The sequence below is a fragment of the Triticum aestivum genome, chromosome 7A (assembly GCF_018294505.1).
Source record: "Triticum aestivum cultivar Chinese Spring chromosome 7A, IWGSC CS RefSeq v2.1, whole genome shotgun sequence".
Classification (NCBI taxonomy): domain Eukaryota; kingdom Viridiplantae; phylum Streptophyta; class Magnoliopsida; order Poales; family Poaceae; genus Triticum; species Triticum aestivum.
This window is the reverse complement of record NC_057812.1, coordinates 653,900,810-653,972,898: the sequence shown is the minus strand read 5'-3', so window position 1 is coordinate 653,972,898 and position 72,089 is coordinate 653,900,810. Positions and strand designations below refer to the sequence as shown.

General features: G+C 43.8%; 2 protein-coding genes across 3 annotated transcripts; one reads left to right on the top strand and one right to left on the bottom strand.

Annotated features, from left to right (window-relative positions):
* Positions 1-51,922: 51,922 nt before the first annotated feature.
* LOC123149017 (uncharacterized) lies at positions 51,923-54,363 on the bottom strand. Of its 2 annotated transcripts, none has more exons than XM_044568546.1 (4): positions 54,219-54,363; positions 53,968-54,116; positions 53,176-53,255; positions 51,923-52,259 (listed from the first exon to the last, which is right to left on the bottom strand). In XM_044568546.1, exons 2-4 carry the CDS (start codon positions 54,085-54,087, stop codon positions 52,187-52,189), a joined length of 273 nt encoding a protein of 90 aa, XP_044424481.1. In that variant the 5' UTR covers positions 54,088-54,116; positions 54,219-54,363; the 3' UTR covers positions 51,923-52,186. The 2 variants fall into 2 exon arrangements, with proteins under 2 accessions (XP_044424481.1, XP_044424482.1); XM_044568547.1 differs by having other exon boundaries at positions 54,223-54,361.
* A 64-nt stretch (positions 54,364-54,427) lies between these two features.
* LOC123149016 (60S ribosomal protein L36a) lies at positions 54,428-56,460 on the top strand. Its single transcript, XM_044568545.1, has 4 exons — positions 54,428-54,641; positions 55,758-55,937; positions 56,061-56,135; positions 56,227-56,460. Exons 1-4 carry the CDS (start codon positions 54,639-54,641, stop codon positions 56,284-56,286), a joined length of 318 nt encoding a protein of 105 aa, XP_044424480.1. The 5' UTR covers positions 54,428-54,638; the 3' UTR covers positions 56,287-56,460.
* Positions 56,461-72,089: the final 15,629 nt, after the last annotated feature.

Below are 72,089 nucleotides of genomic sequence, written 5' to 3'. Positions count from 1 at the left end.
CCGAGCTTTGTGTTGCCATCTTCGCAATTGGGGTATAACCCTTTTTTGTGATCCTCTAACATGCGATCGAACTTCAGCTTCTCCTTTTGACTTTCGCATTGCGTCCTTGCATCGACAATGACCCGGCGGAGATCATCATCATCGGGCACATCGTCTGGTTCCTCTTGATCTTCAGCAGCTTCACCCGTTGCAGCATCATTGGGCACATCGTCTGGTTCCTCTTGATCTTCACCAGCTCCCCCCGTTGCAGCATCACCGTATTCAGGGGGCACATAGTTGTCATCGTACTCTTCTTCTTCGCCGTCTTCCATCATAACCCCTATTTCTCCGTGCCTCGTCCAAACATTATAGTGTGGCATGAAACCCTTGTAAAGCAGGTGGGAGTGAAGGATTTTCCGGTTAGAGTAAGACCTCGTATTCCCACATTCAGTGCATGGACAACACATAAAACCATTCTGCTTGTTTGCCTCAGCCGCATCGAGAAACTCATGCACGCCCTTAATGTACTCGCGGGTGTGTCTGTCACCGTACATCCATTGCCGGTTCATCTGCGTGCATTATATATAATTAAGTGTCCAAATTAATAGAAGTTCATCATCACATTAAAACCAAAGTGCATACATAGTTCTCATCTAACAACATATAGCTCTCCAGAGCATCTAATTAATTAAACCATACATTGAAACTATGTAAAACATTTCAATGCGAAAACAAATGCGATCATAATCGCAACCAAGGTAACAATTGATCCAACGGCATAATGATACCAAGCCTCGGTATGAATGGCATATTTTCTAATCTTTCTAATCTTCAAGCGCATTGCATCCATCTTGATCTTGTGATCATCGACGACATCCGCAACATGCAACTCCAATATCATCTTCTCCTCCTCAATTTTTTTATTTTTTCCTTCAACAAATTGTTTTCTTCTTCAACTAAATTTAACCTCTCGACAATAGGGTCGGTTGGCATTTCCGATTCACATACATCCTACATAAATAAAATCTATGTCACGTTGGTCGGCATAATTTTCATAAACAATAAATGAACCAATAGTTATAAAGATAATATATATACCACATCCGAATCATAGACAGGACGAGGGCCGACGGGGGCGGATACCAAAACCATCGCACTATATAAGATGCAATAATAAAAGTAAGAAAATAATACAAGTATCTATGTAAACATACAAGTAAGAATATTTTTCCTTTCAGAAAGAAGATAAGAACAAGAGGCTCACCACGGTGGTGCCGGCGATGAGCTCGGCGCGGGTGATCGACGGCGGTGAAGACGGGGACGGGGAGTGACGGACCGCTAAACCTAGACAAATATTATGGAAAATGGAGCTTGGAGGTCGAGCTTGGAGAGGAGAAAGCTTAAGTAGTGTGGCTCGGGCATTCCATCGAACACCTTGTGTGCATAGGAGGTGAGCTAGAGCACCACCAAGCCCTCTCCCCCTCGGCCAGAGAAAAACAGAGCACTGGGGTGCTCTGCTCGCGAGCGAGGGGTATATATAGGCACCTCATTGGTCCCGGTTGGTGACATGAGCTGGGACTAAAGGGGAGCCTTTGGTCCCGGTTCAAGCCACCAACCGGGACCAATGGTGGTGGGCCAGGAGCGAGGCCCATTGGTCCCGGTTCATCCCACCAACCGGGACCAAAAGGTCCAGATGAACCGGGACCAATGGCCCATGTGTCCTGGCCGGCCCCCTGGGCTCACGAACCGGGACCAATGCCCACATTGGTCCCGGTTCTGGACTGAACCGGGACTAACGGGCTGACCCGGCCTGGACCAAAGCCCTGTTTTCTACTAGTGAAAGCTCGTCTCGTTGCTCAAGGATACACTCAAGTTGAAGGGATTGACTTTGATGAAACATTTGCTCCCGTGGCTAGGCTTGAAGCCATACGCATACTGCTGGCCTATGCAAATCATCATAACATTCTTCTGTATCAAATGGATGTGAAGAGCGCTTTTCTCAATGGCAAGATTGAAGAAGAAGTGTATGTTGCACAATCGCCTGGCTTTGAAGATCCAAAACATCATGACATGGTGTACAAGCTCAACAAGGCACTGTATGGCCTCAAACAAGCCCCTCGGGCTTGGTATGACACACTCAAAGACTTCCTGAAGAGCAAAGGCTTCAAACCTGGTTCTCACGATCGCACTCTCTTCACGAAGACATATGATGGTGAACTGTTTGTGTGCCAAATATATGTGGATGACATTATCTTTGGCTGCACTAATCAGAAATACAGTGAAGAGTTTGGATATATGATGCAAGAGCAATATCAGATGTCCATGATGGGTGAGCTAAAGTTCTTCCTTGGTCTTCAAATACGTCAACAATGCAATGACATCTTTATATCCCAAGAGAAATACCTCAAAGATTGCCTGAAGAAATTTGGAATGCAAGACTGCAAAGGCTACACGACGCCAATGCCAGCCAAACACCATCTGGGTCCCGACGACAATGGTAAAGAGTTCGATCAAAAGGTATACCGCTCCATGATTGGTTCCTTGATTTATGTGCATCTAGGCCAGATATCATGCTTAGTGTTTGCATGTGTGCCCGGTTCCAAGCGGCACCAAAGGAATCGCATCACTTAGCTGTGAAGCAAATTCTCAGATATTTGGCTCACACCCCAACACTAGGATTATGGTATCCAAAGGGCTCAGAGTTTGATCTACTTGGATTCTCGGATGCTGATTATGCTGGTGACAAGGTGGATCACGAGTCTACATTAGGCACATGTCATTTTCTGGGACGATCACTTGTATGTTGGTCTTCAAAGAAGCAGAACTGTGTATCTCTCTCCACTGCTGAATCTGAATACATTGATGCTGGATCTTGCTGCGCTCAGCTTCTATGGATGAAGCAAACACTCAAAGACTATGGCATTCCTCTGAAGCAAGTGCCACTCTACTGCGACAACGAAAGCGCCATCAAGATTGCCAACAACCCAGTTCAGCACTCGAAGACAAAGCACATTGAAATTCGTCATCACTTTCTCAGAGATCATGTTATGAAGGAAGATATTGATATCATACACGTCAACACTGAAGAGCAATTGGCAGATATCTTCACCAAGACCTTGGATGAGAAGAGGTTTTGCAAGTTACGGTGTGAGCCAAATATCTTGGAATCCTCAAATGTCCTGTGATTAGGCACACATCCTAACACTTAAGCATGTTGATGACTTAGATGTGCAACACACGAAGTAAAGTATATCTTCAAACAATGAAGACTTACATTCTGAGTGTGAATATAATAATGTGGAATTTGACTTCGGAGCGCCATGATAATTGTGCGCTGTGTCTGGGTCTAATATTTCCTATACGGTGGGTAACGCCACCACCAACATTTTCCCTTTGAAGTGTCTATCTCATGGTGTTACATTTGCAAAGTCTTCGCATTTTGTTTGTCTTCAATGATTAAAAGTTCTCATGTTTATCTTCAACTTACTGATTTGGTTTCTGTCCTCTACATCATTCACTTATAGCTATGGCTTCTTGCTGAATCTTTCGAACTAAGTGAATGTGATCGGACCCTAACCCCTCTATGCTTCTTTCCTAAGTCTATCTATCCAAATCATATGCATTCTATTGACATTGTCAAAATGTCTTCTCTGCATCCTCAGCAGAAGACACAGAGACAAACATTAATCCGTTTTCAATGCTAAATCCTTTCACCTGAAACCTGGAGAAGTGGGAACGACCACCCGACAATCCAGGCGTGCGTGGGAACGTGGAACAACCTTCGATGTGTTGCATGATAGCCACATGTCCTTCAGATGTGAATCGCCAGGGGCACCTATGTAATAACACTGTGCCGTCCCTATCCTTATAAATACACGCCTCACCACAGTCATTATCCCTTCTTCCACTCTCACCCAAACCCTAGCACCATCGCTAGCCCTCGACGACGCCGGCGACAAAGTGCTTGGATGCCGCGACCTCACCGACGCCGTCTTCATGCCGACCGCGGACATCGTCTTCTCCGCCGTCACCGTAGGTGTCCTCCGTCGCCAAGTTAGGGCACGGAAGATTCGAACTTCTCGGCCTCCTCTTCCACTCCGTCTAGCAGTTCTTCGTGTGGTAAATAAAACCTCCTTTTTACGGCCCCTTTGATCCTATAGATTCATCATTTTCTACCACAAGCAGTTTCTATTCACACAAGTTGAATCTATTTCATACTGCATCTCATAATATGCCTAGTATGTTCACTTATGCTTCACAAAGTAGTTAGATTTCTCACTTGTACTTATTCGTGGATTCGTACAAATCTTGAACCAACTCTCTATCTATGAGTGAATGTCTTCGCACTATGAGGTCAATGTCTTCTAAACTGATTTATCTTCAAAATCTTCTGAGAATGCATATGACCTCTTCCCCTTCCCTCGCACCTTAATGCTGTCACAGGTACATGTCCATGGGAAAATCCCTTGGTTCTCATAGTCTGCATTCATTTGCAGAATTCTTACAGCATCATATAAATTCTCCTGAAGCCAGTTCTTGTCTGACCAGTAGACGGAAGACTTTAACAGCTTTGAAGCCTTTCAGTTTAAACTTCATGGCACCAGAGAAATCTGCAAGGAAGGGTGGCAGACAGCGTCGTGGCAACACCTCAAGAGATTTGCCTCCTGACCTATATGAGTTGTACAAGACAGATCCAGAGGAGGACTACAATCAGCGAAAAACTCGAATCCAATGGATTCAAAGATATTGGGCAGAACAGTGGTTCAAGTACAGGTTCGTGACCCAGGAGTATGCTGAGAAGAATGCCATCAAACGACCATGGACAGACATTCTATACAGAAATCTTCAACCCAGGTCCAGAGCTGAAGCCATTGAACAAGGTTTCTATCTTTGCATGGTCCGTGGACCATAGCCTGCAGATGCAGACCCATCTTCATTATTGTGGTGCCGTGACGATAATCTGTTCAAGCACAACTTCCAATTTTCCAAGAATTCGGCCAAAGAAAACAAGAAGTCACGGAGATTAGACTTCAATCCAGGCCCCTCTACTCCTCGTGCCGATGGAACACGCGAAGCTGAACCCAATCTTATTGGGCCCTTCTACAACCTAGAAGGTCTCATCACTCATATCATGGTTCAAGGGACAGCCATGGATGAGCCTGCAGACGACACTGATTCTGACGAAGCGCCTGCACCACCGAAGCCAAAGAAGCTGAAGAAACCTCAAGCTTCGAAGCCTTCCCCATCACCAAAGGCCTCACGAGCGAAGCCTCTGGCCACTGCACCTCCTGAACACAGTGTGCAGTCTGAAGATTTGTCACGCATCTCCAAGCCCTCCAAAGTGAAGATGCCCTTGCAACCCACTAGCCAAGAACTGACCGCTGCTGCTATTCTGCGCAATGACGCCATTGATCTGTACAGCGATGATGATCTTGGCGATGATGCTCTTGAGCAGCTGATCAAGAGCAAGCAAGAGGCAGAAATCTTCAATGACCTTCCTCTCTTTGATGTTGAAATCATCAACACATTCATTGATGAGTGGTTTGGCAGCCCAAATGTCAGCTTTGATGATCTTCAGCTTCCGATTGGCCTAAGCTTCGCCTTCCATGGAGCCATTGCTGCTAAGCTGGCTCTAGCTCAGAAGATTGTTGAACTGAAGCATAAGATCGATTATGAAAAGGCTCAGTTCAAGAAGCACATGGCCAAGCTCAACGTTGAAGACATTCAGAACTTCCAGACCATGATGCATGAGCTTAAGGAAGCTTTCCGGACCAAACGCGAAGAAGCCAAGGGTTCTCGTGAGCGCATGAAGGATCTTGCCACTAAATGTGTCCAAGGATACAATGAGGCTGAAAAGCACAAGGCCTTGGGGCGACTAGGGATCGACCCCCGAATGGCGGCCAAGAAGAAGAAGAAGAAGCCAGCTGTGGCAGAACCTGAAGCACCAAGGCAGGAAGTACATCCAATTGTCTTCCCAGCTAGTATAACAAGCTCGAAGCCTAAGGTCCCCACAGTGGCTTCTAAACTGAAGAAAACAAGGGCTGCTGAAGCTGAAGCCAGAAAACGCTAAACCAAGGGCACTACTGATGATGCTCCTCCAACCAAGAAACGCAAAACCAAGAAGAGAGATCAGGCTGCTCCCACAGAGCCCCTTAATGTCGAGCCAATCTCAGTGGCTCTTCCTGAGTCTGAACATCGAGAGAGCCAGTTGATAGTTCATGAGCCTGCTTCCACAGAGGCTCTTGAAGCTGAAGACAGTCCAGCTGTTGACCCCACTGCAGCTGAAGACATTGGTCCTCACGACAATGTTAAAGATGATGAAGTCCTTCCTCAGATTGAGAACCAGTTGGTATCATTGCTTGTGCTCACGCACAGCGAACTCATCAGCATTGGTCGTCCTCTGACGCCAACTGCTCAGGATGCATCGTGGGATGATCACCCACAACGACAAGACACTCCAAGCTCTTCCCAACCAAAAGCTACCTCACCAGTGCAAGATGACGATGACTTTGAGGCCCAGCACACTCCATCTCCACAAGCGTCGCCAACATTACGCAGGCTTCGCAAAGGACCAAGGCCCCAAGTCACTCCCACTATGCAAGTGTCTGAATCCGAAGGCAAAATGGCTGAAGATATTCTGGCTGCATCAGCCGATGAAGAAGACGCACCAAGAGTTGCAAGAGTTGCTACACCCCCGTCCCACCAAGATGTTGTTCTCGAGGAGAACGTGTACGACCCTCTAGCTCCTGAAGTGGAGGTTAACAACCCTAAGGCGGCCACCAACATCACCGCTGAAGCCAATGACGTCGTCATGGCTGAAGCTAATACGGTGTCTGAAGCTACTGCGGTGCCAGAAGTCCAAGCATCTGAAGCCACTGCAGCACCCGAAGTTAATGCTGAAGCACCTAAGGTACAAGAACCTGAAACCAATGTGGCCCCTGAAGCCCCTGAAGACAATGTCAATGCTCCTGTTCCCCCTCCAAGACCTCATACAATTGAGCTGGCATTTGGTCATGGTCAGCCGTTATGGTCCGCTGGCCCGTTCTGGTTCCTCCACCTGCTGCGGGTCCACAATTTGAGTATCATGTCGAGCACAGACCTCAAGTCCAAAAGCCCAAGCCAAGACTTCCACGATTCCCAGGCACTGCCACTTCACCTGAGGTCTTCAATGTGAATGGCTTTGTGGCACATAAACCTTCTTCAATAGCTCCAAGAACCCTTATACCAGACCTCGCATTTCATCACATCGATTCTGGAGCTATCAGCAGTGCAGCTACTATTCCTGCATCCTATACAATCAAGAGCGCATATTTCCACATATGCGCCTCGACTCTGAAGCTATAGCTGGCCTGCCCTGCCTTGAAGAAGCGTTGGATTACTTCAGAGATGCTGGACTGATGCAGTTTGTCACAAATAAGGAACACTGGAATGAAGAGCTTCTTCTACAGTTCTATGCAACTCTTCACATTCAAGGCTACAACAGGGATCCAAAGACTTGGGTCCTTGAGTGGATGACAGGAAATGTCCATCATGAAGCTAAAGCTCTTGATATCATTGAGCTCACAGGCCTGCCCACTCTTGGTGAATACTATGAACCAGGTTGTCAACAACACCAAAATTCCTTGGAAAGCATCTTTCAGAAGCCAGAACCCAACATGAGTAAAATGCTGAGCATGATGAAGCCTCTGCCTCATGACGCTGAATACCCATCTGAGTTCTTTGTTGAAGACCTAGAGTACCTGCCTCGCACCATTTACCATATCATCAGGAAGACTCTATGGCATGCCAAAGGACATTCATCTGCAGCAAAGCTTGAAGGAGCAATGAAGACTTTGGTTTTCTATATCTTCAATGGCATCAGCTTCAATGCTCAAGACTTCTTCATCAGGCAGTTGTCTGCATCTGGCTTCGACATTTTTGGGTTGAAATTCTATGCTCCATGGGTCATGCGTCTTATCAAGCGTCACTCCGCCTTCAACTATCAGCCGTCTGCGCGCAATCATCTCATATTTTTGCCAGAGGTTGATCTGTCAGTTGAAGCTATTTACCTAGAGCCGGCTAAGGATCCCCTTTATCTTCACAATGTTGATCACCAAAGCTTCACTCTCGTGTTTATCCTCTTGCTGGTAACACACGTGCCTCTCGCGCTCAGACTGACGCCACTGGTAGCACCATTGCGCAAAGGCCTCGAAGACGGTCTCGTGTCCTAAATGACCGAGAGCTTCTCGTCGCGCTGCATCAGAAACAGGACAAACATCACGACTGGCTTAAGCGTCAGATGCAAAGCCTCTTGGTGGATGTCAACCGCATTCGCAATCTTGCCACCAAGAATGCCTTTGTCACTCATGAAACCTGTCGGAGGTCGTGTAAGAGTTTGACCCTACTTAGTGCTGAAGCTGATCTGCAAGACGATGGCTTCACCGAATGGTTCAAGTTTGACTCAACTCCTCCCAGAAATGCTCACTTGCGTCAGACTCCCTCACTTGAAGACTCTGACTACTCGTCCTCAGCTACGACCGTAAATGCCAGAGTCATCGATGACCAAGATGATGCAACTTCACCTCCTCCAACTTTAGCGCGTGTCGACACTGCACCAAGTTCCTCTGCACCACCGGATCTCAACGACGACACTGCTGCCTCGCCTGCACCTCATGGGAACGAGTAGGTGCTCTATGTCTTCAAACCTTTTTGGTCCTCACTAACAAAAGGGGGAGAAGCATATGAGTTGATAGTCTTCAAGCGGGTCAATATGGGTGGTTGCTTTATTTTTTGCTACTTTTGCCAAGTGCTTACAACTCTCGGTTTCGATACATTTGGTTCTTTGAGTTGTAACACTTAAACTCGATGGTCGTCTGCTACTTATTTGCTATTCTGTGATGCGATGATAAATCCCGCATGTGCGATGATAAATTCCGCACTTAGATCATTTTGCAGACGTCCATTTTTCATTATGCATGTCATTATCTTCGTTAAATCATATCTTGCATGATGAATTGTCATCATAGGCTGAAGAGGATCTCCACAAGTACAACCTTCCATGTGCATTTGCATTCCAAAACCAAATTACTAATATGCACATCTTCAGGGGGAGCCCTTGCAACTTATGAACACAATACCCTATCCTTTACAATTTCACATATTATATTCCCCGTTAAAGACTTCAACCAGTTTGTCATCAATCACCAAAAAGGGGGAAATTGTAAGTGCATCTAGTGCCACCCCTAGTTGGTTTTGGAGTATTGACGACAAACCTAGTTGAGGGACTAATGTGTTTGTAGGAATTGCAGGATAACACAGGTAGAAGTCCCTCACTGATTCGGTTTTCCTACCGGAGATGACCCCTAAAAATGTATGAAGACATTGAAGTCAAAGGTGGGATGTGAAGACATTCACATTGAAGACTATGAAAAGAGAAGACAATGTGTGAAGACTATGGAGCGCGAAGACTTAGTTGTTTCGTCGTTCTTTTTCTTCTTTGTTGAGTCATAGGAACCACCGTACTGTTAAGTGGGGTCCAAGTGAACCAGTCAGAATGACAGAAGTGATGCTTAACCAAAATCCTATGTCTTCGAGCGAAGACAATGAGAGCAAATCTTGTCCAGAGCTGGGTAAGTCAGCTTTGCTTGTAGCTCAAGTAAAGTTGTCGTGTGTGTTTGAAATCTGACCGTTGGAACACGTGTCAGTTCCTTAGTGACCCAGGGTCATTTCGGACAAATCAGGTCGGGTTGCCTAGTGGCTATAAATAGCCCACCCCCTACAACCATAAACGGTTGGCTGCTCAGAGTTAGTGCACGGCTTTTGTCGTTTGAGAGCAACCCACCTCGAAGCCTTTGAGAGAGAATTCCTTGCGAGGATAAAGCCCTAAAACACCCAGAGCCAAAGAGTGTTAGGCATCACTTAAGTCTTCTTGTCTGCGTGATTTGAAGACTTATTACACTTGAGGATTGTGAATCCTCCAGCCGGTTAGGTGTTGCGTTCTGAGCATCCAAGAGTCATTATGGATCGCCGGTGAACAAAGTCTGTGAAGGTTTGGAAGTCTACCTTGAAGACTTACCAGAGTGATTGGGCGAGGACTAGGTGTCCTTAGCTCAAGGGGAATAAGGTGAAGACGCGGTCATCTGAGTTAAATCTCAGCCTCCCTAACCAGACGTACATTTGTCACAGCAACTGGAACTGGTCCAACAAATCATTGTCTTCAACAAGTCACTGGTTTCATCCTTCCCATCCCTTTACTTACTGTTGGTCCTGGTGAAGTCATTGTATGATTGCATTATATTTTGTCTTCACTGAGTGACTGCTTGTTCTGATTGGCTTCACAGTATCTTCCTACCTGATCTTTACTGCCTAGTTGCTATTAGTCATTGTGCTTTCACTTCATTGAATACTTGAGTATGGCTTGCTTAGTGTAGTCTACCTTCCGCTGCATGGTAATAGGTTTATTTCTATCGTTTGTCTTTGAAACTTCCATGTTTTGAAGACTTTCATAAAAATCGCCTATTCACCCCCCCCCCCCTCTAGTCGATCACTAGCACTTCCAACTAGCAACCTACTAGCACCAATCCGGAACTTGGAGACAAGAATGGGATACAAGAGATGAACTAGGGTTTTGAGATGAGATGGTGCTGATGAAGATGTTGATGGAGATTGCCCTCTCCCGATGAGAGGAGCATTGGTGATGACGATGGCAATGATTTCCCCCTCCGGGAGGGAAGTTTCCCCAGCAGAACAGCCCGCCAGAACCCTAGATTGGTTCCGCCAATATTCCGCCTCGTGGCGGCGGAGTTTCGTCCGAGAAGATGGCTTATGATTTTTTTCCCATTGAAAGAGTCCATATAGCAGAAGATGGTCACCGGAGGGCCACCAGGGGGCCCACGAGGTAGGGGGCACGCCAGGGGGGTAGGGCGCGCCCCCACCCTCGTGGGCAGGGTGTGACCCCCCTGGTGAAGTTCTTGCGCTCAATGCTTTTTATATATTTGGAAAACATCATCTGTGAAGTTTCAGGACTTTTGGAGCTGTGCAAAATAGGTCTCTAATATTTTCTCCTTTTCCAGCCAGAATCCCAGCTGCCGGCATTCTCCCTCTTTATGTAAACCTTGTAAAATAAGAGATAATAGGCATAAGTATTGTGACATAATGTGTAATAACAGCCCATAATGCAATAAATATTGATATAAAAGCATGATGCAAAATGGACGTATCAACTCCCCCAAGCTTAGATCTCGCTTGTCCTCAAGTGGAAAGCCGAAATCGAAAAATATGTCCAGATGTTTAGAGATGAAGGTGTCAACAAAAATAAAATACAGACATGAGGGCATCATGATCATTCTTAGAGCAGCAACTTATATAATTCTTGTCATATGATTTTTTATGCTAGAGTAATAATTCAATCACAATATCAAGTATGAATCGTAAACTTCATTGAAAACTAACAAACTATAATCTCAGTCATTGAAGCAATTGCAATTTATCATAACATAGGAAAGAGTCAATGCATAAGAGCTTCTCAGCAAGTCCACATACTCAACTATCATATAATCTTTCACAATTGCTGACACTCACACAATACTTATGGGTACGGAGTTTTAATCGGACACAGAGAAAGATGGGGGCTTATAGTTTTGCCTCCCAACGTTTTACCTCAAGGGTAATGTCAACAGTAATAGTTCATGAAAACTCACATCCAATTAGCCATATATACTAGGATTTTGCTTGCCAAAGGATAAAATGTAAAAAGGAATGGTGAAGATCACCATGACTCTTATGCAATGTAGGAGATAAAAGTAAAAGATAGGCCCTTCGCAAAGGGAAGCAGAGGCTGTCATGCACTTTTATGGGTTGGATGCACAAAATCTTAATGCGAAAGAACGTCACTTTATATTGCCACTTGTGATATGGACCTTTATTATGCAGTCTGTCGCTTTTATTACTTCCATATCACACGCTCATATAAAGCTTATTTCCTCCACACCAATCAATCATACATATTTAGAGAGAAATTTTTATTGCTTGCACCGATGACAACTTACTTGATGGATCTTACTCAATCCATAGGTAGATATGGTGGACTCTTATGGCAAGACTGGTTTAAGAGTGTTTGGAAGCACAAGTAGTATCTCTACTTGGTGCAATGAATTTGGCTAGCATGAGGGGGATAGGCAAGCTCATCATGTTGGAAGATCCAAGACAATATAATTTGTCTCGGATGTAAGAAAACATAACCCATTACATTGTCTTCCTTGTCCAATGTCAACTCTTTAGCATGTCATATTTTAATGAGTGCTCACAATCATAAAAGATGTCCAAGATAGTATATTTATATGTGAAGACCTCTCTTTCTTTATTACTTCCTATTAATTGCAATGATGACCAAAACTGTGTTTGTCAACCCTCAACAACTTTTATTCATCATACTCTTTCTATGTGAGCTCATTACTCTCCATAAGACTCATATGATCTCTTTGTTTCTTTTTATTTCTTTCTGTTTTCCTTTATTCACTTGGGATCATGGCAAAAATAATCAAGCCCTTGACTCAACACTAATCTTTATTATATAGCTCACGGACTTGATTACATAGAAGGATAATAAAGTAAAACTCACAACTAGATCATACTAAGAACTTTTATTCTACTAGATCAAGATATTACCAAAAGGATCGAACTAAGAAAAACGGTAAAGATAAAGGTGATGGTGATACGATACCGGAGCACTCCCCCAAGCTTGGCAGTTGCCAAGTGGAGTGCCCATACCCAGGTGATTATGTCTCTCTTTTCGGGGATGGTGATGTGATGTTCTTGGCGATGATGCCCCTAAAGATACGATTCTCCTCCTCAAGCTTGTTGACTTGCTGCTTGAGATCCATTATTTCCTTTTGGAGTTTTCCTGTAATAGCCAAAGCTCCCTGCACCCAAGGGTGCTGCATAGCTGCGGGAGAACCAGTGACACTCTTTTTCATATTCTCATAAGAAAGAAATCTAACATTGGAAGGGATAACCGAGTTTGGAATAGCTGAGCTCTGCAGTTCTCCCATTGTGAATCTATCTTGGAGGCGGGAAGTGACTTCTTGGTCCTCCATGGCATCTATCCTCATCAATCAGCCTCCATCTCTTCCTCCGTTGCTGGCCCAAAGGGATCAACATGATTGTTTGTCATTGATCCCGGTGTCGGATGAGACACCCGGCTCTCCCCGACTGACTCTTGCGAAGACATCCTGCTCTAATCTGCAGCAGTAATAGCTCGAAACACAAACAGGAGATTTTTGCATGATACGGGAGTCAAAACCCCCGGAAGGTTATATAATGAATTTTTACCGATCAAAATACGTGTTCTGTAAGAAATCGGAGTTCGGAGAGCGCACGAGGTGCCCACGAGGTAGGGGGCGCGCCCACGGGGGTAGGGCGCGCCCTCCACCCTCGTGGGGCCCTCGTGTCCTTTCCGGACTGCTGCTTATTTTTCTATTTTTCTAAATATTCCAAAACGGAGAAATATTGCCTTAAAAACTGTTTTGGAGTCGGTTTACTTACCGTACCACGTACCTATTCCTTTTTGGAGTCTGGAACGTTCCGAAAAGTGTCCCTTATGTATTCCTCCAGGGTTATGGTTTCAATAACATTGGTTTCAACATTTATGGGATTACCTGAGATATAGTGTTTGATTCTTTGACCATTTACCACCTTCGGATTTGTGCCTTCGAAGTTGTTGATTTTTATGGCACCGGAACGGTAGACCTCTTCGATAACGTAAGGACCTTCCCATTTAGAGAGAAGTTTTCCTGCAAAAAATCTTAAACGAGAGTTGTATAGCAATACATAATCACCTACATTAAACTCACTCTTTTGTAATATTTTATCATGCCACCTTTTAACTTTTTCTTTAAACAACTTGGCATTTTCGTAGGCTTGGATTCTCCATTCATCAAGTGAGTTAATATCAAATAACCTCTTCTCACCAGCAAGTTTAAAATCATAATTTAGTTCTTTAATAGCCCAATAAGCCTTGTGTTCTAGTCACTACTAGGAGAAGGGCTATAGATGGAATTGACACTAATGGCGCACCAGACATGTGGTGCGCTATTACTATATACTAATGGCGCACCATGTGTTGGTGCGCCATTAGTGTCCAAATACTAATGGCGCACCACATCCACGGTGCGCCATTAGTAAAAATATATATATTTTTCTCCAAAACTACTAATGGCGCACCGTGGGAGTGGTGCGCCATTACTAGTTGAACTAGTAATGGCGCATCATGCCACGGTGCGCCATTAGTAACTTGGCCACCACTTCCACCGAATGCACCCCCCCTGTGGACCGCCTTTTTAGTTTTAAAAAATAAATAAAAAATGATGGAAATGTAAAAAAAAAAGAAAATAAGTTTCCCATGTGATATGTGGTCTAGTTGTTGTGAAAATTTACAAATATGAGTTTCGACTTTATTTGCGAAATCTCTTGAGAATTTGTTAAATGGGCATAACTTTTGCGTACGAACTCGGATGAAAAAGTTTTTTTATATGAAAAATCATCTACTCGAAAAGTTACATCCAAATTTAACGGAGGGAACCCCGTTAAAATTTTTCAAAATCCTCAAAAACCTAACAGAAAAAAGATATGGGGCTTTTAAGATCTGGAGAGGCAAAAAATTCAAACTTACTAATGGTGCACCTAACCATGGTGCGCCATTACTATCTTCCCGCCTTCAAAATTCAAAATAAGTCAAAAAAATAAAAATAAAAGTTACTAATGGCGCACCTGCCCATGGTGCGCCATTAGTATCTTCCCGCCTTTAAAATTCAAAATAAATCAAAAAAATAAAAAAAAAGTTAGTAATGGCGCACCTGCCCGCGGTGCGCCATTACTATGCCGTATATATAGCTAGGCGTGGTCCTCTCCTCCTTACCTCTTCATTCTTCTCCTCCACTCCATCTCCTCCTCTCCTCCACTCCATCTTCCCTTCTCTCCTCCACCATACTACCCTCCTCCTCTTCGGCGACCTCCTCCTCCTCCTCTCCGGCGACCTCCTCCTCCCTCCTCTCCTCCCCTCCCCTCCCCTCACGGTTTCTCCTCCCTCCTCTCCAGTGAGCTCCTCCTCCCTCCTCTCCTCCCATCCCCTCATGGTTTCTCCTTCCTCCTCTCCGATGCTCCGGTGAACTCCTCTCCGGTGACCTCCTCCTCCTCTCCGGCGAACTCCTCCTCCTCCTCTCCGGCGATGTAGGCGAGCGCCTCTCCGGTGACCTCCTCCTCCTCCTCTCCGGTGAACTCCTCTCCGGCAAAAGAACACGGCAAAAGAAAGTACAAGATCCAAAAACAGGAACAAAATTTGAAATAATATCGTGCCAAAAAACGAGCAAAAAAACGAGCAAAAATGGGCAAAAAAATCACGATCTAGATACAAATTCAAAATTCAAAAATAGCAATGGCGCACGGTGGGGGTTAGACGGTGCGCCACTACTGTTTTCCCGCCTTCAAAATTCAAAAATACTAATGGCGCACCAGTGGCCTATACTAATGGCGCACCAGTGGCCTATACTAATGGCGCACCGTGGCCTATACTAATGGCGCACCAGTGGTGCGCCATTAGTATACCAGATACTAATGGCGCACCAGTGGTGCGCCATTAGTAAAAAATACTAGTGGCATGATACTAATGGCGCACCAGTGATGCGCCATTAGTAGGCAAAACTGGTGCGCCATTAGTAGCCCTTTTCCTAGTAGTGAGTTCGAGAGGTAAGTGACATGCTTTTCCATAGACCATTTTATACGGAGACATACCCATAGGATTTTTATATGCAGTTATATAGGCCCATAATGCATCATCAAGTTTCTTGGACCAATTCTTTCTGGACCTATTAACAGTCTTTCGCAAAATTAATTTGAGTTCTCTATTACTCAATTCTACTTGACCACTAGACTGAGGGTGATAAGGGGATGCAATTCTATGATTAACATCATATTTAGCAAGCATTTTATGGAAAGCACCATGAATAAAATGTGAACCACCATCAGTCATTAAATATCTAGGGACTCCAAACCTTGGAAAGATAACTTATTTAAGCATTTTAATAGAAGTGTTATGATCAGCACTACTAGTTGGAATAGCTTCTACCCACTTAGTAACATAATCAACAGCAACTAAAATATGTGTATAACCATTAGAGGAAGGAGAAGGTCCCATATAGTCAAAGCCCCAAACATCAAATGGTTCAATAACAAGTGAATAATTCATAGGCATTTCTTGACGTCTACTAATATTACCAATTCTTTGACATTCATCACAAGATAAGACAAACTTACAGGCATCCTTGAAGAGAGTAGGCCAATAGAAACCAGATTGTAGTACCTTATGTGCAGTTCTATCTCCAGCATGGTGCCGTCCATAAGCTTTGGAGTCACACTTGCGTAGGATATGTTCCTGTTAATGCTCAGGTACACAACGTCTAATAACACCATCTACTCCTTCTTTATAAAGATGTGGGTCATCCCAAAAGTAATGCCTCAAATCATAGAAGAACTTTTTATTTTGCTGGTATGTGAAACTAGGTGGTATAAACTTAGCAACAATGTAATTAGCATAATCAGCATACCATGGAGCAGTATGAGAAGCATTTATGATATTTAATTGCTCATCAGGAAAGCTATCATCAATAGGTAGTGGGTCATCAAGCACATTTTCTAACCTAGACATGTTGTCTGCAACGGGGTTCTCAGCTCCTTTTCTATCAACAATATGTAAATCAAATTCTTGTAGCAAGAGAACCCATCTAATAAGTCTAGGTTTAGCATCTTTCTTTTCCATAAGATATTTAATAGCAGCATGATCAGTGTGAATAGTTACTTTATAATCAACAATATAGGGTCTAAACTTATCACAAGCAAATACAACTGCTAAGAATTCTTTTTCAGTAGTAGCATAATTTCTTTGAGCATTGTCTAGAGTTTTACTAGCATATTGAATAACATTTAGTTTCTTATCAACTCTTTGTCCTAGAACAACACCTACAGCATAATCACTAGCATCACACATAATTTCAAAGGGTAAATTCCAATCAGGTGGCTGAACAATAGGTGCAGAGATCAATGCTTTCTTAAGTAGTTCAAATGCTTCTACACAATCATCATCAAAGACAAATAGTATATCTTTTTGTAATAAATTAGTCAGAGGTCGAGAGATTTTTGAGAAGTCCTTAATGAACCTCCTATAAAAACCGGCATGACCAAGGAAACTTCTTATACCTTTGATGTCCTTGGGACATGGCATCTTTTCAATAGCATCAACCTTGGCTTTATCAACTTCAATACCTCTTTCAGAAACTTTATGCCCCAAGACAATACCTTCATTAACCATAAAGTGGCACTTTTCCTCATTCAAGACAAGATTAGTTTCTTCACATCTCTGCAAAACTCGATCAAGGTTGCTCAAGCAATCATCAAAAGAAGATCCATAGACGGAAAAGTCATCCATGAAAAGCTCACAAATCTTTTCACAAAAGTCAGAGAATATAGCCATCATGCATCTTTGAAAGGTAGCAGGTGCATTACATAAACCAAAAGGCATATGTCTATAAGCAAAAGTACCAAAAGGGCATGTAAAAGTAGTCTTTGATTGATCTTTGGCTGACAAGGGTATTTGAGAGAAACCAGAATAACCATATAGAAAGCAAAAATGTGTATGTTTGGATAATCTTTCTAGCATTTGATCGATAAAAGGTAAGGGGTAATGATCCTTTTTAGTAGCTTTATTCAATTTGCGGGAATCAATTACCATCCTATAACCAGTAATAATTCTTTGAGGGATCAATTCATCTTTATCATTAGGAACAACAGTAATACCTCCCTTCTTAGGGACACAATGGACAGGACTTACCCACTTACTATCAGCAACGGGGTAAATTATACGTGCCTCAAGGAGCTTTAGTATCTCCTTTCTTACCACTTCTTTCATTTTAGGATTCAGTCGGCGTTGATGATCACGAACTGGTTTAGCATCTTCTTCCAAATTAATTTTATGTTGACATAGAGTGGGACTAATGCCCTTAAGATCATCAAGATTATACCCAATAGCAGCATGATGCTTCTTCAGAATTTTCAATAATCTCTCTTCTTCATGTTCTAAAAGGTTAGCACTAATAATAACAGGATATATCTTTTTCTCATCAAGATAAGCATATTTAAGAGTATCCAGTAACGGTTTAAGCTCAAACACGGGATCACCCTTGGGTGGAGGAGGATCTCCTAGGATTTCAACAGGTAAATTATGTTTCAGAATAGGTTCCTGTTTAAAGAATACTTCATCTAATTCCCTTCTTTCATTCATAAACATATCATTTTCATGGTCTAGCAAATATTGTTCTAAAGGATCACTAGGAGGTGCGGCAATAGAAGAAAGACCAATAATTTCATCTTTACTAGGTAATTCTTCTTCAGGGTGTTGTCTACTAAATTTAGAAAAATTAAATTCATGAGTCATATCATCTAAACCGACAGTAACAACATCTCTTTTGCAATCTATGGTAGCATTAACAATATTTAAGAAGGGTCTACCAAATATAATGGGACAGAAGCTATCTTGTGGGGAACCAAGAACAAGAAAATCGCAGGATATTTAGTTTTCCCACACAAGACTTCAACATCTCTAACAATCCCATTGGTGAAATAGTATCTCTATTAGCAAGTTTAATTGTGACATCAATATCTTCTAACTCAATAGGTGCAATGTCATGCATAATTTCGTTGTATAAGTCAATAGGTATTACACTAGCACTAGCACCCATATCACATAAGCCATGATAACAATGATCTCCTATTTTAACAGAAATAACAGGCATGCCTATCACAGGTCTAGGTTTATCTGCATCATGAGGTTTAGCAATTCTAGCAGTTTCATCACAAAAATAAATTACATGCCCATCAATATTATCAGACAAGAGATCTTTAACGATAGCAATATTAGGTTCAACTTTAACTTGCTCATGAGGTGTATATGTTTTAATATTGCTTTTACGAACCACAGTTGAAGCTTTAGCATGATCCTTTATCCTAACAGGGAAAGGTGGTTTCTCAATAAAAGAAGTAGGAACAATAGGATCATTATAAGTAATAGTCTTTTCTTCAACTTTAATTGGTGCATCTACTTTTACTTCTATGGGAGGATGATATTTAAACCACTTCTCCTTGGGGAGATCAACATAAGCAGCAAAAGATTCACAGAAAGAAGCTACTATCTCAGAGTCAAGTCCATATTTAGTGCTAAATTTATGAAAAATATCAGTATCCATAAAAGATTTAACACAATCAAAACTAGGTGTCATACCTGACTCCTTACCATTGTCGAGGTCTCAATCTTCGGAGTTGCGTTTAGTTCTTTCCAATAAATCCTATTTGAATTCAATAGTCTTCATCATAAAAGAGCCAGCACAAGAAGTATCAAGCATGGTGCGATTGTTATCAGAAAGCCGAGCATAAAAATTTTGAATAATCATTTCTCTTGAGAGCTCATGATTGGGGCATGAATATAACATTGATTTAAGCCTCCCCCAAGCTTGAGCGATGCTTTCTCCTTCGCGAGGCCAAAAATTATATATATAATTGCGATCACGATGAACAAGATGCATAGAATAAAACTTTTGATGAAATTCCAATTTCAATCGTTTGTAATTCCAAGACTCCATATCATCACATAGCCTATACCATGTCGATGCATCTCCCCTCAAAGATAAGGGAAAGACCTTCTTCTTAACAACATCTCCGGGTACACCTGCAAGCTTAAATAATCCACAAACTTCATCCACATATATTAGATGCTCATCAGGATGTTTTGTTCCATCTCCCAAAAAAGGATTAGCTAGCAGTTTTTCTACCATACCCAAAGGAATTTCGAAGCAAGCATTTTCATTTTCATTAGGTTCAGTGGGTTGAGGAGCAACTCTTTGCTCTACTGGTTGGGGTGAAGATACCCCGAACAAGCCCCTCAAAGGATTACTTTCCATAATAACAAGTGACAGTAAATTTCAGCACACTATATAAATTTTTCCTTACCAAATTCCACCTACCAAAGGTGCTTCACTCCCCGGCAACGGCGCCAGAAAAGAGTCTTGATGACCCACAAGTATAGGGGATCTATCGTAGTCCTTTCGATAAGTAAGAGTGTCGAACCCAACGAGGAGCAGAAGGAAATGATAAGTGGTTTCCAGCAAGGTATTCTCTGCAAGTACTGAAATAAGTGGTAACAGATAGTTTTGTGATAAGATAATTGTAATGAGCAACAAGTAACAAAAGTAAATAAGGTGCAGAAAGGTGGCCCAATCCTTTTGTAGCAAAGGACAAGCCTGGACAAACTCCTATATGATGTAAAGCGCTCCCGAGGACACATGGGAATATCAAAAAGCTAGTTTTCATCACGTTCATATGATTCGCGTTCGGTACTTTGATAATTTGGTATGTGGGTGGACCGGTGCTTGGGTGCTGTCCTTACTTGGACAAACATCCCACTTATGATTAACCTCTATTGCAAGCATCCGCAAATACAACAAAAGTATTAAGGTAAACCTAACCATAGCATGAAACATATGGATCCAAATCAGCCCCTTACGAAGCAACGCATAAACTAGGGTTTAAGCTTCTGTCACTCTAGCAACCCATCATCTACTTATTACCTCCCAATGCCTTCCTCTAGGCCCAAACAATGGTGAAGTGTCATGTAGTCGATGTTCACATAACACCACTAGAGGAGAGACAACATACATCTCATCAAAATATCGAACGAATACCAAATTCACATGACTACTAATAGCAAGACTTCTCCCATGTCCTCAGGAACAAAAGTAACTACTCACAAAGCATAAACATGTTCATAATCAGAGGGGTATTAATGTGCATATAGGATATGAGCATATGATCTTCCACCAATTAAACAAACTAACATCAACTACAAGGAGTAATTAACACTACTAGAAACCTACTAGCACCAATCCCGGACTTAGAGACAAGAATTGGATACAAGAGATGAACTAGGGTTTTGAGATGAGATGGTGCTGATGAAGATGTTGATGGAGATTTCCCTCTCCCGATGAGAGGAGCGTTGGTGATGACGATGGCGATGATTTCCCCCTCCGGGAGGGAAGTTTCCCCGGTAGAACAGCCCCACCAAAACTCTAGATTGGTTCCGCCAAGGTTCCGCCCCATGGCGGCGGAGTTTCGTCCGAGAAGATGGCTTATGATTTTTTCCCATCGAAAGAGTCCATATAGCAGAAGATGGTCACCGGAGGGCCACCAGGGGGGCCACGAGGTAGGGGGGACGCCCAGGGGGGTAGGGCGCGCCCCCACCCTCGTGGGCAGGGTGCGGCCCCCCTGGTGAAGTTCTTGCACTCAATGTTTTTTATATATTTGGAAAACATCATCCGTGAAGTTACAGGACTTTTGGAGTTGTGCTGAATAGGTCTCTAATATTTGCTCCTTTTCCAGCCAGAATCCCAGCTGCCGGCATTCTCCCTCTTTATGTAAACCTTGTAAAATAAGAGAGAATAGGCATAAGTATTGTGACATAATGTGTAATAACAGCCCATAATGCAATAAATATTGATATAAAAGCATGATGCAAAATTGACGTATCAAGACACGTGTAAGAGGTAGGAGACAAACAAGACCACCCCATGCCGGAGTCGAAGAAGCTTCATGCCAGGAACAGAGCATCCCTGAAGACACCGGCAGGCTGCAATAGGAGGGTACCTGAGATCCACAATGACGCCCCAAGAGGGTAAGTACATAATGCCTTGTTGCCGAGCCCGAAAATACGGACAATGTTTTCCACCTAAAACCCTAACATGGGGAGGGGATCCACAATGACGCCCCCAAGAGGGATGTGACACCCTAAAGCATTACCATCGTGAGCGCCAAAGCGCAGAGCTTTAACATGGAGCATCACATGGGCCACACAGGGTCCGTAGGTCGCTAACCCAACCTATCGGGAGGACTATTGTTGCCCGCTCGAGGCCTCCAGATTCAAACCAGGGAGCCCCCATCGCCAAAGTCACAACAACACCAGGATCATCCGCCGCACTCTACTCGCTATACACATAGCCAAGAGTAGTGTCACTATTGATCCGACGCTTCTGTCCGTAGAGCCAACCGCAGCCTCACCTTCTAGGGCCGCCACATCGGCATCCATCACACGCACCTTCCATGCGAAGCAAATGCCTGGCACAGACAACGCATGGCAGGGACCGTCGTGCAATATCTCTAGAATGGGCAAGACTGAACATCACCAATGAGAGACGGCCCATGTGAAGAGGAGACCTCGACCCCGAAGAAAAGAGTCCACCTGGATCCCTCCTCCCACTCCCCCCCCCCCCCGCCGACGCCGCCGCTGGCCGCCCTCCCCTCTTGCCGCCTTCAGCCGCATGCGTCGTGCCCCTCCTCCCCTCCTCCTCCTCCGCCTCCCTGTCCGCTCCCCCCCCCCCGCACGCGTCGGGCGGACCCCGGGATCCGCCTCTCCTCCAGCCCCACCTCCCCGTCCTTCTTCCCACGCCGCCGCCGGTGAGCTCCGCCGGGCCCTGCCCGCGCAGCGCCGGCGGCGGCTGGCCGTTCTTTCCCCGCGCGTGCTTGGGGAGGCGCGGGGTGCTCCTGAGGGCGGCGGTGCATCTCGGCCAGCAGCGATGCGGCTCGGTGGCGGGCCTCAGGGTTCTCGATGCGGCGGCGCGGCCGTTGGTCGCGGCACGGCATGGCGGTGCTGGTAGCTGGCGGCGCCCGGGCGGCCCAGATCTGGGCCCTTTCGGGCTCCATCTGGGCTTGGGCGGGCCGGCGGCTCGGTGCGCGGCGATGCTGCTCCCTGGTTGGTGGCGAGGAGGCGGTGGTCTGCGGGCGGTGGCGGCTTCGTCGGCCGGCGAGCTGCAGCGTGACGGCAGGGGCTGTCCGGATCCTTTTGGGTCTGGCCGGGCCTCGGCGCCTAGCAGGCCCCTTGTCCGTGCATCCGGTCGGCTCGCGGCGGCGGTGGTGGTTGTCCCCTCACATCGGCGATGTTGCGGATGTCCCTGAGGCCTCTAGCTCTTCTCCCGCCCTCCAGGTCTCGTGTCGGTGACCTCAGGGAGACGACGAAGTTGATTCGGTGATTGTGGTAGCACATGTTGATGGGCGGTGTGATGGGCGGTGCATTATGATTCGTCTGGGGTGGTGGTGGGGGTTTGGGTTGGGAGAAATATCTGGCGGCTCGTCCGGCCCCGACGCAGCGACACTTGTGGGTGCCGCCGGACCTTCCTGAAGGGTGTCGGATACACCCTCCCCCCACTGCCCCCCGTGTACCGGGGGAAACCCTAGGACTAGTCCAGGCAACAGCGGCATCGTCGTCGTCTCCTTCTTGAAGGTGTTGCTTGGTATGCGGCGCTTCGGAGTGCTGGGAGCGTGGTGGTACTTCTCTGGAGGGTGCAGCGGTCGCCGGTCGTCTTCGTTCGTTGATCTGTCGTTGTTGGCATTAGTTTCTCTTTCTTTTTTCTCTGTTTTTCTTTGGGCTTGTTTGTGCTGCGGCCCCGGCACCTATCGTTGGATGTATCGGCGGTTGCCTTGTAATACAAAGCGGGGGGAAACCCTTTTTCGTAGAGTCCACCTAGATCCACCCCACACCTACGGTTCCGACCTTGAGGCTCACTGCCACCCACTCCCCAACATCCCTCGGAGTCCCTTCGGTGCCTCCTCCACTGATTACACAGGCCCCACGCACCACACCGCCTTCTCCATTGACCACCATGGTTCAACCCCACGAGGAACAGACGAATCCCCATTCCCACGCAAGCCACCGGAGCAGCTACCAAGATCGTCCGAACATCGTTGGAAGATGCGTCCCATGCCAGTGTCGAACCCCAACCACCCGAGGACCACCTCCATTGCCTGTCGAAGCCCTCCGCAGTGCCTCCGAAAAATCCACCACTGTCGCGCCCAAGGTGAAGATGCAGCCGCGCAAAGAACACACCAGCCACCACCGTCGGCCGCATGGGGTTTTCTCAACAGCGGCGGAAGGAAGGAAATTCTCAATGGCAGCTAGGGTTTACGCGGGGGGGGGGGGGGGGGGGGGGGGCAAAACTTTTTTGGGGTGAATTTTGATTGTTGAAAGGTTATTTTGCATAAAAACTCGTTAACTCCACAAAAGGCACGTACATTAACCCACCATATGACAAGTTGCGTATTGGTGATGACAAGTGACGCATATGTAGCGTCTTTTGTGGCTACTAGGGGTGACTAAGAGTAACCGTAGCAAAGGATACCCCTTAGCTGGTGATTCTGTTGTCGAAGGTTGATCTGTTAACAAGCAGAAATTAACACTTGTGACTAGTCATTTAGCAAAACTTTCATGCCAAGTCACGAAATACGTATCTAGCTCGAGAGCATCGTGTTTTAATCCCAAGCCTACTTGTCAAACCACTAACCAAAGGATAAGTCAAAACAATTAACACGTACTACGATCAGATGTTAATCCCAAAAAAATATTCAAATAATCTTTTTATGGCACATTCTGAATCTTATCTATTTCATATGTTTCAGAATTTTGTTTTAAGTTTAAATACTCATCTTTTCAAAAATCCTGAGAAATTCTTGGTGTTCAAAATGTTTCACATTTTTATTAAATTTAATTATGAAATCTGCAGATGAATATGTTCGATATTGAGTCAGTTTATGTTTCCAAATGAACTTGGATTAATATGACTATATTCAATACTTAATTTTAATAAGAGAAGTGTGGTTCAGATCCCTAAGACCGTAGGGACCGCCCAAATTTAGTGTGCGCCCGCTAACATGAGTATCGAGTGCCTCCAACTACTAGCCCTTCTTATTTATGCAAGTCCTTATTCTCCGCCTTCCCTCTAATCTCAAACCTCATTCTCGTTTTAACTTCGAACACAAACACTTCGGTTTCTCGGCCTAGAGCCTATCTTGAATGACAATCCGCATGACAAGGTTGCTGTTATGCTTTGCTGGTTGTCTATTACTTTGACTTGGGAGGCATCAGGACAAAGAATATCAATAGGAGGAGTGTTGTCAGTGCTGCGCTTTCCTTTGCAACTGATGCTAGGAATGCTACTAGGACACGACCGAATACGTGCATGTCACATTAGAGAATTAAACAGAGTTGGGGATTGCGGCCTGTGCTGAAATAAGAACCAGTCTCGTGTCGACTCATCTTCAGCACTAGATATGTTGTAACTTCGGCCAGCCCAAAATGCTTAGGCCGTGGTTTTCTAGGAATTGCAGAACCATACTCACGGGCATAACTTAACAGCTCCATCGACCGCTGAGCATCATCAGACATCCCAGCTCCCTGTAGTATTCTAGTTACATCTAGCACTCCGCATTCTCTGCCTGCTTCTTTGGACCTGCTACCTTAACTAAAACTTAGGAGAAAAAGAGAACGAAGCTGCTATCTGTACTAAAACTTCAGAGAAAAAGGGAACAAGAATAGTACAACTGAAACTAAAAGAGAACAGATCTTGGTATGGTGTAAACAAGCATGCATGCTACTCATAGTATGGAAGGCTCAGACTCAAGTAAACAACACGAATGATAGATGAAATAACTAGTATTTCACCGAACTGAATGTGCTCTAAAAGTTTGACACTAAGAACTCTCAAGAAGTCTCTAGCATTACTAAACACCTCAGTGCAATGGAGAAATAAGTGATATTTACTGAACGAAGTAACTTAAGTAAACTACCGGTAGAGCTCCAGGCATCACTATTTCTGAAGAGCATGGCTGAATACATATGTTCAGCCAATATGTCTTCAGCAGTTGACAGTTAGTTAGCATAAAAACCATCAGTGCTACTGTGCTAGAAATGTTTCTGAACAACAAACCAGCGAACGAGTACCATCAGTAGATCTGTGTAACTTCTGATGAATATGTTTTCCCAAAAGCCCTTTTAATTTCTCACATAAATGTCTTTAACGATTAATTGATTTTTTTATGTGCTAGTCTTTTTCCCTTGCTTTCGAGCAATACAACAACTCCACAAGTTGAAACAGAGTATTGCAACTTCATTTATTTGCACTATACAATTAGAGAAATATCTTCGATGGCTGTGCTCCAGCTTTTACTGGGTTTTTTTTCCTTTCTTCTCTTGGATAGACTGCCAATCCAAGTTTGGTTTTCTTCTCTCGGTTCATTGTGGGCCCATATGCACTTGACAGTCTGTTCTAATTTGAGCTCAAAGTTTTTTATATGGACGTTTCCTTTGTCTACTACCTAGTGACCCTGTTTGGAACAAACTCTACATCAAGTGCTTTTGCCATCAAACTTGGTTGTGTTCTTGTGCCTCATTCTGACAGTGAATCCCATCTATCTTCCATACTGTACTCCAAAATTTATCAGTGATGCTAAACTTCATACCAAGCTGAGGTGTCCAACTTGGTCCTAAATTTTCAGATGAAGGACAAGTACGGTTTGTTACAGCAGCAAAAAGTAATTTTATAAATTTGAGAGAGAAAAGTGATTACTTACTCATTTGAGCCTATGTTACTTTGAATCAGAGTAACACACAGCCGCTTGCACTCTGAACCTGGGTCGATCTGACTGCCACTGCGGCCTTTTTTTTTCCTTGGAAATGATTGTGATGTTCCTCTCTTATATAACCATGAAGACTGCAAATTTGTGACCATTAGGGTACCCTCTGACCCTCCTTAGTTCAACCAATTGAAATAAAATTTTAGAAGTAATATGACTTCTAAAATTTTAGTTCATTTTGTTGAACTATGTGGCGTTCAAAATTTTAGACCACGGCGGTAGTGATCACAACCAAAGACTGACAAGAGGGTCTTCTGCTTTATGAACTAACTATACCCTCTTTTTGTTTGCCTACTAGTTCTGAAGCTCTACTTTTACTTCTTATTTATGCAAGCCCTCCATCCTATTGTTCCCTCCAATCTCAAACCACATGGTAGTTCCAACACATATGCTTCACTTGTTAAGCTTATCAAGCCTAGCCTATATTGACAACCAAAGAAGCAAGACAGGGTTTTATCTTTTTCGAACTCCCGAGCGCCAAAACGTCGTTCTCTAGTACCAAAGTAATAAGTATACATTCCACATAACATGGATAACTAAATTAACAATTTACAGCATTTCACAAGAGGATTTCGGTCCTGAACATGAAAATCAAAGGATGTATGTTGTCATAAACATGGTTGACAAAAGTTATTATGCAATGTGTGTAGGAATGCAAAAAAAATGAGATTTCAGTGGACTGTAAATTTCCTTCTTTTTTCTTTGAAACTCAAAGCAAAGAAAAAATTGCTCTGTTTTGCCCATGTCACATTATGCGGAATCAAATTTATTAATAGTATCACTAATGGAAACTAAATTATTTCTAAGTCTTTTTCTCCACTTTTTCTTATAAATCAAATAGGCTGTGAACACTGAAATACAGGTGTACTATGCATGCCATGGCACTGAATTTTTTTTCCATTGGGGTGGGGGGAAAATCCAGGAGAGGGACTCGTTTCGAACAGGCATGGTCTCAAACGTTGAAGTGTACCCAGTCCAAGGGTGTGCGCTGGTGCTACCCATTGTAGGAACATCACCTAATTCTCCACTCAAGTAACGTTGTCCGTTACTGTAATCTATACAGTTACCCAGTACTCAAGTGCCATGCAAAATTAGCAGAAAGTCTTTCTGGAAAACAATGGTTGGTATAGCAAAACAATGGTCACAGGAAATTGACGATGTTATGATCAAGCAGCCGTGCAGGAATTAGGCATAATATATGCAGAACTCCACATGCATATCATACTAGTACGAAATGTGGTGAACAAAAACAGTCACAAAGACAACAAAATTGTGGTAAGCAATTCTGCTTCAGAAACTATGAGTGTAGTCATGAGATGTTGGGAGATGACCAAGGTTTTAACTCTCAAGGCCCAGAACAATTTTACCAGCATCATTTCTTTGGGGTCTTATACTTTGAGTGTGGATTAACTACCCATATTTATTTGCCTGCCGTCTACTTTCCTTCTTTTATTTACACAAGTCCTCCTCCCTCTCATTCCTCCTAATCTCTACCCATATGGTAGTTTGTAACACACACATCAGTTTCCCAGCCCGTCGAGCATAATTAGTTTGATTGAAGACTGGTGCTACTTTTGCTAGCTCGTTGCCATGTCCATTAGTTTGGCTTGAGAGGTACCAGGACAAGCAGATGTGCAAAAGTGCAAACATAGCATTGGCTGGGAGAAGGAAATGGTACGTGCTATTTGGAAGTCGGAGGTCGTTTGTAATGAGACCTCATGCTCCTGCATCTAACAGTCTCGGTTTTCCCGGTGACCTTTCTCTCTCTCAAAGAACCCCGCCAGCGACATTCCTGCAGATTGCCTTTGGGACTGATGCAAAGAGGCCTCTTCGTCACACTAGTCCCTTATTTTATTTGTGGTGATTCTACCATTATAGGTTTATAGTGGTAAAATAAGGCAGATACGATCGACCAATCTCTTGTGCGAGTTTTAAGACTACCAAATGCTAGTCAGAGCACATTCAGCATGCTTTTGCATGTCCAAGCGGAACCTGTAGAACAAGCATATACTGAAATGCATGTGCATACCTCTTGGAAAATGGAGAGAGAAATGGAATAGGATGTGCGCGTTGCGGAAACGTCTTAGCCTCGGTGCGAGGGGACGTGTTGCATGTTATAGGCAGGGGCGTAAGATCCCTGATAGCGCATACAAGATGGTTGAGATATTACAGGAGACTTGGAGGAGAAGAGATAAGAAGATAGAGTAGGTTACAAGAGAGAATATTTGAACTACCTATCTAGTCTATCTCTATCTCTAGGTGCGGCTGGTGTGCAGCACAAGGCTCCTCCGGTGCGCAATGTAACGTGACACACGATGTGTTTAACACCCTCCCTTAATCACAACTTCATCAAGTTGAGATTATGTTTAAAATCTTCAAAGCTTCTTGTAGGTAACGGTTTTGTGAATCCATCTGCAATTTGATCTCTGGAGTGCACAAACCGAATCTGAAGTTGCTTCTTGGCAACCCTTTCTCTCACAAAGTGAAAGTCTATCTCAATATGCTTTGTCCTGGCATGAAACACTGGATTGGCAGACAAATATGTAGCATCCAAGTTATCACACTATAAACAAGGAACTTGACTACTCCTGACACCAAGTTCTTTTAACATGGATTGTACCCATATGATCTCAGCTGTGGCATTTGCCAGTGCTTTATACTCTGCCTCTGTACTGGACCTGGAAACAGTGGCTTGTTTTCTTGCACACCAGGATATTAAGTTTGGGCCAAAGAAAATTGCAAAGCCACCAGTGGACCTTCTGTCATCAAGGCAATCTGCCCAGTCAGAGTCTGAAAAAACACTTACAAGTGTAGAGGATGACTTGCTGAAATTCAGACCAACATTGGCAGTATTCCTGACATAGCGAACAATACGTTTAGCAGCAGTCCAGTGAACTGAGGTAGGTGCATGGAGAAACTGACAGACTTTGTTGACAGCAAATGAAATATCAGGTCTAGTAAGTGTGAGATATTGGAGTGCACCCACTAGACTCCTATACTTTGTGCTATCATCTGGACTCAAAAGCTGTCCTTCTGTGAGAGATATTTTTTCTGAATTTGACATAGGAGTAGGTGAGGGCTTACAACCTTGTAGTCCTGCCTTCTTTACCAGATCTGCCGCATATTTTTCCTGAGAGAGGTGAAGTCCATCCTTATGCTTCTTCACCTCAATCCCTAGAAAATAATGCAAGTCTCCGAGATCCTTGAGGGCAAACTCTGAGCTGAGATCTTTCAAGAGCCCTGTGGCAGCCTCATCTGATGAACTTGTGACAATTATATCATCAACATATATGAGTACAAATATGTATGTGTTGTGCTTGTTGTAAATAAACAGTGAGGTGTCAGACTTAGAAGGAACAAAACCAAGCTGTTGCATCTTGTGACTGAGATGTGAATACCATGCACGTGGGGCTTGCTTCAACCCAAACAATGATTTTTCAAGTTTGCAAATGTAAGAAGGAACATTTTTGTTCACAAACCCAGGAGGTTGCTTCATGTACACCTCTTCTTCCAAAACACCATGGAGAAACGCGTTCTGTACATCTAGTTGCCTGAGACTCCAGCCCCTGGAAACAGCAATAGACAAAACAAGGCGAATAGTGGAAGCTTTTACAATAGGACTAAACGTGTCCTCGTAGTCTATGCCATACCGTTGTTTGAATCCTTTTGCAACCAATCTAGCTTTGTACCGATCAATGGTTCCATCTGACTTTCTCTTAATTCTAAAAACCCACTTGTAGTCGATGAGATTTTTACCTTTCTGCGGAGGGACCAAATGCCATGTTTTATTCTTCTGTAGTGCCACAAATTCCTCATTCATGGCCTTTCTCCACTTTTCATCATTCAAAGCTTCCTCAAGATTGTGGGGTTCACCAGGTTCACCTGTAGAACATACCATACCATATTTTGTAATATGCTTGTAGTTTACAGGTTTTGTTACCCCTTTTTGTAGTCGTGTACGACGCGGAGATGTTGTGTCTGCTGTTTCTGCCACAGAAAATCCCATGGCAGAAGCTGGCGCAGTTGCAGCCGCCGAATCCACCTGAGACGGATCCTCTGCGGCAGATGAGGGCGTGGGCGAAGGCACAGGCGTCATGGCCGGCACAGAAGATCCCGTCGCCAGATTTCGAGGCGGATCCGCCTGATCCAGCTGTCGCGCCTGACACGCCTCATCATTGGCGCAGGATGGCGTGGGCGGCGTATCAGCGCAGGATCCCGCGCTGGTCGGACCTGCAGCGGTCAGGTGGCGCAAGTCCCGCCATTTGTAGAAGACCGACTGGGCCAGAAACTGAGCCGCCGAGGGCCCAGTGGCACCACGCCACCTGTCGTCTCCTGGTTGGCGCGGGGCAGAGGGGGCGTGTTCCCCATCCACAGCGCGCCGCATGGCCGTGTCGATGTCGCTTTCAGCGCGCGTCGGCTCGCGCCTAATCGCACCTGATTCGGCTGGCGCGGAGTCTGAGACGGATCCACCGGACCCACCTGCCGCGGTTGAGTGCGCCGATCCCAAGGGCGGCGATGGGAAGGATCCCGAGGGGGATTTGCTCGCCTCGCCTGGACACATGAAATATGGCCCTGTAGGGCACATTTCTTCATCGTTTTGACTGCCGTTTTTTTCTCTGCTTTCTCCTGCATCATCATCATGCTCATACGTGGTATTAAGAGGGTCAGTCAACAGTTGATTATTACAGTTATCACCGCCGTGATCAAAGCTAGTGAGATGAGAAGGAAGAAGCAAAATTTCTTTTCGGAGAAGTGCACCCGCATTGGGATGAAATTGAGCAAAGGGAAACTTGGTCTCGTCAACACGACATCACGGGAAATGTATACACGGCCAGAGGAGACATCAAGACATTTTACACCCTTGTGTTGAGCGCTATACCCTAGGAAGACACATTGTTTTGATCAAAACATTAATTTTCGATTGTTGTATGGACGAAGATTGGGCCAACACGCACACCCAAATACACAGAGAGACTTGTAGTCGGGTTTGGCGTGAAGAAGTCGTTCCATGGGAGTTTTGTTGTGTATGACACGACTAGGAAGCATATTGATAATGTGAACGGCGGTGAGAAACGCTTCATCCCAAAACTTAAGGGGCATAGAAGCACCGGCTAGGAGAGCAAGACCCACCTCAACTATGTGACGGTGCTTGCGCTCGGCAGAGCCATTTTGTTGGTGCGCGTGAGGGCAGGAAACATGATGAGATATGCCAAGAGTTTGGAAGAAGGAATCCAACTTTTCGTATTCCCCTCCCCAATCAGATTGTACCGCAAGGATTTTGCGATCAAATTTCCGTTCTACAAGTGCTTGGAAATTTTTGAAGACTTGAAAGACTTTGGATCATTTCTTAAGAAGATAGATCCAAGAGAACTTGCTATAGTCATCAATGAAACTAACGTAATATGTGTGTCTGCCAACTGAGCTAGGGGCAGGACCCCAAACATCTGAGAAAATTAACTGAAGTGGTTGAGTAGAAACGTTGGTAGAAACTGGATAAGGCAATTGATGACTTTTTGCTCTTTGGCATGAATCACAAATAGTTCCAACATGAGGCTCACCAACAAACGGGAGCTTATTTTTCCTAAGCAAGCGTTCAACTAAAGAAAATGAAGCATGTCCTAGACAATCGTGCCACCGTGTTGAAGAAAGCTTGACAACACCATAGGCTTGTTTATTATGTCTTCTAAACTCCGGAAGGAACGGGTAGAGTCCTCGGACGCATCTACCTCGATAGAGGGTTTTCCTCGTGGCCAGATCCTTGATCAAGAAGAAAAAAGGATGAAATCCAATGAAGACATGGTTGTCAAGTGTAATTTTATGAACGGAAAGGTGGTTTTTGTTGGCACTAGGGACATGCAAAAAAATTCTAAGATGAATCTTACGATGAGGGGTGTGTATAACAGAATGACCAATGTTGCTGATGCTCATACCTGCACCATCGGCAGTGTGAATTTGATCCTTGCCGTGGTACTTCTCACGGAGGGTCGCCTTCTTGAGCTCTCCAGTGACGTGATTGGTGGCGCCGTTGTCGAGGTACCAGTTGGTGTCGATGCCGTAGGATCCATCCGCCGCCGCAGCAATCTTGTCATCATCTTGAGCGTCGTCCTCGTCTTCATCGTAGCGGTACCAGTAGTCCCTGGCGGTGTGGCCTGGTTTGCCACAGATCTGACAGCGTGGGGCGTCCGAGCGAGTTCAGCCAAAGCCGCCACCGCGGTGACCCCTATTGCCACGAGCGCCACCGCCACTGGTTCCACCATTGTTGCCGGTCCTGGCACCACCAGCCCTGCCCTTGCCACGGCCACGGTAGCGGGAGCCACCGCCACGACCACGGGCAGCAAGGTTGGCGGAGGACTTGAAGCCACCGCCGCCGGAGTTCTGGAAGTGCACCATGCGCTGGTCGAAGTTGCTGAGCATGGAGAAGATCTCGTCGAGGGAGGCGGGACTGACGCGGGCGTCGAGGGCAGAGGCGAGGGGCTGGTACTCCTGGTCCAGCCCGTGAAGGATGTACGAGATCAGCTCGTCGTCCTGGATGGGTTTGCCCGCCGCCGCTAGCTCATCCGCGAGACCGCGCATGGTGGCGAAGTAGGCGGCGGCGGACTGGTTGCCCTTCTGCGCGTTGATGAGCAAGGTACGGATGTTGTTGACGCGACTCAATGACTGCGACGAGTACATGTCTGCCAGCGTCGTCCAGAGCGCATGCGCCGTGGTGACCGCGGTCACCGTGACGAGCACCTCTTTGGAGAGGTTGCTCAGCAGGAAGCCAAGCACCTACTGGTCCTCCCGGACCCAGATGGGGTGGAGAGGGTTGGGCACAAACGTGTCCTTGTCGTCCTTGTCCTTGGCGGCTTGAAGCTTGGTCGGCTCCGGCGAGGTGCCATCAACATATTGGAAGACACCGGCGCCACGAAGTTGTGGTGTGATCTGTGTGCACCATAGCACGTAATTCGTGCGGGATAGTTTCTCGATCACCTGCCCACTGAGGCTAGGGGCAGATGCGCCGGAGGAGGAAGACATGTTTCGTGTGGTGCGACTGGAATCAGGGGGAAACTAGATGGGAAGAAGAATGGCTCTGATTACCATGTGCGCGTTGCGGAAACGTCTTAGCCTCGGTGCGAGGGGACGTGTTGCATGTTATAGGCAGGGGCGCAAGATCCCTGATAGCGCATACAAGATGATTGAGATATTACAGGAGACTTGGAGGAGAAGAGATAAGAAGATTTTTCGAAAAGGGGCGCTTTATTACTTAAAGGAAGAGATAAGAAGATAGAGTAGGTTACAAGAGAGAATATTTGAACTACCTATCTAGTCTATCTCTATCTTTAGGTGCGGCTGGTGTGCAGCACAAGGCTCCTCCGGTGCACAATGTAACGTGACACACGATGTGTTTAACATAGGAAACAAGAGGAAAATTGGCAACTGTGATCAGGAAGCAGTCAAAGAATGTCTACTTCAGTATTACAAAGACTTGCGAATGTAGGAATCAGGCACCAGTTTTAGTGAGTGTTCCACATGTGTTTCATGAACAAACACTTTCACGCCATCATAAGTCACTCTGCTTCAGAAGCCATTCAATAGGTCATCAAAGACTATCATAAAGTTAACTCTGCCCAAACAAGTGCAAATGAAACTACAAATCCCATTTCTGACCAACAGTTTAGCAAATTCACGTCCTGGAGGGCATTTCTTTTATCAGTTTCGCACTTTTATTATCAACGTTTTGAATAGCGAGCTATATCATTTAGCGGTTAAATCTGTGTACTTAGACCTCATTAATTATGGCACAATCCCAATATCGATACACATTTGGAAAGTTAAGGTTCATCTGCGCATCAAAATTTTTATGTGGTTTGTGCATAAGCAGGTCATTCTTATCAAAGATAGCTTACTAAAGCGATGATGGGTCGGTAGCTCACGATGTTGCTTTTGTGTTCATGACAAGACAATCCAACATTTATGCATTGATTGCCCTCTCACAAAGTTACTTTGGCGATCAATTGATATAGCATTTAATATAACACCTCCATCTAGCATAGATGCATTGTTTGGGATGTGACTAAATGGAGTGCAACCGGACACTGCGTCAAATATTGGGATTGGAATATGCGCATTTCTTTGAGCTATATGGAACTTCAGGAACGATATAATTTTTAACAGATTATATATTCTAAACTTCTTGCAGGTTATCTTCAGAGTTACGGCATGGATTCGTACGTGGCTGCTACTCACTCCTACGGCTTCCAGGGAGCATTTGACTACTGGGTGCAACCAATGAGAGATGGTAGCACAGGCTAACTTCAACCGGTTTGGATGGCAGTCGCATAATAGGATAGGTCCTCAGTGTCCACTTCTCCAGCCGGTTGTGGCTTTGCTTTTTCTTATTATTAGCTTTTATTTCTTTGTGCTCCTTCTGTGAGTTGTATTTCAGATACCAGACTCTGTTTTGGACGATCTTTTTTCAATAATATGGCTGCATGCATCTTTCGGATGCAGAGGCCGGGGGGAAATCCTCCTTTTCCAAAACAAAAAATATCATTTAGCAGCGGCTCAGTCAGAAGCTATGAAATGCTATAGCAAAGCTAAGCCCCATTTAAGATGTTTCCATAAATAATGAACAAAATATAAAAATAAGCATACAATGAGACAGCATATATGATATATCACGTATACTTGACATGCATATGTTGAGTGCCTCAATCCAAGTGGTACAAATGCCAATGTTAAGTTGGTAGGTTATTTGCATTGGTCAATTATTTTAACATCTCTTGTATTGGTGTCTAACTTGTTTTCACACTTGTGGTTTGTAGGTCAAGATTGCCCAAGAATTGTACAAGGGCAAACCGAAGAAGAAAGGTGAAAAGCAAGGCAAAACTTTCGGTTTGCACCAATGATGGGTACTGCTCCATAATGAGGATAAATGATAGAACTGGCTCTCTAAGGAAATTCAAAATAAGATGAAGTAATATAGCTGGTCGGAGAGGCTTTTTGTACTTGACACCCATGATGATGCATAAAGTGTCAATGACAGAAAAAGGAGCCACGCTCCTAACTCGGTTGCTACAAAGAGGTGTGATGGGAGGAAGAAAGGCAAGGAGAAATTTAAGAAGGGAGGAGACAATGACTGCTACTCTGCCCAGAGAGCCACAAACCATTTTACATACGTGCATCTAGATCTTCCGGAGGGGGTGGAAGTCAACCTACAGTGAACATAAACTATCAAACACATTAAGTCACGGGAGAATGGTGGCCAACTAGCATGGCCATGTGGCGCATGTTGGTTGGCCGTGGCAAAAATCTTTTTGATTTTTTTAGAAGATGAAATTAAGAAATTTTTGATTTTTTTTAAAAGATGAAATTGAGATCGTTTTTTTTTCTTTTAAGATTTTTTTTGGAGATTATCTTTGAATGATGGAAGTGAGACTTTTGTTTCTTTTTCATTTTAATAATATTTTTAGGCTTTTTTTCTTTTTAAGATGAATGTGATGTTCACGTGTTGTGAGAAAGTTTTCTTTTTTAATTTTGAGATAAAATTGAAGTTTTTTTCTTTGAGAGGGGGGAATACATGCATAGCTTCCTCTCAAAAGGCCCGTAATGACGGGCCCCAACTACTAGTATGCTTCATAAGTGTGTAGTTTTGCTTCATAGTGAATTTCTCATCGTCTTTCAAACACCTCCTAGTCTTGAAGTGGTCAATTTCTTATGTTTCAGATTCATAAACCACCTAGCGACGACTACAAGCACTGAGGCGAGTCGAAAGCGCGCCGTCATCATCATTCCTCCATCGCCGGAGTCAGGCACAAGTTGTTGTAGTAGACAGTCAGGAAATTGTCGTGCTAAGGCCCCATAGGACCAGCGCACCAGAATAGCAACCGCCGCCAACGAAGAATAACGTAGATCGAAAGGATCCAACTCAAAGACACACGAATATAGACGAACAACGACGAGATCCGAATAAATCCACCAAAGATAAATCTGCCGGAGACAAACCTCCACACGCCCACCAACCATGCTAGATGCATCCTATCTCTACATTTCGGTGAAAGACAATGTCCAAAGTTACAACAGTTCAGAAACAAGAAGATGCAAGAAGATGCACCAACACGAGAGTGATTCTTCTTTTAGCATAGGCGCCATTTCGTCGCCGCCTAGAAATCCCGAAGGCAACATGCACTTGTTCGATTATGTCCTAGTAGTAATCAGAAGATAGTGTAAACGACAGTTGTTATCACATATCATGCACTACCAATGAGGTTTCTTGGGATATGCCTTTTCCCAACGCCTCCCAAGCCGACCTAATGAACAGCCAGCTAGAAAAAAAATAGGCTCGATAGGTTGAGCAACTGGAAAAATATATGTTAGAACTACCATGTAATTAGAGATTGGAAAGGGGAGGAAGGACTTGTATAAATAAAAAGAACCAGTAGAAGGTGCGCAAATAAAAATGGTTAGTTAATTCATACTTCAAGCACACGTGCAACCCCTACAAAAGTAGCACACATGCAACCCCTAAAAACAATAGCACACATGCAATCAATTTGCCATCAAATTGACATAAGAAAGTGCTTCTTTTGTGGCATGAGTTGTTCCTTTTTCTTTTCTTTTTATCGAAAAAGGCTTTCATCCCGCTTTATATATAAAGCAATGATCATCAACAACCCGATACAAATGCATGCCCCCACAACACACGCATATACCGAAGGCAGGATACATAGGCGCTGAGGGCAGCAACACCATCCCTAGCACTAATGCCACCGCGAGGAGATAAAGCAACATTCGACGAACCGTGGGATCCAAGACGGTGCCTTCAGGAAGTATACGACACCGGAGCGCCGCCACCGCCCGGTCCGAGGATCAGAGTTTCCCCCGGAGCATCATGACAGGCAATGAGAGCCGCGACGACGCCTTCAAAAAGGGAACGAGCTTCGCCGTCGCCGGTCCATCTGAAGATAGAACAGGTTTTCACCCCGGCCAATTCTCACTGCCACCAAACGCCACACCCCGGCAGCCACACCGCCCACACGGCCATGGCCACCGGGCAGCACCGAGCCACAAGCTCTGCCCATCAACACCGCGCTACCACCACTAGGGCCGCCGCCCCGGCAACCAAGACCTTGACACCCCCTCACCCGAAACCTGTCGCTACCCCAACCAAAGAGACGAGCGGAAAGGCCCCGTCTTTCGCACCCATGGCCGGCCCCCAGCGCCAAGACCCAATAGGTCTGCCAAAACTGGCCTCCATCGATTGTCCTACCGCACCGATCGCGAGACGAGCTCGGTCTTGCAGCACGGGCGCGATACGAGCTCGGACCTGCTACACCGGGCGCGAGACCACGATCGACCGCAACTGGGAGAGGGCCAACTCTTTGACGGAAATAGCACCAAGACGACGAGGAGAGGGATCGAAGGCCACTTGGATCGACGCCACCGTGATACGTCTCCGTCGTATCTACTTTTCCAAACACTTTTGCCCTTGTTTTGGACTCTAACCTGTATGATTTGAATGGAACTAACCCGAACTGACGCTGTTTTCAGCAGAATTGCCATGGTGTTGTTTTATGTGCAGAAAACAAATATTCTCGGAATGACCTGAAACTCCACGGAACATCTTAGAAAAAACAATAAAAAATCATCGCCAAAGATGAAGACCAGGGGGCCCACACCCTTCTCACGAGGGTGGGGGCGCCCCCCCCCCCAGGGCACGCCCCCCTACCTCGTGGGCCCCCTGGATGCCCTCCGACGCCAACTCCAACTCTATATATTTGCTTTCGAAGAGAAAAAAATCAGAGAGAAGAAATCATTGCGTTTTACGATACAGAGCCACCGCCAAGCCCTAAAACCTCTCGGGAGGGTTGATCTGGAGTCCGTTCGGGGCTCCGGAGAGGGGGATTCGTCGCCGTCATCATCATCAACCATCCTCCGTCACCAATTTCATGATGCTCACCGTCGTGCGTGAGTAATTGCATCGTAGGCTTGCTGGACGGTGATGGGTTGGATGAGATTTATCATGTAATCGAGTTAGTTTTGTTAGAGTTTGATCCCTAGTATCCATTATGTTCTGAGATTGATGTTGCTATGACTTTGCTATGCTTAATGCTTGTCACTAGGGCCCGAGTGCCATGATTTCAGATCTGAACCTATTATGTTTTCATGAATATATGTGAGTTCTTGATCCTATCTTGCAAGTTATAGTCACCTACTATGTGTTATGATCCGGCAACCCCGAAGTGACAATAATCGGGACCACTCCCGGTGATGACCATAGTTTGAGGAGTTCATGTATTCACTATGTGCTAATGCTTTGTTCTGGTTCTCTATTAAAAGGAGGCCTTAATATCCCTTAGTTTCCAATAGGACCCCGCTGCCACGGGAGGGTAGGACAAAAGATGTCATGCAAGTTCTTTTCCATAAGCACGTATGAGTATATACGGAATACATGCCTACATTACATTGATGAATTGGAGCTAGTTCTGTGTCACCCTATGTTATGACTATTACATGATAAACCGCATCCGGCATAATTATCCATCGCTGATCCGGTGCCTACGAGTTTTCCATATACTGGTTTATGCTTATTTACTTTTCCGCTACTCTGTTACTATCACTACAAAATACCAAAAACATTACTTTTGATGTCTTTACTTTTGTTGCTGCTACCGCCACTATCATATTACTTTGCTACTAAACACTTTGCTACAGATACTAAGTTTCCAAGTGTGGTTGAATTGACAACTCAGCTGCTAATACTTGAGAATATTCTTTGGCTCCCCTTGTGTCGAATCAATAAATTTGGGTGGAATACTCTACCCTCGAAAGCTGTTGTGATCCCCTATACTTGTGGGTTTTCAAGACTAATTTCTAGCGCTGTTGCCGGGGAGGATAGCTCTATTCTTTGAGTCACTTGGGATTTATATCTGCTGGACACTATGAAGAACTTGAGAGATCCAAAAACCAAGATCTATCCCTCAACTACGAGGGGAGGTAAGGAACTTCCATCTAACTCTGCACTTGATTCACCTTCTATTATGAGTAAGTTTGTGACACCTACACCTGCTTCTGCTATTCGTTCTGATATGTCGCATGTTATTGATGATGCCACTTCTTCTATGCATGATACTTATGATGAAACTGCTTCTATGCCTGATACTATTGTGCCCCTTGGTGAATTTCTTGATGAACAAATTGCTAGGGCTAGAGAAAAAGAAATTATTGAATCTGAATACGATGATGATAGTGATGATGAAAATATGCCTGTTATCCCTGAGGGCTATCTTTTTGATATGGAATCTTCTGCCGCTATTTTAGCTTGCAGAGATAGATATGAGCTTACGAGGTTATTAATTAAATGGAACAAAGAATCACTTAGAGATCAAATGAAACCTGACCCTGCTTTTGCTACTTCACCTATATGTGTTCCTGATAAGGATTATGAATTCTCTGTTGATCCTGATATAATTACTCTGGTTGAATCTGATCCGTTTTATGGCTATGAATCTGAAACTATTGTGGCACATCTTACTAAGTTAAATGATATAGCCGCCCTGTTTACTAATGATGAGAGATCGCGTTACTTTTATATACTCAAAATATTTCCGTTCTCATTAAAGGGTGATGCTAAGATATGGTTTAATTCTCTTGATCCTGGTTGTGTGCGTAGTCCCCAGGATATGATTTATTACTTCTCTGCTAAATATTTCCCTGCTCATAAGAAACAAGCTTCTTTGAGAGAAATATACAACTTCGTGCAAATTAAAGAAGAGAGTCTCCCACAAGTTTGGTGGAGGCTTCTCAAGTTACTTAATGCTTTGCCTGACCATCCTCTTAAGAAACCAGAAATACTTGATATCTTTAATAATGGACTAACCGATGCTTCCAGAGATTACCTAGATAGTTGTGCTGGTTCTCTTTTCAGGGAAAGAACACCGGATGAAGCTGAAATTCTATTGAATAATATGTTGACAAATGAAAATAATTGGGCACCTCCTGAGCCAGCTCCTGCTCCAATTACTAAGCCTATTCTTAAACCAACTCCGAAGAAGAGAGGTGTTCTATTCCTCAGTCCCGAAGATATGCAAGAGGCAAAGAAATCTATGAAAGAAAAAGGTATTAAAGTTGAAGATGTTAAGAATTTACCTCCTATTAAAGAAATACATGGTCTTAATATACCGCCTGGTGAAGAAACATATGATCTCAATTCTTTATTTACTGAAGAACCTCCTGATCCCGATATCACGACATAGGTAGTAAAGGTAAATTCTCTCTATAGATATGATAAAGCTGAAGTTCCTCCTACTAAAATTGCTAATCAGTGCTTGGATGAGTTTGATAACTTTATATTTAAGAAAGACGACTTCAATGCTTATTTTGGTAGACAATTAAAAGAAAATTTTTATATGATTAGACGCTTGGGTGATTATATGGCTAATATTAAAGGTGAACTTAAACTTGTTAGCAAACATGCTTCTATGGTTACCACTCACGTAGAACAAGTACTTAAGGCTCAAAAAGAAGTGCTTGATGAAATGAATAGTAAGAAAAATGATTATGATGTTAGAGTGGCTACTAGAACTGATAGAATGACTCAGGAACCTTTGTATCCTGAAGGCCACCCTAAGAGAATCGAGCAAGATTCTCAAAGAAATAATATTGATGTTCCTAGTTCTTCTAAAAAGAAGAAGAAGAAAAATGATAGAACTGTGCAAACTTCTAGTGAACCTATTGCTGAACCACCTGATAATCCAAATGATATATCTATATCTGATGCTGAAACACAATCTGGTAATGAACATGACCCTAATGAAAATATTAATGATAATGTTCATGATGATGCTCAACCTAGTAATGATAATGATGTAGAAATTGAACCTGCTGTTGATCTTGATAACCCACAATCAAAGAATCAACGTTATGATAAAAAAGACTTTGTTGCTAGGAAACATGGTAAAGAAAGGGAACCTTGGGTTCAGAAACCCATGCCTTTTCCTCCGAAACCATCCAAGAAAAAGGATGATGAGGATTTTGAGCGCTTTTCTGAAATGATTAGGCCTATCTTTTTGCGTATGCGATTAACTGATGTGCTCAAAACAAATCCTTATGCTAAATATATGAAGGATATCATTACTAATAAAAGAAATATACCGAAAGCTGAGATTTCCACCATGATTGCTAATTATACTTTTAAGGGTGGAATACCAAAGAAACTTGGAGATCCCAGAGTACCTACTATACCTTGCTCCATTAAAAGAAATTATATTAAAACTGCTTTATGTGATCTTGGAGCCGGCGTTAGTGTTATGCCTCTCTCTTTATATCGTAGACTTGACTTGAATAAGTTGACACCTACTGAAATATCTTTGCAAATGGCTGATAAATCAACTGCTATACCTGTCGGTATTTGTGAGGATGTGCCTGTTGTGGTTGCAAACGTTACTATTTTAACGGACTTTATTATACTACTTGATATTCCCAAGGATGATAGTATGTATATTATTCTTGGAAGACCTTTTCTTAATACTGCAGGGGTTGTTATTGATTGCAACAAAGGCAATGTCACTTTTCATGTTAATGGTAATGAGCATACGGTACACTTTCCAAGGCAATAACCTCAAGTTCATAGTATCAACTCCATTGGAAAAATTCCATCGATTATAATTGGAGGTTTTGAATTTCCTGTTCCTACTGTCAAAAAGAAATATGATATACTTATTATAGGGGATGTGCATATCCCCGTTGAGGTAACTTAGTGTTATTCGAAATTTCTCCGGTTTCATGATTATCGGAACGAGTTTGTTAACAAGACTTGATCAACCTTGTTAGTGGATTCTTTTTGATGAGCATGAGATGGATGAAACTAGAAGCACAACCTTCTGTACCCCACTTTTACTTTCTGTTATTTATATTAAATAAAGTAAATATAGTATTTTTCTGTCTGTTGCCTGACTTATCCGTGCAATATAAAAATATCCCGAAAATAAAAGTCCACAGAATGGCATGCCAATTTAATATGATTTTTTCGAGAATATTTGAGGATTTTACTGTGCAAAAATTATCATGGAAGGAGCTGCCACCTGGCCACGAGAGTAGTGGGCGCCCCCCCCCCTCTAGGGCGCGCCCCCTGCCTCGTGGGCCCACGGTGGCCCTCCTCCACTTATCCCAGCACCCATCTTCTTTCTCTATCTCACACAAACCCGAAAAACCAACTCAAGCACGAGTTCCAGCCACTTTTGCTGTGATTTTCGATCTCCTTGCTCAAAGCACCTCTCGCAAAACTGCTTGGGGAGATTGTTCCTTGGTATGTGACTCCTCCATTGGTCCAATTAGTTTTTGTTATAGTGCTTTATTCTTTGCAAATTTGTGTTGCATAATTGACCATGTTCTTGAGCTTGCATGTCAAATTTATATGGATCCAAGTAGTTCTAATGCTTGATATAGGCTCTAGGCACTTGTAGGAGTAGTTGCTATTAGTTTTATTGAGTTTGGTTTACTTTTATTTTGAAGTTACTAAATTTTTTCAGATTATTTCAAAAAAATAATGAGGAGATTCTTGAGGGGCTCATCGAGTCAAAGCTCGAAGTAAAAGGCACCGAAGCCTAAGTATAATTTACCGCGCACCGCGGAGATTCGGGCGTGTGAATGGCCTTCTGATAATTTCTTGAGAGAGGCCGGGATTTATGAGGATTTCTATTCATTGATTAAGAATGCTGGCCTCACCGACTTCGTCCGCGACCAACATCCACATTATCTCTTACTCACAAATACTTTTGTGCAAAACTTCTACTTTTACCCTAAAGAGTCACCACCTACGATGGAGTTTCATTTATATGATGAGTATAAGAAGATGTCACTTTATGATTTCTGTCGGATTTGTTTAGTCCCTTTTGAGGGTAAGACAGAAGAACCACATTATGATGATGTGGCTGGGTTTATTGATACTATCACTGTAGGAGAAACTAGGAAGGTTTCCGATGCACGAATCACTAGCATACATTTTCCTGTTTTACGTTACTTTGCATTATTTGCTAGTCGTTGTTTAATTGGACGCGGAAACTGTGGAAACCTTAGTATCCCTGATATAATTATTCTGCATCACGGTTTATATAGTGATAACACTTTTAGTATGGGCGGTATTATTGCTAGACGGTTAAGTATAAACCGTACTAAGGGTCCCATCTTTGGAAGCACCTATACTACACGCCTAGCTGCACATTTTAACATACCTATTAGGCATGCTAAAAAGGAAGAAAATGTGTTGCCCCGTGTTTATCTAGATCATAAAAGTATGGTGGCACATGATTTTATTGTTAAGAATAGGGCAGAAGAGCTTAAATATCAATTGTTTTTAACAAACATCATCCTGAGACTATTATCCTGCCTGCTCCTTCTTTGTTTAATTTTGTAGGACCCTACCTCGTTAACTGGGCTGTCGTCCAAACTTACAAGAATCCTGCACCAGCCCTGGAACAGGAACCACAAGATGAGCCTCCACGGCAATCTGTTTATTCTTGGGATCCAGAGATGACTGTTAGCCAGTGGCACTCAGAGTCTTCTTCTTTATCACAGTATGATCCCAACTATTCCTCCTCATCACAGTACGACCCCAACAACTATTATTATGGATAGCCGCCAGGCCAGCCGTGGCCATAGACCAACTTAGGCCAAAATCTTAAGCTTGGGGGAGTACGTATTTCTCACCGACATTACATTTATGTTCACACACACTCATTGCTAGATGTTGGTGCTTATACTTTTTCACTGTAATATCCATGCTAGTTTATTTTCTTTTTCCTGCTTTCTTCTTGTGTGTCTGTTAAACCTTAAGAAAAACCAAAAAAAATAGTGGTAATTTATTTTTCTGCTGTATTAGTAATAATTAAAAAAACCCAAAAATATTTCCCATTCTTCTTTTGCTTGTTGGGAGCTTTCTCGTGTAAATAGTTTTATTTCTTTTCTTTTCTTTGAGGGTCAGTAGGAGAAGACCATAATTAAATTGTTGAAGTGGCTCTTATATGCATCATTGTTAATTTAACCAAGAGCCCATATTGCCTTGTCTTCTCCTGTTTATTGAATGCTTGCAGATTCCAGCTTAGTCCAATGCACGTACACTCTTATTATTATTCACACCGTTCAGTCGTGCAAGTGAAAGGCAATTATGATGATATATGATGGATTGACTGAGATGAGAAAAGCTGGTATGAACTCGACCTTTTTTGTTTTTGTAAATATGATGAGTCCCTCGTTCTTGATTCAGCTTATTATGAATAAACATGTTTGCAATGACAATTAGAGATCATAGTTGCTTGTGCCATACTTGATTAGCTATGAATTATAATGGTTTACCTTATGTGCCAACATGCCATTGAGATGATTATGATGTGATATGATGGGGTGGTATCCTCCTTTGAATGATTTAAGTGACTTGACTTGGCACATGTTCACGCATGTAGTTGAAACAAAATCAACGTAGCCTCCATGATATTTATGTTCATGGTGGATTATATCCTACTCATGCTTGCATTCAATGTTTATTAATTTTAATGCATGTACATGGCTGTTGTCGCTCTCTAGTTGGTCGCTTCCCAGTCTTTTGCTAGCCTTCACTTGTACTAAGCGGGAATACTGCTTGTACATCCAATTCTTTAAACCCCAAAGTTATTCCAGATGAGTCCACTATACCTTCCTATATGCGGTATCTACCTGCCGTTCTAAGTAAATTTGTATGTGCCAAACTCTAAACCTTCAAATAATCATTATGTTTTGTATGCTCGAATAGCTCATGTATCAACCAAGGCGGTCCTTATCTTCTGTGTTAGGCGGGTTATTCTCAAGAAGAGTGGACTCCGCTCCTCACTCACGAGAAAATGGCTGGTCACCGGGATGCCCAGTCCCATGCTTTATGCAAACTAAATCAAATTTAATTGCAAACAAAACTCCCCCTGGGACCTGATGTATGTTGGAGGCACTCGTTGTTTCGAGCAAGCCATGGATTGATGCTTGTTGGTGGAGGGGGAGTATAAACTTTACCATTCTGTTTGGAAACCGCCTATAATGTGTTTAGCATGGAAGATATCGCCGTCTCTTAGTTGTTACGTTGACAATGAAAATATACCGCTCAAAATACAATTTATCTCTTTTTCAAAACCGAGCTCTGGCACCTCTACAAATCCCTGCTTCCCTCTGTGAAGGGCCTATCCATTTACTTTTATGTTGAGTCATCACCCTCTTATTAAAAAGCACTAGCTGGAGAGCACAGCCATCATTTGCATTCATCACTGTTAATGTATATTGGGTATGACTATGATTGAATCTCTTTTACCATGAATTACAATGTCTAGTCAGTCCTTGATCTTTAAAGGTGCTCTGCATTTATATTTTAAAGTCTTAGAAAGGGCTAGCGAGATACCATCTTATTATATCATATTATGATTGTTTTGATAAAGTGTTGTCATCCGAGATTTATTATTATGACTTGCTAGTTGATTATGCTATTGATATGAGTAATGATGAGACCTGAGAATTATTGCAAGTGTGGTTAGTTATGATCTATGCTGAAAACTTGAATACTGGCTTGACATAGTTACAACAACAAGAGCAAACAGAGTTTGTAAATGTTTTTCTTTCTTTCTTTCAGTTTGTCAACTGAATTGCTTGAGGACAAGCAAGGGTTTAAGCTTGGGGGAGTTGATACATCTCCGTCGTATCTACTTTTCCAAACACTTTTGCCCTTATTTTGGACTCTAATCTGTATGATTTGAATGGAACTAACCCGGACTGACGCTGTTTTCAGCAGAATTGCCATGGTGTTGTTTTATGTGCAGAAAACAAATATTCTCGGAATGACCTAAAACTCCATGAAACATCTTAGAAAAATAATAAAAAAATCCTCGCCAAATATGAAGACCAGGGGGCCCACACCCTTCTCACGAGGGTGGGGGACGCGCCCCCCACCTAGGGCGCGCCCCTACCTCGTGGGCCCCCTGAATGCCCTCCGACGCCAACTCCAACTCTATATATTTGCTTTCGGAGAGAAAAAAATCAGAGAGAAGAAATCATCGCGTTTTACGATACGGAGCAGCCGCCAAGCCCTAAAACCTCTCGGGAGGGCTGATTCGGAGTCCGTTCGGGGCTCCGGAGAGGGGGATTCGTCGCCGTCGTCATCATCAACCATCCTCCATCACCAATTTTATGATGCTCACTGCCGTGCGTGAGTAATTGCATCGTAGGCTTGCTGGACGGTGATGGGTTGGATGAGATTTATCATGTAATCGAGTTAGTTTTGTTAGGGTTTGATCCCTAGTATCCATTATGTTCTGAGATTGATGTTGCTATGACTTTGCTATGCTTAGTGCTTGTCACTAGAGCCCGAGTGCCATGATTTCAGATCTGAACCTATTATATTTTCATGAATATATGTGAGTTCTTGATCCTATCTTGCAAGTCTATAGTCACCTACTATGTGTTATGATCCGGCAACCCCGAAGTGACAATAATCGGGACCACTCCCGGTGATGACCATAGTTTGAGGAGTTCATGTATTCACTATGTGCTAATGCTTTGTTCCGGTTCTCTATTAAAAGGAGGCCTTAATATCCCTTAGTTTCCAATAGGACCCCGCTGCCACGGGAGGGTAGGACAAAAGATGCCATGCAAGTTCTTTTCCATAAGCACGTATGACTATATACGGAATACATGCCTACATTACATTGATGAATTGGAGCTAGTTTTGTGTCACCCTATGTTATGACTGTTACATGATGAACCGCATCCGGCATAATTATCCATCGCTGATCCAGTGCCTACGAGTTTTCCATATACTGGTTTACACTTATTTACTTTTCCGCTGCTACTGTTACAATTACTACAAAATACCAAAAACATTACTTTTGCTGTCTTTACTTTTGTTGCTGCTACCGCCACTATCATATTACTTTTCTACTAAACACTTTGCTGCAGATATTAAGTTTCTAGGTGTGGTTGAATTGACAACTCAGCTGCTAATACTTGAGAATATTCTTTGGCTCCCCTTGTGTCAAATCAATAAATTTGGGTTGAATACTCTACCCTCGAAAGCTGTTGCGATCCCCTATACTTGTGGGTTATCACACCGCCGGAAGACCGCCGGGATCCCCATCCACCACCGCCACACCCGCCACGAGCAGCGGGTGCTGCACCACCCGCCGCGAGGATGAACACGACAACAACCCGCAAGCTTGCGGCGCCCAGATCTGGCCCACCAGCCCCAGCCGACACCGCCTCATCTCCACCAACGCCTGGGCCTCCACGCCATCGCAGAGCCCTGCCCGCCGCCCGCCGTGGACCGCCGCCGCTCCCAGCCACTGGGCCTTGCGGATCTGGCGCGCGCCGCCGCGCCCCAACGAGGAGAGGAGGAAAGGGGTGGAGGTTGCCCAGGAAGCCGCCCCGCCGCCGCCCTCACTGGAGCCCGCCTGGGCTTCGCCGGCGGCGCCTCCGGCGACGGCGAGACGAAAAGGAGGAGGGAGAGGACCTAGCGGCGGCGCTGGAGGAGTCTTCCCCCGTGTCACCAAAGGAGGGCGACGCAGGGGTGTTTTTTTTCCGTTCCCTCTCCCAGAATCTTCTTTTCTTTTTTGAGGGAAGGCATGAGTTGTTCCTGGAAAGAAGTATGAAGTCCTTTAGAGCATCGCCAGCAACATACCCATAATTTGGCTACCCATATCACTATGGGTAGACGATAGAGAAGATTTGGATAGCTTCTTTTTTTGCTTTTAGGAAAATATGCAAGACTAGATACCATATTCTGAGCTTCGACTTTCTCTACTACACAATTACATATACAATCTGAACTAACTAAACTTTCCATGACATGATAATTAAGCCTTTTCATCATCATGTCCCACATAATTAGCAACATTTCAAATCCAGGTTTAGATTTAAGCCTAAAATTGCAAGCATTGTGCATCACAAACACAATTGAAGTTAACTACATATACAAACCACAAGCCTAGATCCAATTTTGTTTTGACCGAGCATTCTTGAAGCGCACATAAAAGTCTTACGTCATCAACACTATAGCATAATTTTTTTTCTCTATTATGCATGATATCGAACCGATTGTTCTGACATCCATCCATCCGATTGATTTTTAGACTTTTTTGCTTCAACGGAGCGTTATTTTTCCCCATATTCCTATCACCATTGCCTTTATTCCCTTGCTTCAAGTACACTTCATTATTACTCACATCAATCTTTACTCACTCTCGGGTCCTATGCTTGACGTACAAATTAACTACCCCTCTTTATTTGCCTACCTTCTACAACTCTACTTGCCCTTCTTATTTGTGCAAGCCCTCCAACTCCTCTTCGTCAACTCTAATCTCAGACCACAGGGTAGTTCTAACACAAATAGTTCAATTGTTCAGAGTATCAAGCCTAGCTTGCTTGACAACCAAGATGATGAAACTAGCGTTGTCTTTTGCTAGTTTGTTGCCTTGTTCATTAGTTCGGCTTAGGAGTCATAGGGAAAAGCAGATGTGCAGAAATACAATAGTAACCTTGGCCTGACGAACAAACTTGTACTCAGCTCGTTCACAACTCTTCTATGAGAGTTTATGGCTCTCGGAAGAGGCTTCTAGTCAGACTACTCGCTTATTTCATTTGCAGCAATTCTCTACCTGTACGTTGACGGCCATACAACAAGGAAAATCCAATGCATAAACTTCTCAAAAAGTCGGCAAAGCTACCCTAGGCAGAGCACTCTGAAACACAGTGATTACACAGAAGGAGCTCAATCATCAGTATCTGATTTGCACTCTATGCAGACAATCAGAACAGTTTGACAACCTGTTTCCTGTCCAGTTCGTTCCAGTCCACTCCAAATATTATTTCTCTCTTTTCCACTTGTTCCTGCTCTGAACAATCCATGCGAAGGAGACTTTCCCTGAAGAACCTGACACAGTCCCAAACTTTGGTGATAGCATTCATCATGAATAGGACCAAGCAGAACCCGTAGAACAAGCTGGTACTGAAGTGCTGCACGTGCAGCCCTCTCGCAAAAGCGGCACCATCTTTACCCAGAATTCCACATGGGTTGCAATACCATTATCGAATAACATGAACAAACTTTAGAAGCCATTCAATAAGGCTTTAACTCCCAAGGCCCAAAACAAGTTAGACGAAATTACAAATCCCATTCAGACGGCAACTTCAACCAATTCACCTCATATATATGAAGGCGTTTCTTATTTCTGGATCAATTTTGCACTATTATTATTCATGAATAAAAATCCAAACATAAGGCCTCATGTTCAACATTACGCCTAGATAAGAAGTTCACTACGAAATATAACCACACACGCTTGAGACGGATTTAGGTGTTGTTTAATCTAGCTTGTCCTATACCCTCCTCAGAGGATCCAGCTGCAGGTAAGTAAATGGTACAGTTGGTTCCTCCCTGCAAATCACAGTTTATACACTTAACAACTTTCTAACAGAAGAGAAATGAGCCAATATTCACGGTCAGAACACTCGTCGCAATTTTGAAATGAAGGTGCACCAGAAACTATAGTGGATACCCGCTAGCTCTCTGAGGGTAAATTCATCCTTAGAATTCTATAGTCCACAGTTTCACACATATATGGAGTCCTTCCATAATACATTTCAGTACAACGGCTTCTTGAAGCACTTGGCAATTTTTTAGGAGAAAGCCATGTCACCAAGTACTTTCTTTTGTTCATTTTTGGTGTACAAAATGATTGCATGTGTGCTTATACTCCTGGTATGTTGGAACTGGTTGTTCTCAGGCAAGCCACACCACCGCCCTTTGTTTCTGGTCCAGCCAGCCAGACTGAGATATTATCTGAAAAGCTTGCCCCATCCATGTTATCCAACAACGAACCAACCGAAACACGATAATTATACTTTCCATGATGTGAACCATCCATGTTACCCAACTAACCAACTAAACTTTCCATGACATGATAATTAAGACTTTTCATCATCACGCCACACATAATTAGCAACATTTCAAATCCAAGTTCAAATTTAAGCCTAAAATTGGAAGCACTGTGCATCACAAACACAATGGAAGTTAATTACATATACAAACGACAAGCCTAAATCCAATTTAATTTCAGCTGAGCATTCTTGAAGCCCACTTAATAGTCTTACTTCGACGACACTATAGCATACAAGTTTTTCTCTCATTATATTTATGCATGATATCGAACTGATTGCTGTGACATCCATCCATTCGATCGATTGTTAGACCTTTTTTTGCTTCAATGGAGCATGGTTGCGTGCATTTTTCTCCGTGTTCCTACCATGGTTGCCTTTACTCCCTTGCTTCGAGGGCAGACCTCACACCACCAGTACATCATCCACCCCACCCCTCCGGATACAAACTACTCGCGAGTTCCCACCCTTCCACTTCTACAACTCTACTTACCCTTCTTATTTGTGCAAGCCCTCCATCCTCTTGGTCCCTCTAATCTGAGACCACAAGCCTAGCTTGATTGACAACCAGGATGACGGGACTAGTGTTATCTTTTGCTAATTTGCTGCCCTGTCCATTAGTTCGGCTTGGGAGTCATGGGGACAATCATATGTATGGAAGTGCATAAGTAACCCAGCCTCGAGAACCACGCATGTAGACAGCTGCTCACTGGCATTTCTCTCCACTGAAGGTACCTACCAGCACAGATATGATTATCTGCATCAGCAGTTTACATCTCTTCTAGGTAATTTCTTCAGCCTGGGAAGAGGCTTCTAGACTTCTAGTCAGACTACTCGTTTATTTCATCTGTGGCAATTCTTTTTGTGAACATTGCCGGCAATACAACAAGGAAAATCTGATGCATAAGCTTCTCTAGAAGTCAGCAAAGCTGCCCTAGGCAACGTATTCTGAAACACGGTGATCACACAGAAGGAGCTCAATCATCATTATCTTGTTTGCACTCTACAGATAATCAGACAGTTTGCCATGATCCACACACTATATCCCGTCTAGTTTTCGTTTTCCTTCGACAGTTTGTTTTGCGTCCAGTTAGTTCCGGCCCAAATCCAGCTCAAGCAGTATTTCTCTAAACTCCACATGTTGCCATCTGCACTCCCTCCTGCTCCGAAACAATCCATGCGAAGGAAACTTGCCCCGGAATCCAGGACGCAATCTCAAACTTTGATGTTAGTATTCATCACAAAAGGTGTATGTAGTGCTCACAGTACCAGGCAGAACCTGTAGAACAAGCAGGTACCGAAAAGCACGTGCAGCCCTCTTGCAAAATGGGTTGGCAAAAAGAAATGGGAAACAAAGAGGAAACTGGCAACTTTTTGTCACCAGGGAGCAGTTTAAGAATGTCTAATTCAATTTTGCATGAACTGACAGGCACACGAATCAGGCACCATCTTTACCCAGAATTCCACATGAGCCGCATACCATTACGAAATCCCATGAACAAACCATAGAAGCCATTCAATAAGGATTTAACCCTCAAGGCCCAAAACAAGTCAGACAAAATTACAAATCCCATTTCAAAACGGCAACTTCAACCAATTCACCTCCTGTTAAGGCGTTTCTTATTTCTGGATCGGTTTTGCACTATTATTATTCATGAATAAATATCCGAACATAAGGCCTTGCATTCAACATGACGCCTAGGTAAAAAGTTCACTACGAAATATAACCACACACACTTCAGAAGGATTTAGGTGTTGTTTACTCTAGCTTGGCCTCTACCCTCTTCGGAGGATCCAGCTGCAGGTAAGTAAATGGTACAGTTGGTTCCTCCCTGCAAATCACAGTTTGTACATTAACAACTTTCTCTAACAAAAGAGGAAAAAAAAACAATATTCATGGTCAGAATACTTGTCACAATTTTGAATGTATGTGCACCAGAAACTATAGTTGATACTTGCTTGCTCTCTGAGGCAATATTCATCATTAGAATTCTATAGTCCACAATTTCACACAGATATGGAGTCCTTCCATAATATGCATTTCAGAACAATAGCTTCCTGAACCACTTAGCCTTTTTATTAGGAGAAAGCCATGTCACCAAGTACTTTCTTTTGTTCAATTTTGGTGATCAAAATGATTGCATGCGTGCTTCTACTCCTGGTATGTGGAACTGATTGCTCCCAGCCAAGCCACAGCAGTGCCCTTGGTTTCTGACCCAGCCAGCCAGACTGAGATATTGTCCAGAAAGGTTGCACCATCCACACTGCCCAACCAACCAACCAAACTACCTTCCTAATAGATGTGAAACATCATATATGGCACACAGGTAGGCTAGTACGCGCTTCATAAATCTCAGGGATTTGCAACTACATGGAGAATCGTGCCTGACCAACTCCCTGTTACGTGTGATGCTCCATATTAGATTTTTAGGAAGTGGTTAGGCTCATATAAGACTTTCCCATAAACAAGAAAATAACACCATGCCGAAGAGATTACTTTTTAGTGAGCATCCCTATGTACTAACTAAGCATTTAAGTTGCTGAAAAAGCAAGCAACCACCAAAGAAAAAGAAAAAAAATTAACATGAGCATACTTAGCAATCACTAACTTAACATTTTCCTCATATACTGCTTATTCATTTTATGAAATTGTTGTGGGCAACCTAAAAACATATTTAGATTGTCATCAGTGATTCTAATGATTCCACCAAAAGCATTAAAACAGAGATCATGAGAAGCAGCGGATACCCAGGTTTCGAGCGCATGCATTGCCAAAAGACCTTGAATGGGCCTGGAACTGTCTTGAATGGATTCCCTTCAAAGGCAGCCTGCAAACAAATAATTAAGCAGACCAAAACATGTTGATTTCAGACTAGGAATTCACATGATGAAACACAGCTAATGCTGGCCATTTGCTGGAAAACGCATAACCAGTTGAAGGTAGTGACCGGTAATTACAGGAAATTCCAGATTAAGGTGGTGGTGGGATGAGATCCTGAACTCCACATTAGTCCAACTTATGGCAATTATGTCATACACATTCTTTTATAATGCTCAATTACTCAGCACTGGAACTGGAAGCATTTTCTTTGATGATATTTCCAGATACCAGTTTCAGATTAGTCCATTGGTCATTGCTAATTGTGTTTTGTAGATTGAAACTGCGACCGCCATCACTAGCTTGGAAGCAATGAGCACAGCACAGGTAGGATAGGAATCATCCTAGTTGCGTGTTAATGAATCATGTGCAATCTTCATAGCAGGGCAACATTGGGTGCTTAACATTGCTGAATCACATCTAAAGTGTTCTGAGTCATGATAGCGAATTAACTACTGAAACGACTTAATGCCAGCCCCTCGCAGTAGTAGAGTAGATGAAGTAAACCAGCCTAAACAATCAAGTGCCTAATTCCAAGTGGTTTCTAGGGCATCATTTCAGCTGTTGCACCATGGATCTCGTCAATATCATCTACACATACGTGCCAGTTGAATGTTACACCTGAAGATTTTTCTAATCAGAGAGGGAGGGGACCTCCGGACCTGGACGACATCCTCGATGCGGTCGTTGCAGCGGTGCGCCTTGGGCTGGCGCTTGTCCCCCTCCGGCAAGCCCCACGGGCTCTCCCGCCTCGGCACCGGCCTCTGCTCGCTCTCGCTCATCCTCCTCCTCCTACCACCACCACTCTTCCCTGTCACTCCAAGAAAAGTACCGAAATGGCGGCTCAAAAATCACATCCACACATCAAACCTCGGGACCATCGCCGAAGAGATCAAAATGGAGGCCGACTCACCTACCAACCACCCCTCCTCAGCTCCTCTCCCTACGCGCGCCGGCGACGAGAGATCCCGAGATCGAGACGACGGCGGCTGCTTCCCCTCACTGGCCGGAGTCCACCAAGAACCCAAGATGCGACGCTGAGACGGAAATGGCCACCTTCCAGCCCGTTTAGACCTTCGGTGTCACATGGGCCTGGGGGAACCATTTCATCCGGCCCAACTACCGGCCCGTGTGGCCGCTAAGCACTGGGACCCACCCGCAGTGACTTGTGCGTGAGGGCGAAACCCTAGCTAGCCGTCACCCCTCGTATATAACCGCGCACCCCTTCGCCCTCCCACCATTTCAGTTTTCGGCGGCGGCGGCGCACTCCCGTGTTCTCACCCAGGCGCGCACTCCTCCTCGCCGTCTCGGATCCACCGCCGCTTCCGCAGCCATGGTGAGTCTCCTCCCCCTGATCTCTGTACCTGCGGTTGGTCGTAGCGACTGTTTCTGGTTTCCGAACATGACTTGCGAGCGCGGATGCATTTCGTAATGCGATGCTGCTAATCGGATGAGACTTCGGTAGCAGTTGCGCATTCCTCTTGAATCGTACCGCGTGGATGCTAGTAGATGTCGGAGAAGGGGAGGTGATTGGGATGTTGTGGCTGGAGACACTTCCATTCATTACAACACTGCGCGGCGCAGGGCCTTGGATGTAGAGTGTTAAGTTGGCTTGATCGAATGACGAATTGGTTTGTTTGAATTGTCACCTTCTACATTGATCTCCGGCCTTGTTAGTCGAGTTTTCATGACTCATGATCGCGCCCAAATATACACGTTTATTCTAGTTATATGCTTGCAAGGTCAGATCATGGCCTCACTGTTTGGTTGCACAGTATGCTCTCATTCAGCTGCAGTTAATCAGATTGTGTTCTACTCCCTCCGTTCCTAAATATAAGCCTTTTTAGATATTTCAATAAGGACTAAATCCGAAGCAAAATGAGTAAATCTACATCTGTATGTAGTCTCTATTGAAATATCTAAAAAGACTTATATTTAGGAAGGGAAGAGATGGAATATATGTTACTGAAACCTATTCTGCAAAAAGAACTGGTACGGTGTGAGAAGAGGCCTATTCTCAGTAATGAACAAGATGATGCAGTTCTAGTTGCTGGAGGCAGAGGACGTGGACGTGCAATCAGCAACGATTGACATGATGTATTCCTCCTACAGCTAGCTCTCTATGGACTATCGTTGGCACCACCATTGCGAGCTAGCTCAACATGTTCTGTTTTGTAGTATGTAATAATGTACTCTGTTTTTTTTTTCGCCAGCAAGGTGCTTTTCTAGTTCACTATAGCATCTTTGGCTTGAGTTTCCTTTTCATTATGTGTGTAATTGCAAATTCTGCCCTCTGTATTTTCGGACCCCCTTGATCACCGGGAAATTTAACCATGCCCGTTGAATCAGAGAGGTCCTTGCTTCTACACATCTTAGGTAGCAAACATGGTGTTGTGAGTTAAGCTATGTTGTCTATTCCAGTTGGGCTAAGTATGGTATGGCCATTTTGTAGGTGAACGTTCCGAAGACCAAGAAGACCTACTGCAAGAACAAGGAGTGCAAGAAGCACACCCTCCACAAGGTTACCCAATACAAAAAGGGTAAGGACAGTCTTTCTGCCCAGGGGAAGCGTCGTTATGACCGCAAGCAGTCTGGATATGGTGGCCAGACAAAGCCTGTTTTCCACAAGAAGGTATGTTACTGATTTCTGTGGGCATATATCTTTGATGTGCAACTCAAGTTACTTTGGAAATGTTGGATGTTCCTCTTCTGTTGCTTCTTTGCATCTGGATGCTTATTCTTCTGTTTGTTTCAGGCCAAGACAACAAAGAAGATTGTGCTGAAGTTGCAGTGCCAGAGCTGCAAGCATTACTCACAACGTGCTATCAAGGTCCGCACATCCCTCTTATCTGCCATCCCATTTCCTTGCTATATTCTGTTATGTTTAATTATCTGACTCCATAATTTCTTCGTTATTACAGAGGTGCAAGCACTTCGAAATCGGTGGAGACAAGAAGGGCAAGGGAACATCTCTCTTCTAAGCTGATGATATTGTCGTTATGTTTAGAATGTTGTGCCAGAACTTCCCACAAGAAGACTGTATTATCTTTAATTTTCTGGCTATAACCCTATTGGCAATGGAGCATATGTTTTGCTATTGTGTCAACTACTTTCTCCAGATCCAATCGACAAGTAAAATGTTATTTATTCTCTGAGTTTGGTATTTTTGTTCTTGGTCTAATTAAATTGCTGTCGCAGTGTATGTTTATGATGTTGTGCTGAATGCCCGTTGTTCTTGGGTCTCCTCTCTGTTTTTTTGGCTTTTGCAAATTGTTTTGTTATGTTGTTACGCTATGCAATTTTATAGACATGTATTTACAGACCAATCAAATCAAGTAACTGTGAACCAAACAACTGCTCATTGGCATATCTCAGCTATCAAAACAGCAAAACCTTGCATTGCAATGTGCAAGTAGGCACGGTGTGATATCCCCTTGAATTAGAAATTTGCTCGGTATTTGTTAGCCATATCTGAAATAAGTAGGGTTTGTTTTGAGTTGTAGATTTGGAAATTATGGCGACGTGTGCATATGCATAGTTGGCATTCTACGCGATCACAAGAAGATAATGTCGTAGGGAATCTTTCACCTCTGTTGGCTGCTCTAAGATTATCTCTAGCAGATCCCTTATAACCTCGTACCGCAAAATAGATTTAGAGGATATCGCAAAACGGTTTTAACACGTTTTTACGGTATGGCATGTGTCCACACATAATAGATCCAGTAAAAAAATCACGTCAGATGTGGAGCCCACGTGTCAGTAGTTACATTTACAATAGGGTCCTTACAAAGTAGCACAAAACACCCTCAAAATGAAATTTAGATTACAATTGGGTCCTGGAGCGGCCATGGCAATAGAGCCTGCTGTGTGTTGCCTGGCGGAGCCGGAGCTCACCGAGGCGTGTGGCCCACCCCACGCCATCGGCTGGACCTGCGGCTCCCTGGCCTGCAGCGTCGGCCACCTTGACTGGCTGCTGCTCTTGGCTTTCCACGCCGGCCGCCTTGACTAGCTGCTGCTCATGGCCTGCTCCAGATGCGTGAGGTCGAGTAGTCGGTGGACGCGTCGTCGGGTGCGCCGTCCACTCCTTCTTGCTGAACGGCTTCAACGACACACACGGCGCCCCCACGACACGGCAGCCACGGCGAGGCGTTGTGGAGTTCCCCGGCCACGGCCATCGGCCACGGCGAGGTGCGACAATCGCAGCAGGCGGACGCGGGCCTAGGCCGATTCGGCTTGCGCAAGCTTGGGATGGATGGCAGGAGGGTGGCCACTCCATGGTGTGGTGTGGCAGTCGGAGGAGGCGCGTCGGTGAAGGAGCAACGAGGTCGGGGTCTGCAAAGGCACGGGGGGCGGGAGGTGGACGCGGTGAAAGTTCCCTCCCGCCAAGCGGTTGGCTTGTTTGCGGCAACATGTAGAATTGGCCCTTCGTCCCGGAAATATGTAGGAAATGCCCTCGTGGATCCGGGGTCCCGCAAAAAAAATCGGGACGGTCGGATTTAGAGGATCTATTCGGGACGGGGATACGGGATGAATTCCGTAAATTGGCGGTTATTGTACCGGACGGCCCAGTTTGCGGGATCTGCTAGAAATGCTCTAAGCCATGTTGCATGATGCATGGAGAATTGTAGATCACCTGCAGACATGGAACAAGTCATCGCCGTTGTTGCTGTGTGTATCCTTATTGCCTTTTCCTATTTAGTGCATCAAGATGTTTCTGAACACCAATGTTGTTGTATGCTCGAGTTAATTTCATTATTCAGTTGTTGGCAAAACTTCCTAGCGCATTATGCACGTGCTTTGCTTCAATTCTTCAGAGAAACTCATCTTATGTTGGGCACGACTAAATCTTGTAGCATGAGTCGAGACTTGCGGTGAATTTCTGGGGTCATTTGGACAAAAAATGTTGGACGCTCCTCTTCTGTTGCTTCCTTGCATCTAGATGTTTATTATTCTGTTTCGGGCCAAGACAACAAAGAAGATTATGCTGAAGTTGCAGTGCCAGAGCTACAAGCATTACTCACAATGTGCTATCAAGGCCCGCCCATCCCTCTTATCCGCCATCCCATTTCCATACTATATTATGTTATGTTTAAGTATCTGACACCGTAATTTCTTTCTTACTACAGAGGTGCAAGCACTTCGAAATTTGTGGAGACAAGAAGGGCAAGGGAACCTTCTCTTCTAAGCTAATGATATCGTCGTTATGTTTATAATGTTGTGCCGGAACGTGCTACTAAAAGAATGTATTACCTTAATTTTTCTTGTTATAACCCTGTGTGCCCTGTGAGCATATGGATTGCCTTTGTGGCAACTACTTTCTTGGGATGTAAGATACAAGTAAAATGCTCTGAGTTTGGTATTTTTGTTCTTGGTCTAATTATGATTGTTGTGGCGCAGTCTCTGCTATGATGGATGAATGCCCTTCATTCTTGGCTCTCGAGTCTGTTTTTCTTGTTGTTTTTTCTGGTAAGGCGTTTCCCACAATGCTACCATTCGCATGTCTGTTAGCTGTCTCTTTGTAGCTGTGATCTTGGTGAGCAAACCTCTGCGGCTATCTTATGGGTACAAATTGTTGAAATATGAGATGGGCCTAGACCCCATATGACAATTTCAGATTTGATCTCTAAGGGCCCATGTAGGTGGCATGACAAGGTGGTGAGAAGTTTAGTCCCACCCCGGAAGTGGAAGGAGAGTTGGAGTGGTTTATAAGGGGTTCTCTTCCTCATGCCATTGGAGCTTGAGAAGAGATGAGGCCCTCGCGCACTCCTCCTCCTCCGCTCGCCACGCCACGCCGCGGGTTGCGGGATTGAGCCGAGCCAAGCCAAGCTCTACATCGTTTATCCCTATGCGTACTACATGCTCTGTTAGATCGTAACCAGTGTGTTATCAATACTGTCAATGTCATGCTTATGATTTATTCATGGATTAATTTAATCGGAAAACTGCCTATTTTCTTATCAATCCAAAAACCTAATGTGTGTAGGGGTTTTTCGAATTCTAGTTTTGCTGCTGCACTGAAACCGTCGCCGTTTACGGGGACATACTTTAAGCGTTGGCAGACTAAAACCACCTTATGGATCACTGCCATGAACGTGTTCTGGGTCGCCGGTGTGACTCCCACAGGAACGATCGCTCCTGATCAGGAGAAGGCGTTCAAGGAGGCCACTGTCGTGTTCCTCAGGGCAGTTCTGAGCGTGATTGGAGATAAGCTGGTTGACGCATATTTGCATGTGCGGTTTGCCAAGGACTTGTGGGAGGCACTCGAATCTAAGTTCGGGGCTGCCGATGCAGGGAGCGAGATGTATATTATAGAGCAGTTCCATGATTACAAGATGGTTGAAAACCGTCCTGTATTGGAGCAGGCTCATGAGATAATATGCATTGTTAAGGAGCTTGAGCTTCTTAAGTGCGAGTTACCGGGCAAGTTTGTCGCGGGCTGCATAATCGCTAAGCTTCCCAATTCCTGGAGGAACTTTGCCACCACTCTGAAACATTAGAGGCGTGAATTCTCTGTGGAGGATGTCATTGGCCATCTGAGTGTTGAGCAGAATTCAAGGGCAAAGGACTCGCACGAAAAAGGGGTCGAAGGAACTTCTGTGGCCAACATGGTGCATCAGAAGAACTCCAATTCCCACAAGCCCAAGGGAAAGAACGGTGTCCAACAGAGTGCCGACTTTAAGAAGAAGGGTAAGAAGACCTTCAAGAAGAACAAGAAGGATGAAGGCTGCTTTACTTGTGGTTCGCTTGAACATTGGGCCAACAAGTGCCCAAACAAGTATAAGAAGCAAGGGCAGGACTCCAAGTCTGTCAATATGATTGTGAGCAACAATGAGAGTGGTGCATCTGGGTACGGTAATTTATTTGTTGTATTTTTAGTTTGGCCGTCCACCGATTGGTGGGTCGACACAGGTGCAGGTGTTCATGTGTGTGCTGACATTTCATTGTTTTCTTCTTACCGGGCCACAGGTCACGGGTCCATACTGATGGGGAATGGCGCGAGTGCTTCTGTTCTTGGTGTTGGCACGGTCGATCTGAAGTTTACTTCGGGAAGGATCGTGCAGCTGAAGAACGTGCAGCATGTCCCCGCCATCAAGAAGAACCTCGTTAGTGGCTCCCTTCTATGAAGAGAAGGGTTTAAGTTGGTATTCGAGTCTAATAAATTAGTTGTTATGAAATATGGACTATTTGTTGGAAAGGATTATGAATGCGGAGGCATGTTCCACCTTTCTCTTGCAGATCTATGTAATAAAGTCGTGAACAATATTTATTTGAGTGTTAATGAATCTGAAGTATGGCATTCACGTCTTTGTCACATTAGTTTCGGTGTTATGACGCGGCTAGCAAAATCGAATTTAATCCCGAGTTTCACTTTAGCCAAAGGTTCTAAGTGCCATTCGTGTGTGCAATCTAAGCAACCTCGCAAGCCTCACAAGGCAACAGAGGAGAGACACTTGGCGCCACTGTAACTCATACATTCTGATCTTTGTGAGATGAATGGTGTGTTGACTAAAGGTGGAAAGAAATATTTCATGACTTTGATAGATGATTCCACTAGATATTGCTATGTGTATCTGTTAAATACTAAAGATGAGGCTCTACACTACTTCAAATTCTATAAGGCAGAAGTTGAGAATCAACTTGAAAAGAAAATTAAATGAGTCCGGTCAGATCGTGGTGGAGAGTACTTCTCGAAAGAGTTTGATGCCTTTTGTATGGAACATGGCATTATTCACGAGAGGACACCTCCCTACTCACCCCAGTCAAACGGGGTTGCCGAGCGGAAAAACCGTACTCTAACTGATTTGGTTAACGCCATGTTAGATACGTCGGGTTTATCCAAGGCATGGTGGGGGGAGGCTATAATGACATCCTGTCATGTCCTGAATAAAGTTCCGACAAAGGATAACGAGATCACTCCTTACGAGAAGTGGACCAAGAGAAGGACAACACTCTCGTACTTACGTACCTGGGGCTGCTTGGCGAAAGTTAATGTGCCGATCCCCAAAAAGCGTAAGCTTGGACCAAAGACTGTGGACTGTGTTAATTTGGGCTACGCTATGAATAGTGTTGGCTATAGATTTCTAGTAGTGAAATCTAAGGTACCTGACATGAAAGTTGGTACAATTATGGAGTCTAAAGATGCTACATTCTTTGAGGACATTTTTCCCATGAGAGATGTACAAAGCACTTCTAGACAGGAATCTGAGGAGACTCCTGAACCTGCCATTCCGATGGAATATTATAATCAAACACATGATGAAAATCCTGAGGAGGATAATGAGGAATCCCTTGGTAGGGGCAAGAGACAAAGGACTGTAAAGACCTTTGGTGATGATTTCTTCATATACCTCATGGAGGATAATCCCACTTTTATTCCAGAAGCGTATGCATCTCCGGAAGCTGACTACTGGAAGGATGCGGTCTGTAGTGAGATGGATTCCATCATGGATAACGGGACTTGGGAGCTTACTGAACGTCCTTATGGTTGCAAACCATTGGAATGCAAGTGGGTGTTCAAGAAGAAGCTTAGGCCCGATGGTACGATAGAAAAGTACAAGGCTAGGCTTGTGGCCAAGGGCTACGCCTAGAAAGAAGAAGAAGATTTCTTCGACACTTATTCACCTGTGGCCAGACTGACCACCATTCGAGTATTACTCTCGTTGGCGGCCTCGCATGGTCTTCTCATTCATCAGATGGATGTTAAGACGGCTTTCCTGAATGGAGAGCTAAAGGAGGAAATCTATATGCAACAGCCTAATGGCTTTGTGATGGATGGTCAGGAAGGAAAGGTGTGTAAGTTGGTGAAATCTTTGTATAGCCTGAGACAAGCGCCTAAGCAATGGCATGACAAGTTTAATGAAAAATTGACATTTGTTGGCTTTGTTGTTAATGAGGCCGACAAATGTGTATACTATCGCTATGGTGGGGGCGAAGGAGTTATACTGTGTTTGTATGTTGATGACATACTGATATTTGGGACTAATCTCAAGTTGATCGAGGAAGTTAAGTCTTTCCTATCTCAGAACTTTGAGATGAAGGACCTTGGAGTGGCTGATGTTATCTTGAACATCAAGCTATTGAGATATGATGAAGGTGGGATTACACTTCTGCAATCCCATTATGTTGAGAAGGTGTTGAGTCGTTTTGGATATTCGGACTGCAAACCATCTCAAACACCATATGATCCTAGTGTACTGATTCGAAAGTCTAAAGGCACAACTATAGATCAATTGAGACAATCTCAGATTGTTGGTTCACTACAGTATCTAGCGAGCGCAACGAGGCCTGACATCACATTTGCTATTAGCAAACTGAGCCGATTTGTTTCCAAACCGGGTGATGTACATTGGCGTGCTCTTGAGAGAGTTATGCGCTATCTGAAAGGTACTATGAACTATGGACTTCACTATACCGGATACCCGTCGGTACTTGAAGGGTATAGTGATGCGAATTGGATCTCTGATGCTGATGAGATGAAGGCCACAACTGGGTATATATTTACTCTTGGAGGTGGTGTTGTTTCCTGGAAGTCTTGCAAGCAAAGATCTTAACAAGATCGACAATGGAAGCAGAATTAACAGCATTAGACACATCGGGTGGCGAAGCAGAATGGCTTCGAGATCTGTTGATGGACTTGCCAGTGGTTGAGAAGCCGGTTCCGGCCATCCTTATGAACTGTGACAATCAAACAGTTATTGTCAAGGTGAAGAGTTCAAAGGACAACATGAAGTCCAACAAACACATAAGAATGAGATTGAAAGCTGTCAGAAAATTGAGAAACTCCGGAGTGATAGCGTTGGATTATATTCAAACGGCTAAGAATCTGGCAGATCCCTTTACTAAAGGGCTATCACGTGTTGTGATAGATAATGCATCAAGGGAGATGGGTATGAGACCCACATGAGTTGCCTTGGTAGTAACCCAACCTATGTGATCGGAGATCCCGTGAAGTAGGACCTGGGAAAACAAGCCAGTGGTGAACTGAGGAGAGTAACTTTACTAACCCACTCCGTTGGAGATGCAATACTCTCGGAAACTGTATGGAAGGATGACTACTGTCTTAATGTGTTCCAAGGCTTATATGCATAAGCAAGATGCTATCCTACAGAGCAATCTTTGAAGGAACACACCTATATGAGCCCGACTGCTGGTCACAGTCTATGAGATTGGGGTGATCTCTAGCAAGCTCATGAACAGGCCAGGAGTGTGACTAATATGCTCCACCCGAGGGGTCGGCCTTCGGCAGCCTCGTATCAGTGAGACTTGTGGTGAAACTTCTTGATGCCAAACTGACAATTCAAGGCATAGTCCATTGTTCAGTTGTGAAGGAGTGTAACTACTTGGTCTAGGTGGAGCTCAACCTTAATCGGTCTCCACTGAGATGCTGGTATATCAAAACAGCGTTTGGAACAAAGGACAAACCGGGCCCCTGAGATCTGGTGGGGGATTGTTGAAATATGAGATGGGCCTAGAGCCCATATGACAATTTCAGATTTGATCTCTAAGGGCCCATGTAGGTGGCATGACAAGGTGGTGGGAAGTTTAGTCCCACCCCGGAAGTGGAAGGAGAGTTGGAGTGGTTTATAAGGGGTTCTCTTCCTCATGCCATTGGAGCTTGAGAAGAGATGAGGCCCTCGCGCACTCCTCCTCCTCCGCTCGCCTCACCACGCCACGCCTCGTCACGACGCGCCGCGGGTTGCGGGATTGAGCCGAGCCGAGCTCACTCCTATGCGCTACCGACTTGGACGTGGATTCAGCCCACGTCTCTCCACGCGCAGCCGCACATATATATGTGGGGCGCTGCCAACCCTAGCCGCCACGAAACATAACGCATCTCCGCCTCCACGCCCGCGTCATTCCTCTGCTGCTGCCGCCGTCGGCGACTCCGTCCCGTTCACCGCGTACACGGTTGACGGGAGAGCAGGCCTCCGAAACCCCGCCTCTTCGGATCCTGTACGGGAGAGGGGCGATTAGGTTTTTGGGTAGCGACTACGCGACTGCTCGCTTCTGTTCATCTACGTCCACATCACCTTCGTCATCACCATGTCGACCGACGCCGACCGTGTCGCCGCTGAGAAGGCCGAGGCCGACAAGAAGGCCGCCGAGGATGCCGCGGCTACTGCCGCTGCCACATGGCCGATTGGAGGGTATACATCGTTTATCCCTCTCATGTTTCTTTCTGTTGTAGTAGTACTAGCAATATGCGTAGATGTTTCTACTATATGCATAGTACATGCTCTGTTAGATCGTAACCAGTGTGTTATCAATACTGTCAATGTCATGCTTATGATTTATTCATGGATTAATTTAATCGGAAAACTGCCTATTTTCTTATCACAAATAAATACACCGACAATCGTTGGGTTGTGGCTATTTATGACACATGATTCATTGACTGATATCCAAATTTATTTCCAAGTGAAAGTACAAAACTATATACATGGATACATACAAAGGAGAGTGATACATTAGCTAAGCAAAAAATTGCATTGCAACAGTTAAGGTTTCCTAACCATTGACATGAGTTGTCATTTGATAACGGGATCACATCATTAGGAGAATGATGTGATGGACAAGACCCATCCATTAGCTTAGCATTATCATCGTTCAGTTTTATTGCTATTGCTTTCTTCATGTCAAATACATATTCCTTCGACTATGAGATTATGCAACTCCCGGATACCGGAGGAATGCTTTATGTGCTATCAAACATTACAACGTAACTAGGTGATTATAAAGATGCTCTACAGGTATCTCCGAAGGTGTTTGTCGAGTTGGCATAGATCGAGATTCAGATTATTTGTCACTCCGAATATCGGAGATGTATCTCTGGGCCCTCTCGATAATACACATCATAAGCTTGCAAGCAAACGACTAAGGAGTGGGTCACAAGGTGATGTATTACGGAATAAGTAAAGAGACTTGTCGATAACAAGATTGAACTAGGTATGAAGATACCGACGATTGAATCTCAGGCAAGTAACATACCGATGGACAAAGGGAATTACGTATGTTGTCATAACGGTTCGACTGATAAAGATCTTCGTAGAATATGTAGGAGCCAATACGGACAGCCAGGTTCCGCTACTGGTTATTGACCGAAGAGGTGACTTGGTCATGTCTACATAGTTCTCGAACCCGTAGGGTCCGCACGCTTAATGTTCGATGATGATATAGTATTATATGAGTTATGTGATTTGGTGACCAAATGTTGTTCGGAGTCCCGGATGAGATCATGGACATGACGAGGAGTCTCGAAATGGTCGAGAGCTAAAGATTTATATATAGGACGATGGTATTCGGACACCGGAAGTGTTTCGGGGGGTACTGGGTACTTATCGGGTCACCAGAAGGGGTTCCGGGCATCCCCGGCAAAAGATATGGGCCTTATGGGCCAAGAGGGAAATGCACCAGCCACATGGGGCTGGTGCTCCCCCCATATGGGCCGGCCTAGGAGGAGAAGGAAAGAGGGGAAGAGAAAGGAAAGAGTAGAATAGGATTCCCCCTTCCTACCCTCCCCCTATTTGCTTCCCCCTCTGACATATATGGCACGGGCGCGCGGCTTGGGATGAGCCCAAGTAGGATTCGGTCCTACTTGGGGCGCCTCCTAGCATCTCCCATCCCCCTCCCACCTATATATATGTGGGGAGGGGGGAGCCTAGCACATACCAGACAATTGTTTAGAAGTGTGTGGCGCCCCCCTCCGCCGTTTACACCCCCCGTCATATCTTCGTAGTGCCTAGGCGAAGCCTTGTGAGGATCACTTCACCATCACCGTCACCATGCCGTCGTGCTGATGGAACTCATCTACTATCTTGACATCTTGCTGGATCAAGAAGGCGAGGGACGTCACCGAGCTGAACATGTTTAGAATGTGGAGGTGTTGTGCATTCGGTACTTGATCGGTTGAAGCGCGAAGAAGTTCGACTACATCAACCGCGTTAAGAAACTCTTCCTCTTATGGTCTACGAGGGTACATAGACACACTATCCCCCTCGTTGCTATGCATCTCCATGGATAGATCATTGCGTGTGCATAGATTTTTTTTGTTTTACATGCATCGATTCCCAACAGTGGCATCATGAGCCAGGTCTATGCGTAGATGATATGTACGAGTAGAACACAAAGAGTTGTGGGCGGTGATAGTCATACTTGATACGTCTCCAATGTATCTATAATTTTTGATTGCTCCATGCTATATTATCTACTGTTTTGGACATTATTGGGCTTTATTATCCACTTTTATATTATTTTTGGGACTAACCTATTAACCGGAGGCCCAGCCCAGAATTGTTGTTTTTTGTTTGTTTTAGGGTTTCGAAGAAAAGGAATATCAAACGGAATGAAACGTTCAGGAACGTGATTTTCTCAACGAACAAGACCCAGGAGACTTGGACCCTACGTCAAGACACAAAAGAGGAGGCCACGAGGTAGGGGGCGCGCCTACCCCCCCACCCCAGGCACGCCCTCCACCCTCGCGGGCCCCCTGTTGCTCCACCGACGTACTCCTTCCTCCTATATATACCTACGTACCCCCAAACGATCAGATACAGAGCCAAAACCCTAATTCCACTTCCGCAACTTTCTTTATCCACGAGATCCCATCTTGGGGCCTATTCCGGAGCTCCACCGGAGGGGGCATCAATCACGGAGGGCTTCTACATCAACACCATAGCCCCTCCGATGAAGTGTGAGTAGTTCACCTCAGACCTACGGGTCCATAGTTAGTAACTAGATGGCTTCTTCTCTCTTTTTGGATCTCAATACAATGTTCCCCCCTCTCTTGTGGAGATCTATTAGATGTAATATTCTTTTTGCGGTGTGTTTGTTGAGACCGATGAATTGTGGGTTTATGATCAAGTCTATCTATGAACAATATTTGAATCTTCTCTGAATTCTTTTATGTATGATTGGTTATCTTTGCAAGTCTCTTTGAATTATCAGTTTGGTTTGGCCTACTAGATTGATCTTTCTTGCAATGGGAGAAGTGCTTAGCTTTGGGTTCAATCTTGCGGTGTCCTTTCCCAGTGACAGTAGGGGCAGCAAGGCACATATTGTATTGTTGCCATCGAGGATAAAAAGATGGGGTTTTCATCATATTGCATGAGTTTATCCCTCTACATCATGTCATCTTGCTTAAGGCATTACTCTGTTTTCATTAACTTAATACTCTAGATGCATGCTGGATAGCGGTCGATGAGTGGAGTAATAGTAGTAGATGCAGGCAGGAGTCGGTCTACTTGTCTCGGACGTGATGCCTATATACATGATCATGCCTAGATATTCTCATAATTATGCTCAATTCTGTCAATTGCTCAACAGTAATTTGTTCACCCACCGTAGAATACTTATGCTCTCGAGAGAAGCCACTAGTGAAACCTATGGCCCCCGGGTCTATCTTCATCATATTAATCTCCTACTACTTAGTTATTTCCTTTGCTTTTTACTTTGCTTTTACTTTACTTTGCATCTTTATCACAAAAATGCCAAAAAATTTATCTTATCATATCTATCAGATCTCACTATCGTAAGTGGCTGTGTAGGGATTGACAACCCCTTATCGCGTTGGTTGCGAGGATTTATTTGTTTTGTGTAGGTACGAGGGACTGGCGCGTAGCCTCCTACTGGATTGATACCTTGGTTCTCAAAAACTGAGGGAAATACTTACGCTACTTTGCTGCATCATCCCTTCCTCTTCGGGGAAAACCAACGCAGTGCTCAAGAGGTAGCAAGAAGGATTTCTGGCACCGTTGCCGGGGAGGTCTACGCAAAAGTCAATATACCAAGTACCCATCACATACCCTTATCTCCCGCATTACATTTATTTGCCATTTGCCTCTCGTTTTCCTCTCCCCCACTTCACCCTTGCCGTTTTATTCGCCCTCTCTCTCTATCCTCACTCTCTATCTCTTTTTGCCTCTTTTTGCCCACTTGCTTTTTGTTTGCTTGTGTGTTAGTTTGCTTGTTTGTCACGATGGCTCAAGATAACACTAAATTGTGTGACTTCACCAATACCAACAACAGTGATTTTATTAGCACTACGATTGCTCCTCTTACCGATGCTGAATCTTGTGAAATTAATACTGCTTTGCTGAATCTTGTCATGAAAGATCCATTTTCCGGCCTTCCTAGTGAAGATGCCGCTACCCATCTAAATAGCTTCGTTGATTTGTGTGATATGCAAAAGAAGAAAGATGTGGATAATGATATTGTTAAATTGAAGCTATTTCCTTTTTCGCTTAGAAATCGTACTAAAGCTTGGTTTTCGTCTTTGCCTAAAAATAGTATTGATTCATGGAACAAGTGCAAAGATGCTTTTATCTCTAAGTATTTTCCTCCCGCTAAGATCATCTCTCTTAGAAACGATATTATGAATTTTAAGCAACTTGATCATGAACATGTTGCACAAGCTTGGGAGAGAATGAAACTAATGATACGTAATTGCCCTACTCATGGTTTAAATTTGTGGATGATTATACAAAAATTTATGCCGGATTGAATTTTGCTTCTAGAAATCTTTTAGATTCGGCCGCGGGAGGCACTTTTATGGAAATCACTTTAGGAGAAGCTACTAAACTCCTAGATAATATTATGATTAATTATTCTCAATGGCATACTGAAAGATCTACTAATAAAAAGGTGCATGCGATAGAAGAAATTAATGTTTTGAGTGGAAAGATGGATGAACTTATGAAATTATTTGCTAGTAAGAGTGTTTCTTCTGATCCTAATGATATGCCCTTGTCTACTTTGATTGAGAATAATAATGAATCTATGGATGTGAATTTTGTTGGTAGGAACAATTTTTGTAACAACGCATATAGAGGAAATTTCAATCCTAGGCTTTTTCCTAGTAATCCCTCTAATAATTATGGTAATTCCTACAACAATTCTTATGGAAATTATAATAATATGCCCTCTGATTTTGAATCTAATATTAAAAAATTTATTACTTTGCAAAAGAATTTTAATGCTTTGATTGAAGAAAAATTGCTTAAGATTGATGAGTTGGCTAGGAACGTTGATAGAATTTCTCTTGATGTTGATTCTTTGAAACTTAGATCTATTCCACCTAAGCATGATATCAATGAGTCTCTCAAAGCCATGAGAATTTCCATTGATGAGTGCAAAGAAAGAACCGCTAGGATGCGTGCTAAGAAAGATGCCTTTATAAGAGCGTGTTCTCCTAGTTCCTATGAAAATAAAGATGAAGATCTAAAAGTTATTGATGTGTCCCCTATTAAATCTTTGTTTTGCAATATGAATCTTGATAATGATGGGACTGAATATGATCCACCTTTACCTAGAAGGCATTCCAAGAATTCAGAATTTTTTGATCTTGATGCTAAAATTGATAAAAGTGGGATTGAAGAAATTAAAACCCTAGATGTTGCTAAACCCACTATTATGGATTTCAAGGAATTTAACTATGAAAATTGCTCTTTGATTGATTGTATTTCCTTGTTGCAATCCGTGCTAAATTATCCTCACGCTTATCGTCAAAATAAAGCGTTTACTAAACATATCGTTGATGCCTTGATGCAATCTTATGAAGAAAAACTTGAATTGGAAGTTTTTATCCCTAGAAAAATTTATGATGAGTGGGAACTAACTATTAAAATTAAAATTAAATATCATGAATGCTATTCTTTATGTGATTTGGGTGCTAGTGTTTCCACGATTCCAAAGACTTTGTGTGATTTGTTAGGTTTCCGTGATTTTGATGATTGCTCTCTAAACTTGCACCTTGCGGATTCCACTATTAAGAAACCTATGGGAAGAATTAATGATGTTCTTATTGTTGCAAATAGGAATTATGTGCCCGTATATTTTATTGCTCTTGACATAGATTGCAATCCTTCATGTCCTATTATTCTTGGTAGACCTTTCCTTAGAACGATTGGTGCAATTATTGATATGAAGGAAGGAAATATTAGATTCCAATTTCCATTAAGGAAAGGCATGGAACACTTTCCTAGAAAGAAAATTAAATTACCTTATGAATCAATCATGAGAGCCACTTATGTATTGCCTACCAAATATGGCAATACCTAGATCTATCCTTGCTTGTTATGCCTAGCTAGGGGCGTTAAACAATAGCGCTTGTTGGGAGGCAACCCAATTTTATTTTTATTCCTTGATTTTTGCTCCTGTTTAGTAATAAATAATTTATCTAGCCTCTGTTTTGGTTGTGTTTTTTGTGTTTAATTAGTGTTTGTGCCAAGTAGAACCGTTGGGAAGACTTGGGGAAAGTCTTGTTACACTTGCTGTAAAAAACAGAAACTTTAGCGCTCACGAGAACTGCTGCCATTTTTATTTGGAAAGTGATATTTAGTTAATTATTTTTTCAGATGATTAATAGATAAATTCCTCACGTCCAGCAATTTATTTTAGAATTTTTGGGGTTCCAGATCTTGCGCTAGCTACAGATTACTACAGACTGTTCTGTTTTTGACAGATTCTGTTTTTCGTGTGTTGTTTGCTTATTTTGATGAATCTATGGCTAGTAAAATAGTTTATAAACCATAGAGAAGTTGGAATACAGTAGGTTTAACACCAATATAAATAAAGAATGAGTTCATTACAGTACCTTGAAGTGGTCTTTTGTTTTCTTTCGCTAACGGAGCTCACGAGATTTTCTACTTTGAGTTTTGTGTTGTGAAGTTTTCAAGTTTTGGGTAAAGATTTGATGGATTATGGAACAAGGAGTGGAAAGAGCCTAAGCTTGGGGATGCCCATGGCACCCCCAAGATAATCTAAGGACACCTAAAAGCCAAAGCTTGGGGATGCCCCGGAAGGCATCCCCTCTTTCGTCTACTTCTATCGGTAACTTTACTTGGAGCTATATTTTTATTCGCCACATGATATGTGTTTTGCTTGGAGCGTCTTGTATGATTTGAGTCTTTACTTTTTAGTTTACCACAATCATCCTTGTTGTACACACCTTTTGAGAGAGCCATACATGATTTGGAATTTGTTAGAATACTCTATGTGCTTCGCTTATATCTTTTGAGTTATATAGTTTTGCTCTAGTACTTCACTTATATCTTTTAGAGCACGGTGGTGGATTTGTTTTATAGAAACTATTGATCTCTCATGCTTCACTTAGATTATTTTGAGAGTCTTAAATAGCATGGTAATTTGCTTAAAATCCTAATATGCTAGGTATTCAAGATTAGTAAAATTTTCTTATGAGTGTTTTGAATACTAAGAGAAGTTTGATGCTTGATGATTGTTTTGAGATATGGAGGTAATAATATCAAAGTCGTGCTAGTTGAGTAGTTGTGAAATTGAGAAATGCTTGTGTTGAAGTTTGCAAGTCCCGTAGCATGCACGTATGGTAAACGTTATGTAACAAATTTGAAACATGAGGTGTTATTTGATTGTCCTCCTTATGAGTGGCGATCGGGGACGAGCGATTGTCTTTTCCTACCAATCTATCCCCCTAGGAGCATGCACGTAGTGCCGAGGTTTTTGATGACTTGTAGATTTTTGCAATAAGTATGTGAGTTCTTTATGACTAATGTTGAGTCCATGGATTATACGCACTCTCACCCTTCCATCCTTGCTAGCCTCTTCGGTACCGTGCATTGCCCTTTCTCACATTGAGAGTTGGCGCAAACTTTGCTGGTGCATCCAAACCCCGTGATATGATACGCTCTTTCACACATAAACCTCCTTATATCTTCCTCAAAACAGCCACCATACCTACCTATTATGGCATTTCCATAGCCATTCCGAGATATATTGCCATGCAACTTTCCACCATTCCGTTTATCATGAC

Coding starts and splice junctions, on each gene's coding strand:
- LOC123149017 (XM_044568546.1), bottom strand. CDS start 54,087: ATGAGCGAGAGCGAGCAGAGGCCGGTGCCGAGGCGGGAGAGCCCGTGG. Junction 53,256..53,967: donor GCATCGAGGATGTCGTCCAG/GTCCGGAGGTCC, acceptor ATTTGTTTGCAG/GCTGCCTTTGAAGGGAATCC. Junction 52,260..53,175: donor TGCATGCGCTCGAAACCTGG/GTATCCGCTGCT, acceptor TGTGATTTGCAG/GGAGGAACCAACTGTACCAT.
- LOC123149016 (XM_044568545.1), top strand. Junction 55,938..56,060: donor AGCCTGTTTTCCACAAGAAG/GTATGTTACTGA, acceptor TGTTTGTTTCAG/GCCAAGACAACAAAGAAGAT. Junction 56,136..56,226: donor ACTCACAACGTGCTATCAAG/GTCCGCACATCC, acceptor TCGTTATTACAG/AGGTGCAAGCACTTCGAAAT.